The 71,333-nt window shown below is 39.3% G+C and overlaps 5 protein-coding genes across 11 annotated transcripts; 3 read left to right on the forward strand and 2 right to left on the reverse strand.

Moving 5' to 3' along the window:
* Positions 1–13,163: 13,163 nt before the first annotated feature.
* LOC121998281 (deSI-like protein At4g17486) lies at positions 13,164–19,570 on the reverse strand. 3 transcript variants are annotated; one of them, XM_042553127.1, is made up of 5 exons: positions 19,217–19,565; positions 18,658–19,112; positions 17,756–18,043; positions 17,594–17,674; positions 13,164–13,630 (listed from the first exon to the last, which is right to left on the reverse strand). In XM_042553127.1, the coding sequence occupies exons 2-5, from the start codon at positions 18,824–18,826 to the stop codon at positions 13,491–13,493; spliced, it is 678 nt and encodes a 225-aa protein (XP_042409061.1). In that variant the 5' UTR covers positions 18,827–19,112; positions 19,217–19,565; the 3' UTR covers positions 13,164–13,490. The 3 variants fall into 3 exon arrangements, with proteins under 3 accessions (XP_042409061.1, XP_042409062.1, XP_042409060.1); XM_042553128.1 differs by having other exon boundaries at positions 13,164–13,627; positions 18,658–19,570; XM_042553126.1 differs by having other exon boundaries at positions 18,658–19,565.
* A 3,604-nt stretch (positions 19,571–23,174) lies between these two features.
* LOC121998283 (oleosin 16 kDa-like) lies at positions 23,175–23,809 on the forward strand. The gene has a single exon (XM_042553130.1). It carries the CDS (start codon positions 23,224–23,226, stop codon positions 23,638–23,640), a length of 417 nt encoding a protein of 138 aa, XP_042409064.1. The 5' UTR covers positions 23,175–23,223; the 3' UTR covers positions 23,641–23,809.
* A 1,244-nt stretch (positions 23,810–25,053) lies between these two features.
* On the reverse strand, positions 25,054–25,892 carry LOC121998282 (classical arabinogalactan protein 9-like). Its single transcript, XM_042553129.1, has one exon. It carries the CDS (start codon positions 25,689–25,691, stop codon positions 25,185–25,187), a length of 507 nt encoding a protein of 168 aa, XP_042409063.1. The 5' UTR covers positions 25,692–25,892; the 3' UTR covers positions 25,054–25,184.
* Positions 25,893–28,236: 2,344 nt separating this feature from the next.
* On the forward strand, positions 28,237–48,043 carry LOC121998284 (calcineurin B-like protein 1). Of its 5 annotated transcripts, XM_042553132.1 has the most exons (9): positions 28,326–28,436; positions 28,811–28,916; positions 31,146–31,228; positions 32,711–32,770; positions 46,062–46,170; positions 46,239–46,291; positions 46,407–46,487; positions 46,554–46,666; positions 47,650–48,043. In XM_042553132.1, exons 2-9 carry the CDS (start codon positions 28,838–28,840, stop codon positions 47,711–47,713), a joined length of 642 nt encoding a protein of 213 aa, XP_042409066.1. In that variant the 5' UTR covers positions 28,326–28,436; positions 28,811–28,837; the 3' UTR covers positions 47,714–48,043. The 5 variants fall into 5 exon arrangements, with proteins under 5 accessions (XP_042409069.1, XP_042409067.1, XP_042409068.1 ...); XM_042553135.1 differs by lacking the exons at positions 28,326–28,436; positions 31,146–31,228 and adding an exon at positions 28,237–28,312; XM_042553133.1 differs by lacking the exon at positions 31,146–31,228 and having other exon boundaries at positions 28,302–28,436.
* Positions 48,044–60,370: 12,327 nt separating this feature from the next.
* LOC121998286 lies at positions 60,371–67,642 on the forward strand. Its single transcript, XM_042553137.1, has 3 exons — positions 60,371–61,534; positions 66,730–66,988; positions 67,085–67,642. Exons 1-3 carry the CDS (start codon positions 60,534–60,536, stop codon positions 67,256–67,258), a joined length of 1,434 nt encoding a protein of 477 aa, XP_042409071.1. The 5' UTR covers positions 60,371–60,533; the 3' UTR covers positions 67,259–67,642.
* The last annotated feature ends 3,691 nt before the right edge of the window (positions 67,643–71,333 follow it).

Here is a 71,333-nt window from a genome sequence, read left to right on the forward strand (position 1 = left end):
GTGAACAAGTCTAAATTGAAGGAAGGATTCATCCTAATATATTCATAGACTTGCTTATTTGCATTGAGCTGACTCTTTGATTACAGGGATGTTTTACAAAGTTTGGAAAACATACTAAACATGCTTTTATTTGGTGAAAACGTCTTAAGAATCAAAGAGCTCATGAAGGCAAGCCAAAGATTAGAACATAAGAGAGTGAAGAAAGAACATCAAGAAGTTCTTGTCATATAACTAATTACATGGCATTTGCCTCAAACTCTATTTATCTCAAAAGAACTATTTCATTAGAGTATATATAGAGGAGTTTTGTCACCATGTGATGTAATATGTAACTTTTGTATTGATAGAACAAACAATAGCATGCTATCTTGATTGGCCACATCAAGAGACAACTGATGTTGTTAGTATCATTCAACCTTATTATTCTTATGATGATATTTCAAGTTAGATATAAAGGTTAAAAAGAACAATTCAAAGAAAAAGAGGCTTGACGAACCCAATCTTTTATCATGGGAATGGTTTTAGCTGGGAGAGTGCTTCACCAAGCTCAGAGTTCCGCAACAATAAGGCTTTTCATTTTTCAAGCTTAACAAGCCTATCACAATCAAGAGGCCTTTTTTGAATTATGCAAAAGGTATGTCATGTTGCTTTGGATTGTCCTAATAGAAAGGTTGTCACTATTGTAGAAGAATTTATACTTAATGTACCTCTAAAGTATAGGTTAGATCTTTTGATCCAAGATCTTCGAGTCCAAGAGAGGTCCTATAAACTCACTGATAGGGTGAGCTGGACCCTACCTGTTTAACAGGTAGGCTACAGTCTATCTCACCAATAAATGGGTAGGGGTCTAGAACTGGTCCAATAATCCTAGATCAAAGGATCCCTGTCTTCTAAAGTATGATGAAGAGATTGAGGTGGGGAATAGCATATATGATGATGATGGTAAAACTTTTTTCGTTCAATGAATTTGGAGAAGCGTGTGAGGAGCTTTAGACTCTTAGATGGTCATTGAACTTGGAGAAGGAACCTAATGGCATGCAACCCCTTGTAGTGCTTATGATATTATATCTTTGGTTTTGTTCTAGGGTAAGAATTGTAATGGTGTTGTTATTGCTTAGGTAGAGAGGTTTGACTACCTAGCTAGAGATTGAACCTATCTTGTAACTGTAGGGTATTTCCAACTCGTGTTTACCAACTAACTTGAGTCAATCTTCAGTTGACTGAGAGTTGATTAGATATAAAGTTTAACTAATGATCAACAGATCAACCAACTGAGCAGGTTAGTTGATAAGTAATAATCAATTGGATTTTAATTTTCTATAAGATTAGTCAACTTTAGAGTATTAGTAATAATCAATTGGATTTTAATTTTCTATAAGATTAGTCAACTTTAGAGTATTTTCAAATTATTTATTTGTATGGTTCTTTAAATATATTTTTATATTTTTTAAAATTTATTATTATTTTTTAAATTTTAATAGGTGCTACCATATTTAGGTATAATAATATTAAATTGCTATTAACAAAAATTGAAAATCATCCCCAAAATTTAAAATCAACAAAGGAATGCCCATTTTAATTTATTTTATTTTATTTTTATTAAAAGCGAATGTAAATTATGATTTACTTGATATGAAACTCAGTTTATTAGCAAACTAGGTTAGTTTCCCATGATTAAGTTTTTTTTTTTTTTAATTTTAACAGCATCAATCTTTTTATTATGGTAAATACTTTATAAATTTGAATTATTTGTATATGTTTGTATATGACTTTAGATTTATATATATATATATATATATATATATATGATCCGGCGGTAAGAACGGGGGACCCCCTTTGAGGGAAGTCAACGTCACGTGGAGGTCAAAGGTCAAATGGCCGATCGGAAAAGGGGGACAGACCGGCTGAACGGATCCAAGCGGAAGCAAAGGTAACCCGACGGGGAGTCGGGTCTCCGACGCTCACGGTGAACAGAGTCGCTTGCCCGAGCGGGTAGTCCGCTCGGCCGAGGCTTAAAGCATCGATGCGGTAAATAAACAGTTTGAGCCAAGCACCCGGTCGGACCGATACCTACGTCCGGTCGGATCGATGCTTGCCGAGCGGAGGGATACTCGGCTCGGGGAAAAAGAAGACAAAGGCAGAGGGAATATTGGGGAACATCTTCTTTTGACAGTGGGCATGTTCGATGACCAGGTCATACGCAGAATCGTACAGTGGAAGGTTCTTCTGTCCCATCGGAGAGGTGATCAGACTGTAGCAGCATGGTGTCAGGCATGTTCCTCTGACAAACCCATACTACGGTATGGGAAACGACACGTGTACACCTCGGTAAGTATGCACAAGCCTCCCCACAGCTCTATATAAGAGCCCTCATACTTCGACAAAGGTACGCGATTACGCATTCTCACATCTTCGGAGCCACTTCATAGTTTCCTCTTGCCTGACTTGAGCGTCGGAGGGTCGTCGCTGGGAACCCCTTCCCGGCCCGACTTCTTTGCAGGTTCACCGGAGATCCCTACGACCGGCCGGAGATCCACGTCATCAGTTCGAAGAGCACCACGTGCCCAGCGTCCATTGATTCAGCGTTCGAACAGGATCAATTTGGCGCCATCTGTGGGAACGCACCTGCATCCGAGCGGAAGCAATGGACGAAGCTGGACGACCGCACACGGTGATTCTCTCCATAGAGGAGCTCGACGCTCTGATCGAGGCAAGAGCAGCTAAGCTTGTGGAACAACAAAAGCAGAAGTCGCTAGCCGAGCGGATTGAGCAACAAGCGACATCAGCATCAGGAGGTCGAGCGGAAGCACCGCATGCCACGGTTCCATTTCATCGGGTCCTATTCCGTACGCCTCCTGAAGCTGTAGCAGTTAATCGCGATCGAGGATCTTCATCAGACGAGGCGCTCGTACGAGACAACAGAAAAGGCAAGGCCCCCCGAACAGACGCCTCCTCCGAGCGGATCAACCGGTAATTTTCAGAGGCCATCCTGCGGGACCCTCTACCAAAGCACTATGTGCCCCCGACGATCGGTGAGTACAACGGAACTACCGACCCGGATGATCATCTGGGTAAGTTCAATAACACAGCTACCCTTCATCAATATACAGATGGAGTAAAGTGTCGGGTGTTCCTTACCACCCTCTCGGGATCGGCGCAACGGTGGTTCCGGAGGCTGCCGGACGGATCCATTAGAAGTTTCAAGGAGTTTCGCATGGCCTTCCTCCATCATTTCGCGAGCAGTCAGCGTTATCAGAAGACAAGTGTCAGCCTGTTTGTCATCAAGTAAGAGCCCAGAGAGCCGCTCAGAGCTTATATACAACCATTCAACCAGGTGGCCATGGATATTCCAACGGCCACCTCAGAAACGATGATGAATGTGTTCACGCAAGGTCTCGTGGATGGGGACTTCTTCCGCTCGCTCATTCGGAAGCCGCCCCGAGACTACGATCATATGTTACACTAGGCCAATGAATACATCAATGTGGAGGAAGCCCAAGCGGTCCGAAGAAAAGAAGTTTTAACTGAGCGGCTAGCTCCTGCCGAGCGGAAGGCTGTCACTCGCCAGGAGCCGCCCAGAGGACTGCGGGCCGAAGCAGTCCGCTCTCACCATGCGAGGTCCCATGTCGTCCAAGAAGTAGCTGCCGAACGGCCCAAACCAAAGAAGAAGGTATGGACCCCCATGTTCTGCTCATTCCATCGGACCGACACGCATAACACAAGAGATTGCCGAAGCCTTCCCCTGATCGCCCACCCAGTTCCCCGGAGTGGCCGTCGTCGATCGCCATCATCCGACAAGCGACAGCGCCCTCGTGAAGCCGATCGGATGATATCTGACAGGCGACAGAGACAGACTCCCGAGCGGCATCATACTCTCAGGCGTGAGGATAATCCCCGGATGTCTACGGAGCAGCCTAGGTTGTCCGCTCGGGAAGAAGAAAATAGAAGTAATACTTCCCGAGGCGAAATCAATATCATCGCTGGTGGGCCGACCGGAGGCGACTCCAACAGAGCAAGGAAGGCAAGCGTCAGACAACTTCAGATCCATGCGGTCGGCTGCAGCCAAGAACGGGCGAGCGGTCCCGAAATCAGTTTCGAGCCCAGGGACTTGGAGGGAGTCGAAGTGCCACATGACGACGCTCTCCTCATCAAAGCGGTAATAGCTAACTATACTATTCACCGCGTTTTCATCGATACAGGAAGCTCGGTCAATATTATATTCAAAAAAGCCTTCGATCAACTACAAATCGATCGAGCCGAGCTACTGCCCATGACAACCCCCCTCTACGGGTTTACGGGCAATGAAGTTCTGCCGGTCGGACAGGTCCGACTGGCTATTTCGCTGGGAGAGGAGCCGCTCAGAAGGACGCGGACTGCCAACTTCGTCGTGGTCGACTCTCCTTCAGCATACAATGTTATTTTGGGGTGACCGGCGCTCAGCGAGTTCCGAGCAGCCGTCTCCACCTTCCACCAGAAAATCAAGTTCCCGGTGGAAGATAAAGTGGGAGAAGTACGAGGAGACCAGCTGGCGGCTCGGCGATGCTACGTCGAGATGGTCCGAGCTTAAGCTAATTCAGCTCGGAAGACACCATGGATCGAGGTGAACGCCATAACCAAAAAACCACCATCTTTGGTTTGTGAAGAAAAAGAGGAAGTGCAGATTCACCCGACCCGATCGAAGGCCACCACATTCATTGCAGCCGATCTGGAGGCAAGCCAGAAAGAGGAAGTGATCAAATGTCTCCAAAGAAACTGTGATATCTTCGTTTGGTCGACGCATGAGCTGCCTGGAATTTCGCCAAGTATAGCGCAGCACGAGCTCCACGTCCGACCGGACGCTCGGCCGATGAAGCAAAGGAAGAGGGACTTCAGCGCCGAACAAAATGTCATCATCCGCGCGGAGGTCGAGAAGCTCCTGGAGGTCGGCCACATACGCGAGGTACAGTTCCCGAGCTGACTGGCGAACGTGGTACTAGTCTCCAAGCCGGGCAACAAGTGGAGAGTTTGCATTGATTTCCGGGTTCTCAACAAAGCATGCCCAAAGGATTTTTATCCTCTACCCCGGATCGATCAACTGGTGGACTCCACAGCCGGTTGCAAGTTGATATGCATGCTCGACGCCTATCAGGGCTACCATCAAGTGTCGCTCACCCGAGAAGATCAAGAGAAGGTCAGCTTCGTTACAGCCGACGGCACTTACTGCTACAATGTGATGCCGTTCGGATTGAAGAACGCGGGAGCAACTTACCAGCGCTTGATGAACAGAGTGTTCAAGGAGCAGATCGAGCGAAATTTGGAAGTGTACGTGGATGATATTCTCATCAAGTCCGTCCGAGCGGCCGATCTCTTTAAAGACATGGAGGAGACTTTCCGAATGCTGAGGAAGTATGGAGTTAAGCTGAACCCTCAGAAGTGTATGTTCGGGGCAAAAGGCGGACGTTTCTTGGGCTATATAGTGATCGAGCGGGGTATCGAGGCAAATCCCAGCAAGGTGAAAGCATTACAAGATATGTCGCCCCCAAGAAATCTGAGGGAAGTACAGCGCTTGATTGGTCGGATAACAGCATTGTCCAGATTCATCTCGAAGACAGCCGATCGGAGCCTCCCGTTTTTCAAAATCTTGCGCAAAGCTACTAAGTTTCATTGGGATGAAGAATGCGATCGGGCGTTTGAAGAACTGAAGACATATTTGAACTCTCTGCCCATGCTCGCTAAGCCAGCTGTAGGTGAGCCACTCTGTATTTATTTATCTTCAACCGAGCAGGCAGTAGGCTCGGCATTAGTAAGGACGAGCGGAGAAGAACAACCAGTGTACTTTTTGAGCTATATTTTAAAAGACGTTGAATCTCGCTACACTGGGCTCGAGAAGCTGGCTTTTGCTTTGGTCCTCGCCACTCGGCGATTTCGTCCTTACTTCTTGGCACATACAATCATCGTCCGGACAAATAGCCCATTGGGAAGAGTGCTGTTGAACCCAGAAGCGTCCGGCCGGCTCATCAAATGGACAATGGAGTTGAGAGAATTTGACATTCAATATCAACCCCGCTCGGCGATAAAGGCGCAGTCCTTGGCAGATTTTGTCACCGAAGTGCAAAAGCCAGAGCCCGAAGCTATGTGGAAAATATTTGTGGACGGATCCTCCACTCGGCTCGGGAGCGGGATTGGCGTGCTATTACTCTCTCCCCAAGAAGAAAGGATGCATTTATCCGTCCGGCTGGACTACAAAGCCACCAATAATGAAACAGAGTATGAGGCGCTCATAGCCGGCTTGCAAGCCGCCCAGCATGTTGGGGCCGGTCGGGTGACGCTCCATTCCGACTCTCAGCTTGCTGCCCAACAGCTCTCGGGCACTTTTGAAATTAACAACGCTCGGCTCAAACTCTACGTTGAAGCCTTCGAAAAGCTCAAGGTCAACTTCAGAGAAGTTATTATTCAGAAGATACCCCGAGCGAAAAATCAGGCGGCAGATGAGTTAGCCAAACTCGTAAGTTCAATATCACCGGTCGTCATCCAGCAACCAATCGAACAAGTATCTTTGGTGGCGCACGTCGACCGAATGCGGGGCATCGAGTTTCCGAGCGATTGGAGGGCAGCCATCATGGAGTTTCTGAGATCAGGGGCAACACCGCCCGATCGGGAAGAAGCCCAGCTATTAAGGAGGAGAGTCGGTCGGTTCACGCTCGTTGGAGACCAACTCTTCAAGAAGGCTTTCTCCCGCCCATAGTTGAAGTGTGTGAGCTCGGAGGACGCGGAGTACATCCTCCACGAAGTGCACCAAGGATGGTACGGGGGGCATCCGGGCGGCCGATCGTTGGCCAGGAAGATCCTGCTCGTCGGGTACTTCTGGCCAACACTGCAAGCAAACGCCGCTTGGACCGTCGCGACGTGCCTCTCCTGCCAGAAGTACCACAACTTCTCCCACCGACCGGCAGAGGAGATGAAAGCGTCTACGGTATCCTGTCCGTTCGATCAGTGGGGAATGGATATCGTGGGTTCATTCCCTATGGCGACCGGTCAGCGGAAGTTTCTACTGATGGCGGTCGACTATTTTTCCAAATGGGTGGAGGCCGAGCCATTAGCCAAGATCACCGAGCAGATGGTTAAGAAGTTTATCTAGCAGCATATAATCTGTCGTTTAGGCATCCCTCGCTGGCTCATATCTGATAACGGACGACAGTTCGCCGGGAAGCAGCTCGAAGACTGGTGCAAAAGTTATAGCATTGAACAACACTTCACCTCCGTGGCGTACCCCCAGAGTAACGGCCAAGCGGAAGTAACCAACAGAGAAATACTCAGAATTCTTCGAGCTCGACTTGACCACATAGGAGGAAGTTGGGTGGATGAGCTGCCGGGCGTCTTATGGGCTATCCGCACGACCCCAAAGGAAGGAACGGGTGCCACGCCATTCCATTTGGTGTACGGCGGCGAAGCGGTTATCCCGGTCGAAGTTGGCGTCGAGTCCGTCCGGATCCAGAATTATGATAATGATAACTCCGAGCGGAGGAACATGGAATTGGACTTGATTGATGAAGAGCGAGCCAAAGCGTCCATCCGGCTGATGGCGTACCGGCAGAGGATGAAGCAGAACTACAACCGGCGCGTGATCCCTAGAGCGTTCCAAGTCAGCGACCTAGTCTGGAAGAAAGTAAAGCCGGTCGGCGATGTTGGCAAGCTGGAAGCTCCTTGGGCGGGTCCCTTCAAAGTCATCGAAAAGCTCCGCTCAGGTGCTTATTATTTGGAAGATGAAGATGGACGGCGGCTGGATCGACCATGGAGCGCAAATCATCTCCAGCCGTACCGAGCTGGGTGAGAGGTGCGCTGATGTGATTCATTTTGTGTATCTCTTGGTCGCCTGTGTTCTTTTAATGCAGGAAGCAAAATGATAAGAAACGCATTTGGCAATCTTCGCCGAACGGCAGTGTAGAAATTAGCCTTAAAGGCCGTCGAGCTCTGACGTTAAAAATCGAGAGTCGAGCCGGCGACTATAAACCCTCCGAGTGGAAGACCGTCGAGCTCCGACGTTAAAAATCGAGAGTCGAGCCGGCGACTATAAACCCTCCGAGCGGAAGACCGTCGAGCTCCGACGTTAAAAATCGAGAGTCGAGCCGGCGACTATAAACCCTCCGAGCGGAAGACCGTCGAGCTCCGACGTTAAAAATCGAGAGTCGAGCCGGCGACTATAAACCCTCCGAGCGGAAGACCGTCGAGCTCCGACGTTAAAAATCGAGAGTCGAGCCGACGACTATAAACCCTCCGAGCGGAAGACCGTCGAGCTCCGACGTTAAAAATCGAGAGTCGAGCCGGCGACTATAAACCCTCCGAGCGGAAGACCGTCGAGCTCCGACGTTAAAAATCGAGAGTCGAGCCGGTGACTATAAACCCTCCGAGCGGAAGACCGTCGAGCTCCGACGTTAAATATCGAGAGTCGAGCCGACGACTCTAAACCAGCCGGCCGGAGGAATGCAATAAAGAGGTTTAACTGGTGAGTCGTTTCGTCGATCGGCCAAGTACCCAAAAGTACTTCGTCAACATCCAGCGAACAACCTCTTTTGTCGAAACATGATATATTAAGCCGAGCGGAAAAGCTACGCAAAATACTTCGTAAGAAACCCTCCCTTTCGAACACAAGAAAGGTGGGATGAGAAACGAATAACGAGGAGAAACAAAGGAACATGAACGGTGGTTGGCGAGCCGAGTTGACAACACTCACATTGATTGGCAAAAGAAAAAACAAGTAAAAAGATAGCATTAAAGAAATTAAGGTCGAACGGCTGAATTACAAAAATTGATAAGTTTTTGGGCCGAGTGGCCGAGTTACATAAAAATCTCTCTACTCAAGAAAATCATAAATCTCCGAGGGGATGTTGCCGAGAAGCGTCGCCTGGTCTTGGGCCGGGATGAGGACGGAGTCGGCCAGACGACCCTTGGACTTCAAGTAAGTTGTGGTGGCATTCATAGCAAGCTCGAAGGCAGTGTACATCCGTTCGCAGACTTTCTCCGAGAATACTTCCGAACGGATGTAATTCAGCCTTAGGGCTGCGACTCGGCCAGGCTCAGCGTCTTGATATTCCTTGAAGGCCGCTTGAGAGGCTGCGAGGGACTCCTGTAGAGTTTTCAGCTCTTCCTTATGCTTATTCGCCTCGGTCGAGCGGCCCACCTTCTCGCCGTTCAGATGATCCATCAGCTCTTTAACTTTTTGCTCCAGGCCCCGAGCCTCTACGTTCTTCTTCTCCAGATCGGAGATAACCGTTTTCTTCTGCTCGGTGGTTAGGCTTATCTTACGATCCAGTGATTTGTTCAGGCGATCAAGTTCGGCCAGAGTGTGCGCCTGGTCGGCCGTCTTCTTCCGCTCGGCCTCCAGCAAGTCTTGGGTCTTTTTAAGCTCCTTCTGCAGCTCGGCATATGATGGGCCTTGGGAAGGAGCGCCGCCCGAACTCCGTAGCCTTTTGAGCTCCTCGTCCACCATGGCGAGCCGATTAGAGACAGCAATCTCTTCCACCCATCTCTGACAAAAGAAATTATTAATAGCCGATCGGAAGGAATGCGTAAAGGACTTGAAAAAATAAACTTACCCCTGTGGCCTGTTGCATGTGGCTGTTGGCCAGATTGCTAAGGGGAATCATTGCAACACGCGCCCGAGTGTCGGCCCACATCTCGGCTAAGGGCCCCTTCATTGTGATCATGTGCTCAGACGCAGTCGCCCGAGCGGCCTCGGGCATTAATTCCTCGATGGGGAGATGCAAAGAAACTCGGATGGTGCGGTGCCGACCGGGGGTCGTCTGGGCGGAAGCCGGGGAAGGATCGGAGGTCGGCGCCGAAAACTGGGACAAAATTGTTGAACGTTGGACTTGGCGAGGAGCGGGCGGAAGGGAGCTGACGGGTATAGCCTCCAAGGGGTCCGCGGACGCATCCAATTGGAAGGGGGTCCGATCGGACGAAATAGCCTCCACAACTGGAGCCTTGCCTCGGGAATCCGCGGTGGTCCGCTCGGCAGGATGGACCGCAGATGTAGCCGAGCGGAGGGGTGTCTCCGTGCGATGCCTCTTTTGACGAAGGGGGCGCTCCTCCTCCTGAGCCGAGCCTTCCTCCCGGACGGAAGGCTCTCGACTAGCAATTGTGCCAGCCGCCTGCTCCGGGAGAGAAGCCTGAGCGGCCTACTCCCCCGCGTTCGTGTCGCTCTCCCCTTCATTAGAGCCGACCGGCTGAATGGCAAGCGACTCCATTTCTTTGGCATCCGCGGCCTCGAGCGCCGCCGCCTTCCTTTTCAAAATTCCAGCCATCACCGACTCCATGACAATGTTTGCTGCAAAGGAAAAAGGAAAAAATCAGTTAGCAATCAAGGCAAATGTACAAGCAAGATTCTTACCGAAGCCGCTCGGGAGGGGGCTCCTGATCGGACTCAAGCCGAATATATATATCACCCCCTTAGGCAGGAACTTATTGATGTCAAACTTCAGACCGGCCAGCATGTTGGCTGCATGAAGATAATCCGGTCGGGTCTTGAATCTTTTGAGCTCTAGTGAAGTTGGTGGTCCGATCTGCCACTACGTTCGGAAGGGGGTCCGCTCGGGCATACGAAGGTAGAAGTAGAATTCTTTCCAATGCTTATTGGAAGAAGGCAGTTTATTGAAGAAAACTAACCCGGGCCGAGCCTGGAACATATATGTGCCCGGCTCGGACTGTTTAGAGTAATAAAAAAAGTAGAAAACCTCCTGTCGGAGGGGGATATTGTGGATTTTAAACAGGACGACAACGCCGCATAAAAGGCGAAAAGTGTTGGGGACTAGGCTTCCGAGCGGAATGCCAAAAAAGTTGCAAACTTCTACGATGAACGGATGGATGGGAAATCGCAGATCGGCTGTGAACTGGTCGCGGAAAACACAAAAAGCTCCGACGACGGTTTGTGTGGCCGAGCGGAGGGAGAAGGTAATATAATTTCGAAGTTAGATGGAATGTCAAAAGTATCCATCAGAATATCGGCGTCGCGCCGATCGAAACGCGACTCCATAGTAGTATACCATGGGCCAAGGGCTTGGTCTTGAGGCTGAGAGGAACTAGCCATTGTCCGAGCGGACGAAAACAACAAAAGACAAAAAGGTAGATGATAGAAAGAAGAGGACGACAAATGAGATAGCGACCAGAGGACGAAAGCACGACAAAAAACACAAGGCTAACACAGAAAGAAAGAAGAAGAACCTTACAGAGAAGAATGAGGATCGGGGAAGAACACTGAATCGCCAGAAAAAGAGAATCGAGGCTGCCGGAGAACTGAAACGCCAAAGGAAGCGGTGGAGTCACGCGAGAGCAGAAATGCGGCGAAGGCGGAGGAGGCAGAGGCTTTATAGGGTTGAGCCCGAGCGGGCTCCACCGTTGGATTCAGGTCGCGAGAACCGGAGCATGCATCGCACCGTCCATTTCAAACCGCCTCGATCCCGTCAGAACACCACGCCGCCGCAGTACAATGACTGCAGCATCGCCACGTGGCATTCAGCCACTGGAACGCATTTAATTAGCGCATGCTCGACCTTAATGATGGAGATTGGCGAAAACTTCGAAAAGATACCGAGGAGTGTTGGCGTTGACTGGCGTTTTAGTTGCCCCCATAAGGGCCGGGCGGAGGATAGTGGCGTATGGACGCCGCTCGGCCCAATTGATGGTCCAGTCAGTCGGACTAATCGCCTCCTTCGACTAGACTTGAAGGGGAGGCAAGTGATCCGGCGATAAGAACGGGGGACCCCCTTTGAGGGAAGTCAACGCCATGTGGAGATCAAAGGTCAAATGGTCGATCGGAAAAGGGGGACAGACCGGCCGAACGGATCCAAGCGGAAGCAAAGGCAACCCGACGGGGAGTCGGGTCTCCGACGCTCACGGTGAACAGGGTCGCTTGCCCGAGCGGGTAGTCCGCTCGGCCGAGGCTTAAAGCATCGATGCGGTAAATAAACAGTTTGAGCCAAGCACCCGGTCAGACCGATACCTACGTCCGGTCGGATCGATGCTTGCCGAGCGGAGGGATACTCGGCTCGGGGAAAAAGAAGACAAAGGCAGAGGGAATATTGGGGAACATCTTCTTCTGACAGCGGGCATGTTCGATGACCAGGCCATACGCAGAATCGTACAGCGGAAGGTTCTTCTGTCCCATCGGAGAGGTGATCAGACTGTAGCAGCATGGTGTCAGGCATGTTCCTCTGACAAACCCATACTACGGTATGGGAAACGACACGTGTACACCTCGGTAAGTGTGCACAAGCCTCCCCACAGCTCTATATAAGAGCCCTCATACTTCGACGAAAGTACGCGATTACGCATTCTCACATCTTCGGAGCCACTTCATAGTTTCCTCTTGCCTGACTTGAGCGTCGGAGGGTCGTCGCCGGGAACCCCTTCCCGGCCCGACTTCTTTGCAGGTTCGCCGAAGATCCCTACGACCGGCCGGAGATCCACGTCATCAGTTCGGAGAGCACCACGTGCCCAGCGTCCATTGATTCAGCGTTCGGATAGGATCAATATATATTTATATTTTTATAGAGGTAATTATTATAAATTTAGATTAAAATATTTATTAATATGGACGTGATTACTACTTGTCATTAAAACTAATTTCTATAAAAGCAGCTTAATTAAACTAAAATATCCCTAATGTGATGCATTAATGGGTATTATAATATCCACTTGACATTAAAATCAATGTGAAGGGGGTGTTATAGCACCTCTTCTCTTTAACACGTTCAAGGTCATGAATACATTCAAGATGACGTGGGGTGGGACAACCAGGGCTAGTCCACCCATGTGTATATTTTTTTATTTATTAAAAATTTTAGAGATAGACGATTTTTCCTTTTGATTGATTGTATAAAGAGGTGTTATCCTGCACACCCTTTTTGTGGTCGATCATAAATGACTCTCACTGAGTCCAAGCACCCGCACGCCTCTCGGACACCTTGAGTAGTCGAAATCTGCTCGGGTCACTTAGGTGGATTCCGAACGTCCGGACTAAGTGAGAGTCGTCAAGCAATCACCCACAAATGAGATATGGAGGATATATATATCCAAATTAAATGAAACAAACTAATTTGACGTCTGAAATTATTGTCCATAGACTGCAAATAATGATAGAACTACGGAGCTTTGGTCATTCAATGATCACCGGTAAGTCCACCAATGAATTAATACAACATAAAGATTGACATTATTGGCAAACTTACTACATTTATAATTTGTCTAAATTTAAAGTGATACAGAAAGCATACCCATCGCTCGTAAGTTCTGTAGTAGAGAATATAAGGCCAGCTTGTTAATTTGCACAAGGATCATAGGACTAGTGGGCACAACGTTAGATGCATTAGAGAAGAATACAATTGTCAATATAACACCCAACACAAAAACCTCACTAGGTTAAGTAACAAAAGAAGATAAGTATCGGCATCATAAATCTCGACCTTTTGGTTGCATAAGAAACAGAACCAACACGGGACTGGGAAGCAGGCAAAAAGTCACATAAGATCTCTAGGAAGCCTCAAATGCTGGTCATTCGCATCAACAAAATCATTGTTGGATCTCTTTAGAAGCTGATGGTTTGATTCTTCTTCATCAGTTTCCTCTCCCTTTGACGAATATGAATCTGATCCATCTTCTGAAATATTTAAGAATTATGATAACTCGACCAGATGGGAGAAAACACATTAGATAGAAAGTCTTCTCTAGTATGCTATATTAACAATAAACATTGAAGCTACTGAAGTAATTCCAAACTTTATGTACGATAAGAAAATTAAAAGTAACACGTTACATAATCCCATGTTTCATAAGATGGGAACACCTGACAAGTCCTCAAAACAATCATGGTTCACAGTACTGCTACGAAATAAAATACTTTTGAAGTGTGCTAGAGTTCTTGATAAATTTGTTCATGAAAAAATTAATGGGTTATCAAAATTACGATACTTAAGAAAAAAAGCATAATCAAACATCAAAGTGGAATATCAGTTGTGTTTGAAATAAAATTACATCCAATTTAAAATCATGTAAAAGTCATAAAATCTTAAGTCTAAAATTCACTAGAATCCATTTTTGAGTTCACCTACAGTAGGTCCAAGGAAGATGTCTAGAAATAACCCGTGCTAGAAGTGATGCTATGATTTGGCATGGTTGACTTGAAAATAGACAAATGAGAGTGACAAGTCTATAATTGAGGCAGCAACGAGGAATATAGGATGTACCACATAAATGAGTAGCAGAATGAAAAGTTTGAAGTCAACAACAACAACCAACCCTTATCCTACTATGTGGGATCGACTATATAAATCCTTTTACACTATTGAGCTTTATCTCCTACTATATCAACATTTATGCTTAAATAAATTTTATCTTTTTTTTTGTTGCTGCTAACCAAGTCTTTTTGGTTTTTCTCCTCCTCGTTTGATATGTGTGTTTGTCATAGTTTCACATCACCTAACTGGAACATTTATTGGTCGTCATACATGCCCGTGTCATCTTAAACGTGTCTCTACGTTTCGTTCTCTTCTAGGAATCGGAATGGGAATGTGTATCATAGTATTATGGAATGAGAATGGATATGAGCTTGGGTATCATTTTTAAAAATAATGTGTTCAGTTGGTTGAATATTTTCAATCGGAATGAACCTAAATTTTTTTTTTACCCTTAGAGGAAAATAAGAGAAAAAATTAGAAGAGAGGGAAAGCTGAATGTGAGAGAAACATATGATGAGAGAGAAAGCGTGATAGAAAAAAATGAAAAGAGGGAAAGTATGATGAGACAAAATGAGGAGAGAGTGCATGATAGGAGAGATTGAGAAGAGAAAAAGTATGATGAGAGAGAAAGTGTGCTGAGAGAGAAAAAGTGATGGGAAAAAAATAAAGAAAGAGAAAGTATAATGAGAAAAAATGAAAGATTGAGGAAAGAGAAAGTATGATGAGAGAGAAAGTGGGTTGAGAAAGAAAGAGTGATGGGAAAAATTAAGAGAGAAAAAGTGTGATGAGAGAAAATAAAATATTGAGGAGAGAGAAAGTGTGCTGAGAGAGAAAATATTTTTAGAAAAAATGAGGAGAGAGTGTGTAATAAGAGAGAATAAAGAGAGAGAAAGGGTGATGAGAGAAAATGAGGAGAGAATGGTAAGAGAGATTGAGGAGAGAGAAAGTATGATGAAAAAATAATAAGAGAATGTGTAATAGGAGAGAAAGTGTAATGGAAGAAAATAAAGAGAGAGAAAATAAGGAGAAAGAGTGTGTGATGGGAGAGAATATAGAGAGAAAATAGTAGAGAATGTATGATGAGAGAAAATGAGGAAAGAGAAAGTATGTTGAGAGAGAAAATGTAATGATAGAATAAGGAGAGAGAAAATATGATGAGAGAGAAAATATGATGAGAGAGAACAAGGAGAGAGTGTGTGAAATGAAAGAAAAATTGAACAAGTATACTAAGGGTATTTTTGTCCAAAACTTAATTCACATTCCTATTCCATCAAAACCCAAGGGAGAGGGTGAGTTTCATTCATACCCAAGTTTTTGGATTTCAGTCCAAAATCTTGATTCTATTCCCATCAACCAAACACAATGTTTGGGAGTCGTATATATTTTATTTCTATTGATATTATGTTTAAGGCATATATCCAATACTACTAACATATGTTAAGTAGTTAAGCTTTCTCTAGGGATAACCCTGCAATCTTTACAAATATTTCTATTCTTCTTCCTAACCATAAGAAAGTCAATTTACGATTTATTATTCTCACTTTTGAACGTGACCAAGTGTTCTTCTCTTTACTTAAAAAATGTATTAGCTAATATAACGTTATATGTTATCGTAAAATCTAATATAGTTTTCTCTTTTTCATTTCTCGTTCCAAACCCATAACCCCCGTGTACCTTCTCATATTCCTCATTTTTCACTCTAACATGCTCATTTAGATCACATCCTATTAAAATCATTTTATTTGATGGAATGTTTTGTAATATTTCATCTAAGTCATCCCAAAATCTTAATTTGGTAGCTTCATCTAATCCTACTTGTGATGTATATACGCTAATTATGTTCGTAGTTTCTTTCATCACTATTATCTTAAGGGCTATAATTTGACTCCCTTTTCTAAATACTACTACAACTTCTTCCTTTATAATGAACTATCTATAACAATAGCCACTTCATTTCTTGCTTTACTCTTTCCTGTATACCATGACTTAAAACATAAGTTCCCTATCATCTGTCTTCTCGCCTACCCATTTTCTCTCTTGTACATACAAAATATTAATTCTTTTTCTAATCATCGTTTCTACTACCTCCATTGATTTACAATGAGGGTTTCTATGTTCTATGTTCCAAATCTTAGACTATTAATTTTCCTATCATATTTGTTCTTATCCAACCTATGGTGTGAGAACTCTTACCTATTTAACACTACACCCAAGTTCTTATGGAAATGTAGCGGTCATTGCCGATACATTACAGTCGAACCCTGCAATGCGAACTCTTGCATATTTAGCACTACACCCGAGTTCTGGAGATGCAGCGGTCCTTGTGGAGACGTTACAGTCGAACCCTACAACGTGTTCCTTTCGAGGACAACCAAGTATTAGCACAATAGTTTAATAGATTCATTCGTTGAACATTTGTCATAGTTTTAATGCTAGCTGGCAAGCTAATGCAACCCTCTTCCTTTATTCAGACTTGGGACCGACCATGACTGAGTAATAAAAAATAAGTGAATGAGAAGGGACAGAATGACAAATGACCTTAAGATTTACTCAGGGCTGTGAATTTTCAGTTACTCGAACAAACACAATTATAAATTCAAACCCAATTTGTTTGAAGGGATACACTTACTCTGGATATATTACTAGGAATTAAATATCTATCTAGTCATAATGCAAAACAAACTACACAACAAATTCTAGAATGACTTAAAAACAACTCCAATAAAACATATTAGTATTCAGCTGTTTATTCTTTTGATATGGATCCATCTAAATAATTATTCTTTCCTCTTTAGTTGTAACAATAAAGTCTAGGATGTAAACATCAAGAGCTAAAATGTTCTTCCATCCTATCCAAAGGAAACTTCAGTTTCCTTATTTTAAGGATCTGTTTACTCAGAGAAAGGCAAAGAAATTGGATGTAAGGAGTAGAGAAGAGGAAGAAAGGTATGCATAATCTCCTTCTCCATGTACTTCGAAAGATAGCTAATTATGATGAACGAGGACTAATCAGTCTTGCTTTTTGTTCGATCCATCTCCTCCACGTTCTACCTCAATGAAGCTGGTCAAGCTACATGGCTGTTCTACTTGGTCACTACCTTCCTGGGGCTGATAGTGCTCGGAATGAGCAACAGCTGCATCAGGATGCTTGAGCAGTGACTACAACAACGTTCATGGGGTTATCAAGCGAGGTGGTGCTCATGGGGTTATCAACGAGGTGGTGCTCTATCTGAGCCTTATATGCCCTCTGAATAACTAGTGGGTGACACAGACAAGCTAGTTATATATATGTATATATATAGACTGGTCATATGATCTTGATTCCATTTAATGAGTACATCAGTGACAGGAAGACTAAAAAAAAGAAAGAAGATTTTCAAGCTCACCAGAATAACCTGGATGAACTGGTAATTGTCCAACTGCTGTGACCCGAATGTTCTCAGGGAGAATGCAGTCAAAAAACGATCCTGAAAATTCCTAATCAATGTGCAAATTAATATACACATAGTTTCCAAAACCCGAAGGGATTTTTCAAGGAAAATACTAACCTAGTCTGGCAAGTCTATTCACCCATCCTGGAATAGGTTTTCCTGTCAAACTTCTACAAAGTTCATCTGTGAAATGATTGCAGTTTTTGGTGATCAAATGGTAGGTGTCACCATGATACTTCCCAGTAAGATCTTCAAGAAATGAGTGGAATTCTGAAAGGGACATGTCAGTAGTGCCCAAACACACAGACCGCCTGAAGACAAAACCAGGACAGTTTTTTGGTTCCACCTCAAATACTCCACTAGTTGGATAATCATGTGCTCCAAATCCATACTCCATACCATGAACTACAAGCAAAAGTAAACTTAATGGTTGGTAATAGCATAGAAGATGCAACAATGGGCACGAAAAGCAAAATAAAACCATCATGCTATATAGTGTGTAGCGTAAAGTTTTGAATTAGAAAATTGACAAACTAACCCAAAGAGATTTGCATAAGAGCAGGAAGCAAGACATTCGGAAAACAGCAGTGGATTTCCACAGTAAAGTATTTGCTAATATTATCATACTGGATAGACCATCTTTGTCGTTCAGTGCGCTTAACAAGTTTGCTGGTATTGATAATATCCACTGTGATGGTGAAAATACTAACTTAACAAGCTTATGCTGTAGATCTACTTCAAACCAGAATACCTGTGATGTTCGTCGACATGTAGATGTTAAGACAAATCTGGCTAATCCAACGCTAATTCTGAGGCTCGTCCATTTAGTTATCATGATAAAGATCAAGAACAAAAGTAGATAAAATCCTTCTAGAAACTGTTATTTGTAACAACGAAAAGTAGGCATGCAATGAACAAATAAGCAAGATAGCTTGAATTTAACCTCGATTCCCACCAAAGTTGCAAAAAAGAACCAGCACAAAACAAAAGAAGAAAGAAAACGCGTAAACAAATAGCACCTTCGATCCCAGAATGAAAAACACCAAGCCCGAACCAATAGAGGTACTTGTTCACCGATGTCAAATCGTAGACATTCAGGTAAAGAAACGTCCGGCTGGCTCCATCGCCGCTCTCATTACCCATCCCCCTCGAAGAAGTGGATTTGGACAAGCTTGGGGGCATGTCCATCAAATCGAGCCGGTGGAAATCGAAAGGAGCCCTACAATCCCCTAATTCGGCATCTAATCCAGCGAGGATCAGGGAGGTGGAAGCTCTTGCGATTCCCACTTCTTCGAGCACGAGAAAGAGAGAGAGATTTGTTTTCTATCCCTTTCCCCCTTCTGTTGGAGAGTTATCGGATTTTCCTTCGGGAAGAGTCGCAAGATCCCCCGTCTCGCCCGCGCCATGGACGGACATTCAAGATGATTTCTGTGTCAGTAACGTGTGTGGGTTCCACCGAAGCGATCGAGTTGGGCTGCAGTGGTCCGATGGAGTGGGTGTTCGGTGTTGGGCAGATCACAGGAGACGGGCGTTAGGGGAAGAAGGATAATCAATCAAACCGTGTGGAAGGTTACTTACTCGAAGTCGGAGGGGAAAGCCGTTATGGAAGGAAAATACCCAGAAATCTGGCTAACCGTGTGATCACGGGAAACGGAGGAAAGCGTGCGAGCTAAAGAAAAGAAAAAGAAGAGGAAAGGTCTGTTTACCCCGGAGAAGATCGTGAAGAAAGATGACTCGTTTGGGAAAGGAGGAAAAAAAAACGGTCTCCATCCTCAAACCTGTCATCGTTAAGAAAGATGACTCGTCACAAGCTTACAAGGGCTCGCCACAGGCAAGAATTAGGCCCTGTTTACTCCGAAAGATAGAACCGGGGAGGGAAAGAAATTCAAGGGAAAAACAACCGAGAGAATGAAAAATGAAAGACGGATCCATCGCCCGCAGCCGCACAAGGTCCTCGCACGGGGACGCTGCTCGTGGCCGGTGAGGCAACCACGCGTGGGGCCGTCGCTTGTGCCCGCTCGAGGTCGGTCGCTCGCAGCATCGCGAGGTGACCTCGCGCGTGGGCCAGCCTCACGCGGCCGCGCGGGGCCGTTGGCAGCGGTCGCGCTAGTAAACAGACAAAAAAATATATATAATTCAAACAAATAGAGAAATAAAATTCATAATAAAATCTTTTCTGGAATTCTTTTATCTAATTTTGAATGATGACAAACGGGTAAAATTGACGGATTCAAAGAAAATTATCTCAACCCACGTATATTTCTTTTCTTTTTTTTTACAGTAAATAAAGCATAGTAGAATCTGTTGGAGGGTCGAGTGATCATCATATGTTTTTGGATCAGACGTGTAATCCTGCTTTATTTCAAAATTCCTTAAGGAAAAGGAAAAGAATCTTCTATTTGATGTGCTTATTTATTTTAATTGGGGAAGATGAATGAAATCAATCTATCATATTGTCTACTACAATGAAAAAAGAAAACTAAATAATATATTATCCAAAACATCCTTTTTATTTTTTTTCTTTTTTAATAAAAATTTAAAATTCTTTATTGAATTAAAAATATATATTTATAATTATGTTCTCAATGTCCAATGTTTTTATTTTATTTTTAATTTTTTATATATTGTCATATAATTGTGGATTCCAATAATGGATTGTTAACATGATAGAGTTTCCATGAAAGAAATAGAAAAATATTATATACAAGTGGAATAAAGTGTGGGAAAAATATTACATATAGATAAGTTGAATTTTGAATCAATAATGTTAAGTTTCATTTTGTGATTCCAACTTTAATTACTAAATAACACAATAGGTTATTAGGAAAGGTTTAGGACTTGTATAAATTTTTTGTACAAGGGAACCGGTACGATATTCCTAATAGCAACCAACACTTTGCACATAGGATGGAAATAAAAAGAGGGCAGTTACAAAACAACTTGCAATCTTCTTGACAATACTTCAATGCATAAACTGAAAAACAAGGGAGATAAGGGGTCACCTTGTCTTAAGCCACGTCATCCACTAAAAAATCTATAAAGGCCACCATTTAGAGAGATAAAGTAAGAGACAATGGACACATTCTCTAATCCATCCACAATATTATTTGGGAAAACTAAAATCGACAAGAGTCGTCATAAGGAAATCTCAATCTACAATATCAAATATTTTCTTTAAATCCACCTTAATCATAGGCCTTAGTGAAATCTTTTGCATACATACTTCCGTAATAGTTCTTGGGTTAAGTTGATATTGTTACCTATATACCGCCCTTGCACGAAAGTCGCTTGTGTCGGATCCAATAAATACCCCAATACCATAACTAACCTGCCAGCCAACACTTTGGCAATTACCTTGTAGAAGATGTTACAACAAGAGATAGACCGATAATCTGAAATCCTCGGGGCATGGTCTCCTTTGGTACCAAAGAGATCAATGAATTATTCCATTATTTTAGCAATCTCCCACCCTGAAAGAACTCTTGGATTGCTGCAATAAACTTTGGATTAACAATATCCCATGATGAGGTGAAGAACTTTGCTCCATAACCATCTAAACCTGATGCTTTACTGCTTCTAATGTCGTATAGGGTTGCCTTAATTTCTTCCACTCCCACCAACTTGATTAAGCCCTCAAATTGGGTATTAGTTAATTGCCTTCTAGGAAATCCATCACTGTCCATAAGGTTGCACGACACCGTTTATCCAAGTAGAGCATGAAAGAAGTCCACAAATTCATCCACTACTTCACCTAAGCTTGTTGTTTAATTCTCATTTCTTTTAGTGAGTGGAATAATGACATTCCTCTTATTATTCCTTTTCATCACGTCATGAAAGAATTTGATACATTTATTTGAGCTCCTTAGATAAATATTTGTTGTCCATTGTTGATAAAATTATTTTTTTTGCCTTCATAAGGAGAGTGACTTGCTTCCGTATACAACCATAGTCCATGGGGATAGCCCCTCCCACTAGAATACATTTTTGTCTCTTCCAAATCTACATTTGCCCTTCTTTCCTTTTTTAAAATGTGCCCAAACTATTTTTTGTTCAACTCTTTGTTCAACTCCCTCAACCGGTCCTTCAACCGATACAATTTCATCTTAAGAACAAACTAAGCATTCCCAATGGTCAGGGATGTCCATGAGTTCGCCACCACCCTTTCAAAGTCCTCATGCAGTGACCACATATTGAGAAACTTAAACGACCGATTTAGAGTTTGATCTTTTGCTAGGGTATGCACTATGCCACAAGAATAGTCTAATAGATATCCAGGAGCCATGAACTCCGTATAAATATCAAAATATGTCATTAACCAATATGAATTCACCAAAGTTCTATTCAATATGCAAGAAATCATATTGTTGGACCAAGTGAGTTGGCATCCGATGAAACGAAGATCAACTAAACTGCATGCGTGAGTAACTATTTGAAAATCACTCATTTCATGATTTGTGACCGGAGAGTCTACTTATTTATCATAAATTGGTAATATCGAATTGAAATCTCCCATGATCATCTATGCCTCAGAGATAGTCCCCCTCAGATCCGTTAGTACCTCCCATAGTGGTCTTCGAGTATCAATGGAGTGAAGTTCATAAAAAAAACATCACTAAGAAACTCCTCCCGGATACACAACACTGAATATGATAATAAATGAAGTGGTCGATTATTATAATGACTTGAAAATTGTTATGGTCTAAAATTTAATTTGATTAAAAGTTGTTTAAGTCATTAATTTTTATAGTTAATTTGAACTTTGAAAAAAAATTAGTTGGTTTTTTTTTAAAGAAAGTGTGTTAAGTTTTTATTAGAAAAGTTTTTTGAACTATAAAATATATTAGGATATCAGGTAGGGGACGGATCCTCTGGTCCGTAAAGATTGGACTAACTCATGATCTAGTCTTTACATTGGTGGAATATAATGTCCCCGGCCTGTTAATAGGTGTCATGATCTCCTACCAATTTCTTTATCCCGATCCAGAAACGAACCAGAATAAGAGAACCAGAGCATCCCGTCCATCTCAGGAATTCATCACATTTTGTGTCACTATAATTTTCTATTTTAAGAATTGATAGTTTTCCTCTCGTGAGAATCGTACTCTGCTGCGTCAATTGGTACCAGCATTTATGATTTGTTAAAATCCTCCTCTTTTTCAAACTCTCTTGATCTAGTTCTTTGTAAGATAGTAAACCATGCAAGCCATCCAATTTACCAAAATGTTAATTTACCACCATTAATATGCGATGAGAGTATTAAATTGACTAAGTTTGATATTGACGTATAAACTTTGTTTGATGCTGATGTTCGAACCGAAATCTAATCCGATTCGATACCAACCGAACCAGACCATAATCAGCCCAGTTAAACCGGCCGACTCCAAGCTCTCCTTCCCGCATACCAAAGATCCAAACCTCGCTCGTATCGCTTCGCGTCATGACTCGGAAGTCGCCCGCACCAACACGCGTCGTCTCGTCTTCGTCCTTTCCTCCATGCGTGCCACACGCGTCCCGCGCTCCCTCACCTATATAATCGAACACTCGCGGATTCTCTTTCGGACGTCGAAGAATTGAGCATCCACCTGATGGCGGACTACGGGAGAGATCCTCGGCGGCAGCTGCAGCATCAGGAGCCGGCGGGGTCACACGTGGTCCTGAAGGCGGTGACGGCGGCGGCAGCAGGAGGCTCGATGCTGGTCCTGGCGGGCCTGACTCTGGCGGGCACGATAATCGCCCTCACGGTCGCCACGCCGCTGCTGGTCATCTTCAGCCCGGTTCTGGTGCCCGCGGTCGTCGCCGTGTCCCTCCTGTCGGCGGGGTTCCTGACCTCCGGCGGCCTGGGGGTGGCGGCGCTGTCAGTGCTGTCGTGGATGTACAAGTACGTGACGGGGAAGCACCCGCCGGGGGCGGACCAGCTGGAGCAGGCCCGGCAGAGGCTGGCGGCGAAGGCCCGCGACATCAAGGACTCGGCCCAGCACCGCATCGAGCAGGCCACCAGTTAAAACCCGCAGCGACGCAGGCCGCGGGGTCCACGTCTGTCTGTGCGTTCAAAATGTGGTCGAGCGTGCCCGGTCCAAGGGTGTGCTACGTAATGGACCGGTTTAATTTTATGTGGAGTTATGTGGCTAGCTAGTTTGCAATAAATAAAAATAAAGAACTTTTAAAAGACCATTTAAGACCAAAAGAACCAATAAATGGGACCCCAATGACATTTTTCTCGAATTTTTTTAATGAATGGCTTTTGGATAAAAATAGTCAGGACTTTCTGACGCTACTCTCTTTGTGTATTGATTTCAGATTTTAAAAAGGATATATAAATGATAACAATCTCTTGAAAGTTGCATAAAGATTCCTCTCTTTTTTCTTTTTAACAGGCCTCCTAGTTTTTGGAGCAAAAGTCGGCCCCATATTATCTGGAAAGAAGTAAATTACGGGAGTATTTATCTAAGGTAGCATTCCTTTATACAGGAGAGATCATACAGTCAGAATTAACTCAAAATTTAGGAGTTCGAAGACCTCTTGCGAACAAGGAAGAAGACATTGGATGCTAAGCTGTGAGGAATTTGGCATTTCTAGAATATGACATTAAAGCTCGCTTGCCAGCGGCTGCAGTACAGCTGCGCGACCATAACTCGCAGCCATCCAAACGCAGAATATATTGCCTTGTTCTGCTATTCATGTGCGAAACGCAGGGATAGTTAACGTCATGTCATGCGTGGTCCAGGGAGAGGAATCACATCGACGCTAAGTTACAGAAATTAACAAGGTAATTCTTGAGGCTATATGGAGAAAAATTTGTTGCTTTGATGTCTCGGAGCAGAAAAACCAAATTAATTGGAAGACAGCTAGCTAGTGAATTAACTAGAGAGCAATGTTGGGAGAATTGGTTCAGTGGAGGAAGGGGTCAGATAAGAATGGCCACCACCACCGTCCTCACTCAGTGGACAAAGCGACAAAGACATGCACAAGACTGCTGCAGCTGTGAGGCGGCCAGCCCAGGCTGTCATGCATCCCCCATCACATCGAATGCGGTAATAATATTCAAAAATGCAGCCATGTGACCTCCGCCGAATGCACTAATAATGTCGCCCTTTTCCTTCACGTCGTTTCCGTGGAGCAGCAGCAATTCGGTTCATTGAACGTTTCTTATCGGCACTGGCTGTTAGCCACGGAGGCGCATCGGCAGCCACATTTTGTTGCTTCTTCTTGTTCCGCGTCGTCTCCTACAAATGATATTCGAGATCTTCAGACAATGTTTGTGCTTGGAGATTCAGATTCATGTCGTGTCCTTTGTTTGTCGACAATGTTGTTGGATCGATCTTTCGTTTTTATTAACATATAGGTTAATTCAAGAGAACAGAGATCAAAGCAGGGGGAGTGGGAGTCACAGCGTACTGTATCACTAAAGAATAGAATGAACTGGAAAGGACATAAATGTAGATACGAGTTATTACAGCAGATAATACAAGGAGTGCTTCAGCTGGAAGAAACTTCCAAAATCAAATTAAACCAATATCAAACGCCTCACTCTCTCCGGCTACCCTCGTTACAGAAGCAATGCGACGGCCCCGAACAGAGCCGTGAGCGCCATGCTCGCCTCCTGCACGACTCCAGCGTTGCCGTCGGACGGAGGGCTGCCGCTGGGTGACGGCGATGGTGGTCCGCCGGGGGCAGGCGAAGAGCTAGGGGAGGGGGAGGTCGCCGGTGACTCTGGCGGCGTAGCAGCAGCGGGTGACGGTGTGGCTGGAGCAGGGGAGACAGTGGGCGGGAGGGGCGACGGCGACGGCGCTGCGGCGGGTGGTGGCGTGGCGGGCGGAGGGGAGGCAGGAGGCGGGGTGGCGACGGGAGGAGGGGTGGCCGGAGGCGGGGTAGCGACGGGAGGAGGAGTGGCCGGCGGCGGGGTAGCGACGGGAGGAGGGGAGGAAGCGGGGGGAGGGGTGGCGGAGGGGGTGGGTGGCGTTGCCGTGGGGGAAGCGGCCGGTGCCTGGGCGATGCAGGTGGCCAGGAGAGCGAAGGAGATGACCGCGAGCAAAGCTAGTTTAGGGGAAGCCATGGCTTACCTCTCTCTCTCTCCCCTCTCGCACTAGCCACTGGCTGGTGCGCACTGCCAATGGTATGAGGATGAGCCGCAACAACAGGGCGCGAATGGTAATAATAAAGAGAGAGGGACAGCACTGCAGGGACAGTGAGGACACGCCAATAGCTGTAAGGAATCGCTCTGCGATCCTCACTGTTCACCGAACCACCAGCACATTTTATTTAGCTGCTGCTATTTTATTGATCGTTTCTAAAATATTTATTTATTTTTTTATAAAAAATATTGACGTTGATCTGTCACGGGGAAAATTATTGGCAGATTGATTAACCTGATGTGAACCTCCACCTGGCAGGCTTTATCAAAAAGCGAAGGAAAAAAACACCCACCATTTTCCAAACCAGCGTGGCTGTGGCCTTTTAGCTTGGTATGAGCTGTAATGGCTGGCCGTGCATTTCGGAGTGATGATGATAATTGCGAAGAGGAGGAAGGTGGGGGCTTTATTGCAAGCAAAGCAAAGGGCACGCATCCCCCACCAGATGACACAGGATGTGATCAGGATGGGAATGCCTCTCTACCAACTTGGCTAACTTCGAGCCTGTAGCAGAGCTAGGAGCACTGTTCATCTCCAATGGGATGATCTGTATTCTAAGGCTTTTGGTCTGCAGACTCAAATGGCTGATTGAGGTGGGACTAAAAGAAGGCTGGATTTAATCTGTGTTCCCGTAGGTTTCAGTCAAAATGGCTGATTCAGAGATTTGACAGGCTTGATTTGGCCTGGGTCAGGTCAGTCAAGACATAATCATGTGAAATTAACATTAAAAAAAAAATAATACAGGCCACTTAAAGTTATCAATATTTTTAAAAGCATCTGCTCCACTTTCAATTTTATGAAAGGTACTTATATTTATAATAGGCTTTTTTTAAAAAATAAAAAAAAAGGTAAAATAAAAAACATACCCTTTTTTCATCTTTCACATGAAGAGCTTCTTTTTTTTCTTTGATATAAAAATATTTTTTTAAAAAAAAGATAATATTCCATATTGTATTTTTATCTAAAAATATTTATTTTTAAAAAAATTATAAATTATGAATGATTTGTCATTTGATACAAGTCATACGCTCATAGATATATATATATGAATGAGTTTATTAATAATCATCTTAAATATTAAAACATAAAAAAATATCATTTAATTTATTAAATTCTTCAGTTAAATATTTTTTCCTGGTCTTATCAATCTTTTAATCGAGTAGATATTGTTCGATGAACACATTAGTAGAAAAATTAAGTGATTATTGACAAAAATCTTCAAAGGTATATATTTAGACCCAAAATTTTAAAAAATATTCTACCTAAATAAATATAGTTAATAATTTTCTTAATTTATTATCAGAATATTTAAATAAACTTAATTTATATGGTCTAAAAAATTAGACAATTGTTCTAAGAATGTTCCTTTTCAAATTATATTTCATTTCACGATTGGAATTTATATAAGGTTTTGTAATATTTATATTTTGTATGCATATTTTTTTGGACAGAAGAATTATATTCTCAAAATATTTAATAAAAATAAATAATTTTAAAATAGTATTCTAAACCTTAAGTATCGTATTTTCCTATGTTTTGGTCTTTTGGATGTCAAAACTTGCCCATCATTGGTAAATTATAATATTGTCGAGAGCAACTTTCATATTACCCTTTCGAAATCAAACTCCTTCTATTAGAATTAGAGAATTGAAGTGAAAAATAATTAATATTTTAAAATTTAGAGATGAGAACTGAAAAAATGATAAAGATATAATAAAATGAGCTGTTTCTTTATAGAATTTAGAGAATAATGGACGTTAACATGTAAAAAAAAAGGTTTAATAATTTCAACCATTTAAAAAAAAATCACTCTATTACTGTCATCTTCCAACATTCAAAAGAAAAAAAAAATAGTGTGAATCATTGTTCAATTGTTAATATTAGGACATTTACAATGAAAAATTTATATTATAAATTTCTCAATATAAACCCCTCCCTTATTACATAGGTGAGGTTTATAATTTTTTTTTATAAATCTGTATTAAAATTTTGGGACCAGATTTATAAAAAAAATAATGAAGAGAGGATAGAGAAGAATTTTAAAATAAGTGAAATTTTTAAAAAAGAGAGGTTTTAGGATAATAGAAAATGATTTTTAAAAGAAGTAAGGTTTTTAATTTTTGATGTGATAATGACGTGATAGATCATAAATCTATTTAAGAGATTTACGATTACGGATGCCTTAGGTATTGAACCGAAACTAATAGGACCCATCCGCACCAGTTCAGCACCGTGCAATTGGGTCAACGGATAACTAACACACGTTGCCCTCTGGGCTAGGTCCGGTTTGGACAGCCCAGATCGGGTCGACCACAACCGCCCCTTGACTCAATGCCCCGCATCGCATCCACCTCGTCCATTCCAGAGCCACTCGATCTGGACCGTGTGATTGTTTCAATAAAAAGAAAATTCTTACTATTTTTTAATCTTCACAAAAAATTGTTCGGTTGAAATTGAGAAGAACGTAAGATGAGCGGTCTTGATGAACCACGGCGTCTCCCGTAAGCATTTGCCCGCCGATATAGCTCCCTCGTTCTCGTTTGCGGTTGCTCTCTTATTTCGATCTCCTCCCCAATCTTTTTCTCTCAGTTTTTTCTTCAGTTTTCTCTTCCTTCGGCCGTTCGGCACCTTTCCCGTGGCTCGATTTGGATTGGCACCCACTTCCGTGGGTATTATTCTTCCAATTCATTCCCATTCTCCTTGATTTTTTGGCCAAATTTCTTTACCGTTGTTCTTTTCGAGAATTGAGCCTTATCAACCTGTCATTTGGTGTTCTCTAAACAGTGTTCTTGCACATTCTTGCAAAGTTTTTTTTTATTTAAAAAATATATATTTTTCCTATCCTAATCGTAGAGACGAATTGTGAAGATTCACCCATGTTTCTGTTGTTGTCCGCTAGAGTGCGTTTTGTGCTTAAATTATGTTCTTTTTTTAGGATTTGAAATTCATTCCTTTATGTTGTTGATTAATTTGATAAATTTAGGCATTCTTCTGTGCATTTCATTGTTGATGAATTTCTGTGTCGATTTTAACATCTGATTAGGTGCGGGCTACTACGTAACTTCTGTAAATGGGCTGTTTACCATCAACGAGACGGAGGAATTACCCAGGATATGAAAACCCGGTGGAGCTCGCCGCTCAGACATCTTGTGAGTCAAAAGTTTGGTTCTTGTCCTAATTTCGGAATTGAACGGTTTGGTTTCCAATTAAAGTGGTGTAGTAAGTTCCTATTTTTTTTTTAATATTCATACTAAAAATTTCTAATGTTCTCGAGGATTGTGTAATTCTTGATTTTGTAGGTTATCTTGTATCATTGATTTATCCATTTTCTGAAAATAATCCTTGAAAGCATGTTTCATGTAGTTTTGACTTCAATCTTAGTTTCCAAGGTGAATTTTGACTATATTAGATTTTTAGTTAAGTCATTCTCTATCTTAGTTTCTACTTTAAATCTTCTATCATTCGTTTATCCTTCAGCAGAATAATTCTCAAAGCATGTTTCCTGTAGTTTTGACTTTACTTTTAATTTCTAAGGTGAATTTAGGTTGTATTAGATTTAGGGTTAACTCATTCTCTTTTAATTTCCTGTACTTAAACGACCAATAAATGCTCCAATTAGGCGATATGAAACTATGACAAACACACATATCAAACGAGAAAGAGGAAGACTAAAAAAAATACTTGGTTAACAACAATAAAACAAGATAAAATTTATTTAAGTATAGATGATGATATAATAGGAAATAGAGCTTAATGGCATAAAAGGATCCATATAACCGACCTCACCTAGTGAGATAAGGCTTGGTTGTTGGTTGTTGGTTGTTGGTATATATTGTATACACTTTACTAGCTCACCACCTTGAGGTGGTCATGGTTCGACGTTATGTTAATTTTGATTCCTAGTGTAAAAATATGATGCATATGTTTATATTGAGTTAAATCTAATTTTTTTTTTTTCCGTTTAGTTTATGTGGTGTTAAATTTAGCATGAATTCATTTGGTTAGTTTAGCTCTTAGGAGTTTTCCCAAGACTGAAATCGATACGATTAATCATGGTTTCTTATTTCTAACAATTTCAGAGTTGAATTTTGCAATATTTTTGATATGCTCAGATAGAGTTAGATACACTGTTTCAAGAAAATTAGAGGAAGTCTTTAAGCAAGCAAATAATTCAACAAAAATAGGGATTAATTTTTGTTCTTGTAATTTCTTATTGTTTCAAGAGAAATTTATACCGTTTCTATATAAGTATGTTGAGTTATTATGGTGTTATTGATGATTTGGACATTAGAATATTCATCCATCATGTGCCAACTGACTTTATATTCTTCTTTGTCATTATGTCATGCATGTCTAGTATATGTAGTAGAAAGACATCTTATGAGCACTAGTAAATCATATTTACTAGAAGGGAAAAAATATATTCTCATGTTAAACATAATGGAGTAAATGCAAAACTAGAATCTTGGCGGGAAATACTAGAAGGGAAAGGTTTTAGGCTTAGCAGAATAAAAACAGAATATATGGAATTTAAGTTTTGCAATATTAGACATAATGAGACAATTGTTAAGATAGGAGATGACGAGTTGCACGGAACCAAGAGCTTTAGATATTTATGATCATTTTGGGAGGGATTGAGAGAGATGTCTTACATAGAATATAAGCAGGATGGTTGAAATGGAGGAGAGTGTCGGGTGCTTTATGCGAGCGTAAAGTGTCTCTAAAACTTAAAGAAAAATTCTAGAAAATCGTAGTCAGACCTGCTATATTATATGGAGTTGAATGTTGGGCTATAACTCGAGCACATTAGCAGAAGATGAGAGTTGCAGAGATGAGGATGTTAAGGTGGATGTGTGGGCATACGAGAATAGACAGAATAAGAAATGAAAGCATTAGAGAGAAACTCGGAGTTGTATCTATTGAGGGAGAACTCTGAGAGACTCATTTAAGATGATACAGACATGTACTAGATGACCAATAAATGCTTCAGTTAGCGATGTGAAACTATGACAAACACGTATATCAAACAAGGAAGAGGAAGACCAAAAAAGAATTGGTTGGCAACAATAAAACAAGATGAAATTTATTTAAGTATAGATGATGATATAGTAGGAAATAGAGCTCAATGACGTAAAAGGATCCATAAAGCCGACCCTGCCTAGTGGGATAAAGTTTGGTTGTTGTTGTTGTTGTTGTAGTATGTTAAACATAATAATAGCTGAGAAGAACCTTATGTAGTTCTGTCCATCCTACAAATTAATAGGTGCTAAGTGGGAAATCCTTTCTTTGATTTTCATCATTCATGATTGAAATATAATTTTAGTGCAACAAATTTCTATAAAATAATTCTATTACTTATTTTCATAAAGTTTTGACAGTTACTGTCAATGATGTTGAAGCACTGTTTGAACTATTCAAGATGATTAGTGGTTCTTTGGTTCATGATGGATTGATCAACAAGGTAAACTACTGTGCTTTATCCCATTTTTAGAGGTGTACTGTTTCTTTAATATATCTTATTCTTAATTTATGTAGCTGTTAAATATATTGCTTTGAATTACTACTCAATATGTTGTACCACTCCTACAACTGCCCCACCCCTCAATCAGATATAGGGTTTTTTTCCTTTCCCTCCCTTCCTCTTCTCTCCACCCCTCTCCTCTATTCTCCACGAGGGTAAACACAACTTGAGGAAACCGCAAACCAACTATTGAATTTTCCTTTTTCTTATAACTTACAATACTAAAACAAGTTGTCATGCAATCAAATCTTAATGCTGCTATAAAGGACTTTATTTCACCCAAGCTATTATTTAAATTATTAAATTGAATACTTCTTTATACCGATAAAATTACCCATTAAACTTGGCCATAGAAAATAATAAGTTGCAATATCGTACTAGGTTACATTCTAGATAAAAAACACTAGCCATAGCCAATTAGAGACCTCCATAATGTGCATCAGGCTTTGATGTTAACTATCTTCTTTGTTAAGTGTTAGTCACATCCTATGGAGGAGGCGTGCCCAAAGGCCTATAAATAGGCTCCATGGGTTCTATGGCACCACTTGGTGTTGGGGGATGTGGTATGCTTAATGAAACTAAGCCCAACAGCAATTCCAACACCATATCAGATTCCAAAGTTCTCCACCTTGGACCAAATCCAAACATCTCTCCTAAATCATACCCTATATTTACACTTACATCAACAATGTGTCGACGGGTCCATCATATCTATTGTAATCCAACCACAATGCTTCTAGATTTTTGTTTCTTCTTAAACTGACATTCATAGAACTTCATGCCTATGTATGTTAGGATGGGGATTTATCCAAAAATTTCTTCAAGGAAGGTGTGAAGCCTTGACTAATTCCTTTTGGGTAAATGAAATAAGTTGGATGATTTTTGTAATCCTATAAGTGATACAAAAACCTTTTCACATTGGAGATTGATGATTGTGCATCTCATGATCCATCGATTTTATCAAAGTTGATGACTCTAGAGTCTAGAATTAAAACATTACATCTTCCTATCAACTTCTTTGTGGAACTTTGAGTGAATTACAAGAATACTTGGATTAGTTTTAACATATTTAAGAATGCAACCCAAACAGAAGACATATTGATGTCAACTTTTGTCCCTTGCAGCTTTTGTAGTCCTTGAACATGTAGCTGTTCTCTAACAACCTATTTTCTATTAGTTCTAATATAAAGTTTGTTTTATTTTGTAAACTCTTTGGCACTATCGGATTTTTGATGTTTCATTCTTTTTCAATATTTTGGATAAAAGTATTTATTGCACTCTTCAATTCAGCAGAATCTTGTGAGATAATTCAAAGAATTTTGATAGATGATGTTTTCACTTTATGTAGTCCTGCTACAATTTTCTTGAGCTAATGAATTTTACTTTAAAGTGCTTAATCTTCGTATCACAATACTTTTGCAGGAAGAGTTTCAGCTAGCATTTTTTAAGAATAACAAAAGGGAAAATCTTTTGGCAAATCGGGTAATTTATATATATGCTTAATCTTCCAAATAGTATCCATTAGTATATGGGCAACAATTATTGGATTAATTGATTTGCCATTTTTTAATTGTCAAGTTAGGCTAGTTTGATGATGACTTGTCTGAGTTCAATATCGTGAAGTGTAGTGCATAATTTTTATTTAACTTGCATTCCCTTTAAATTTCTACTATAAGTCGAATTATGAATCGGAAATTCAATCTAGGCCCTTTGCTAATATCATAATGTCTATTTGAGGACAATGGGTGGATCCATAGCTCATACTTGAGAAGATCAGAAAAAGGAACTTGCTCATAAATAAACTGAATAAGACTTCTAGATCTGATATCACTTAATGCAGCAGAATGAAGGTGCTGCCCATAAGGGAAAATATTATTAAACTGAAAGATAATTATTTATAAGATCCTAACCCCTTTTATAAAGCAACTATATATATATATATATATATATATATATATATATATATATATATTGTAAAATAAAGACCTAGCTAATCTCAAATCTCTAATAGATTTTTTCTAAATTTGATGCAGCACAGTGAGGTCCTTCCGCTGTACTGTGTCAAATGGTATAAGAGCTTTCCTCTAGGTGAGGCTCGTATCTTGTTCTCTCCGCTATGCTGCATCAAAATTCTAAACAACTTTAAACATTTAAAACAACTTTTGAACTAAAAAACTGTATAAATTTAAAACTGAAAATTTAAAGGAAAGCTTAAATTTATTCTCAATCCAAGAAGAACTCAACCCTACCAAGAATGAGGGAAGCAGCAAGATCAAATTTGGTGATGCCTAATATAAATGGGAAGTGGGTGCTTTTGAGTGTTGCTATAAGGGCTAGCATTATCTTTGTATCAACTATGCTCTTACTCTAGGGAGTATTGTGTCAAAGGAAGTAGGGATGTGAACTATAGTAGCACAATCTATAGACAAATTAATAGACAGAGAAGACTGACTTGAACATCCCTCAATATGACATCATGTCCTCTATATTGAAAACTAAACTAATGTTCAATTTAGATAACAAGTAAATAACATAATCATGAATACTAATTTTTTCATAATTTGAAGGGATCGACAAAGTGGGTACAAAGTTTTTGAAATTAGCTTTTTGGAAAATACTCATGGCAAATGCAAAGAACAAAATAGTTTTCTACACTGTATTCCTTATATTTGTAACGTGCATTAACATATATTTTATTATCTAATGCAAATTTCCTTTTGGCATGAATCTCCTGAACACACTCAAAAGAACTCTCAATAAACTCAAAAGGATGAAAGTGACAAATAGTGGAATCAAATCATCTACTATTTGGAAGCTTTTAGCCCATAAATGTCTTTGAAAGGGCATCTACTTATAGATTGATAATAAAAATATTTTAGACAAATTCAATAAGTCACTTAGAACGCTTAGTCTTTGTTTTTTTCTCCACCAGACAGCTAAATAAATTTCCTTGAGTTCGGTATGAAATATTTTTTAAAGGATTTTCTAGAACTGACAAACTTAATATCCCTATTAGACACTATCAATTTAAGTAACCTATGCTATCTAATATCCTCATTGGAGGACAACTTGACCTTATGAGATGCACTGTTTATTTTGTTAAATGGAATGAAATTATCCATCTTAGACCTACATACAACTACCAAAATGAAAAAAATAACATATTAGTTTAAGGAAATCCTAATAAAAAGTTCATGTTAAGATCTCTTCATGCTCATGAGGAACAAATATTGTTGTTTAAAGACCTATATTTTGCTCAATAACTTCTGTTATTTAACACATGTGACATTGAGATACAATTATAATCCTTTTTTATTTAAGGGATGACCAAAAGAATCTATTTGAGATGAAAGCCGTAGTCAACCCTCTAAATTATCTTACAATACTACTTTTTATGTAATTCCCAAACAAAAAAGTTTCTGCTTGATAATCCAAAATACACGTGTATACCATTGGTAGGTAGTTGTCCTCTTGATAGCTAATTGTCCCTAGTTATGAAGTTAACCTAATCATGACATTATCCATCCTAAATGTCTTGGATATTTACATGAGGTAATGAAATAAATGATACTCATCCTTGAGGCAATCAAAATCCAATTACAATTGTATCCATCATGTGTAAGGTGGCCATAATTTGACTCAATGTGTTAGTGTCTTTGTTATACTTGGTCCTTTAAGACAAAAATGTATTTTTAGAGGAACTTAATCCACTTGATGACATTAAGTGCATATTATGCTCAGAGTGTAGTATAAATTTATGTGACAACAAATAGTACCACTAATATCGTAGAACCTACATAACTGTGTAAAACTCTTTGGCATACTTAGAATAACACTATCAGGTCTCATTTAATTTTTCACTAGTAAAAGCAATGAGATGATGCTCTTCTTGTCTTAAGGTATCTTTGATTCTTACTTTAGACACATCACAAGATTTCTTCAATGCTTTAGAAAGGTCAGGATGTGTAGAAACATGAGCCTTACTCACCCTTAATCTTTTTGAAAGGTAGTAGAAGAAGATTTAGTTAGATATAACACCTCTTTATTGAGGCAATCAAAGTTCCTCATAAAGCATCTCTAAAAGGTCACAGAATGGGTGAAAGTTTCAAGCTGCTTGGATTCTATTACTTTTGTCGATCCTTAACTGCCCTTTGATTATAGAGATGCCTTGTGCAGAAATACAATTCTGAGGAAGAGAACCATTCATACAACTCACTATGTCTTAAAGTTGTCTTTCATACATCATCAATCTTAATCCTCATTTGGCGATAACCATTGTGTAAATCAATCTTAAAGAATTATTGTTCTATTGCTATCAAATTGAGCATGTCCTCTAGTTAGGTATTGGGAACTATACGTAATGGTGATTTTGTTGATGACATGATAGCAAGAAGATTTTCTTTAGGAGTTATCCCTTTTAGGAGTTATTAATGCACAAATGATGCAAGGACTAATGCTCTCCTTGATAAAGATTTTTTAAAGTCTTTCAATTTGCCATTTAGTTAGTGTTGTCTTAGGATTTCATTCAGTTGAAAAATTGGTAATTTATGAATTTTGGACAAGGTTTATTACATATTAAATAGTTCGTAAAGCTAGTAGGTCATTGGTTAACCCCTTTGGGGTTATGTCTTGAAAGTCCCATAAAGTTTCTTTAACCTTGGATGTGGTACCTAAATGTGCTACTAGCACCAATCTTAATGTCAGCCCATACACTAACATCAGATCTGATTCCTTACATTTTAAAATTATGATTGGGCGAGAAAGTGAGGGGACTGGCTTAAAGATTGAGTTGATTTCTTTTGTGGGATATACTTCGGTTTAATCAAAATAGTTTTATTAAGGTTCATTTTGATCCTCTTCCCTTTGTGTTAAGGACATAAGTTTTGTTTCTCCCCTTACGAGTTGCAAAGTGGCCATAAAGCCAGGGCAAGATTCCATTTTGTAATTCCAAGACCATTTTGATAGTGACCTCACATCCCTCGGTGATAAGGAGGGAGGACTCAGGATTTTTGAACTTTGGTTGACAGTTTGACGTTAGGTATTTCCTAACAAGGGCCTTGGGAGATTCAACATTCTTATAGTGTCATAATTTTGCATGTTTTGTCAACACTATAAAATAGTGTACATCATATATCATGGATATGGACGTGGATAGGATACAATGCATTACATTTCATGACTTTTCCTTGAGGCAAGTTATAGTAGCTAACCTCGAGGCAAAATATAAGGCAATTACCCTTTCCATATTTAATTATGTGTGAACTCATTTGGCTCAAAGAGTTAAAAAAAATGTTCTATGATAATCAAGTTACCATGCACATTGTGTAAATTGTAGTATTGTACAAGAATGACACTTTGTCAAGGAAAAGGTACAATTCAAGGAGATTACTAAGCTCCATTAATCAATTGGTATATCTATTAAGCCCTTAAGTATGGTTGTCCTAGAAGATTGTCAAAGAAATAAAAAAAAATCTAGATTTGAAGAAATTACCTAGAAATGAGTTAGATTCCACTAGAAAATAGATGGAAACAATTGAAATTTGGTGAAATCAAGAGAGAACAAGAATGAGATAAGTTTGAAATTTGATTGAATTAAGTTGACTTTGGTAATTAAAGGATTTAGAAATTTCTTATCTAATTCCTACTTGAATTCTAGCAAATATGCATGAGAAGGGTGTAGAGTCTTCTTCATTCACTTGACTTGACTTTGAACATAAATTTTTGAACCTTGTTAATTTAAAATTGTCATGAGATTGATCATTTAACCTTGTTGTTACTTGTATATAATCTCTAGCTAGACCAAGGACATTTATCTATGAGAGAGGAATGAGAGCAATTTCTGTTGATTGAGTGAAATCCTATAAATCTTTGATTCAGATGTGTTTTAAGTTGTAATTAAGGCCCATAATATGAAATGTTAATTAATAATCTAAATTTATCAAATACTATTGATAATTTTATATTTATTAATAAATGTATAGTAATAAATATGATCTTAATATTTTCTACAATATGTTTTGACATTTTGATTTTTTTTCCATTTATTATAATATATTTTTTGTTGTTGTATTGTTTTGATATTAATAGGGATGATATATTATACATTAGTGATGATGGTGTTGTTGGAAGTATTATTATTCCACAATTGAGTTGCCGAAGATACTGGCAGGGTAGCCTGAATTAAAATTATAATTAACACAACTCAGACTTATCTGTCGAGATGGCTTGAGCGAATAATCTCAAGTTGTGGGCCTGGGTTGATTAGGCCGAGTGCTGAGGTTGTTTGAGCATAGGAGGGACTTCACTTGTTGCCTGTCGAACGCTTCCTGAGCCCGAGTGGGAAGTTGATGCCAAAATCGAGTGGATGCACTGCCTGACTACCGTGTCGATCGAGTCCGGGAAGGTCACTGAAGTTAAAGCGCTGAGTCACCGAGTGGGTCGTTGAGTGCTCGGGAATGGACACTAAGTGCTCAAGAACAAATCCAGAGCCTTAGTGCTCCCGACTGCCTGAGGAACAGAGATGTCGAGTCCTACAATGATGCAATTTCTTTAAAATAGATTCATCCCCTTTGGTGGTGCTATGAGGTCATATTGCAAAATCATGATCACAATCTAGCACAGGTTGTCATGGCGAACTAGACATGTACCTAAACGCTATCATGGGTGTAGTGAAGAATTGCACGAAAAAGAGATAGAAGAAGAAATAAGGGAATCAAAGTGGAAGGATCTCTTCTTTTTGAAATCTCTCATTGCTCAAGAATGCTTCTTTTGTTCATTTGCTCAAGAACCACACCTCCTCTTATAGGAGTGTCAACCTTGAGCAACAAGCATAAGACTATCTTGCACAACAAGTAAGAGCCTATGGATTGAACAATAAGCCAAAGCACGAGACAAAACACTAGTTGAGCTGCGTGTGCTCGAGCATGCAAAAGAGAATGGTGGCAAACATTGGCTAATCCATGTGGTTTGAGCAACAAGCCAAGTATGTGACAAAACACTAGTTGAGTCATGTGTGCTCGAGCATGCAAAAGAGAATGGTGGCAAGTGAACTCACTGTGCCTTGATCGGTCCGTATCGAGCGGTAATGTTCACATCAGAATCATTTGGGTTGGTACAATATGGGCCTTGGATTCACACCCTCTCTTGCTTTAAATATCAACCTTAATGCCACTTAACTCCCAATGTGGGACTAATATCTCATTCACATTGGAGTCTATTTTCATCCACCACTTTGTTCCATTCACATTTTTTCCAACAATCCCCCACGTGAATGGAAACAAGGTATGTGATAGCACTCGATAGTTGGGTCATGTATAGGATAGGTAGGTGTTAACCTTTTAACCTTCCCTTGTAAAGATATGTTTGCTCATTGGTTGAACATGTCTGTGAACTATTTTGCCATATGTATAAGCATTGACATATTTCACCCCGGATTCTCCCTGATGTAGCTCAGTTCTCATGAGTGTGTTCATTATTGTCCATGAACATACTTGGTTCCATGAGAAGGTCTAAGAATTGTGCCTTTAATTCTCTTCGAAGTGACCCTACTTCTTTCACACATAGGTGATCTTTTTAGAGTATTTTACATTGGACATGACTACTAATCATTAAAAGATGTAGGCTTAACCTTCATCCATTCATTGATTCATCGAGTCGTTTCCGCCACAATGATTGTCTTTTGGTGTAGTTAGGTTGTCCCTTTGAGTCTATTTCTTGGTTAGCATAGGTTGGATTTCCTTTACACCTACAATTAGCATTGGCATCAAACTCATTCCTAGTGATGAGTTTGCAACTAATTCTTTATTTAGTTCTTTGGTTAACAGATCCGCTAGGTTATCTTTTGATTGTACATCGTCGATAGTGATAACTACTGTTGAAAGTAGTTGTCTAATGGTATTATATCTATGATGTATATATCGAGATTTACCATTATACATTTGGTTTTGTGTCCTACCGCTGATTGGCTATCGCAACGTATGCAAATTGTCAACACAAGTTTCAGCCATCGAGGAATATCTTCTAAGAATTGTCATAATCATTCAGTCTTTTTACTATATTTGTCAAGAACTACAAACTCAGATTTCATTGTGGATCTGGTTATTACAGTTTACCTAGAAGATTTATAAGAAATGGTTGTACTTCCCAAAGTGAATATATAACCACTTGTGGACTTAGAGTCATTCATGTCCGATATTAAATTTGCATCATTGTATTCTTCAATTTCAATAGGATATCTCGTGTAGTGCGGTCCATAATCAAGAGTATATCTTAAGTACCTCAAGACTGTTGTTATCCCTTTCCGATGCTCAACACCAGAATTACTTATGTATCTACTTAGTTTACTCACTGCATAGGTTAAGTCTGATCGTGTACAACTTATTAAATACATTAAACTTTCAATAACTCGAGAGTACTCTATTTGAGAGATACTCTCTCCTCGATTCTTCAATAGATGTGGACTCGTATCTATTGGAGTTTGTGCTAATGCAGTATCACTCTTGATAAATTTCTTAAACATCTTGTCCACATAATAAGACTGACTTAGAATAAGTCCTTCGGATATTCTAAAAATCTTAATTCCTAAAATCACATAAGTAAGGTCCATGTCTTTCATGCTAAATCTTGAGCTCATCATAACTTTTGGATGTGATTATCTTATCATTACTCCCAATGATAAGTATGACATCTACATAATGACATAATCGATATCAGTGTTTTTTATATAAACACATTTATCACATTCATTGATCTTAAATCCACTTTTTTTCATGACAATCATCTATATAATGACATAAGATGTCAAATTTCTCATGACATCGGTGTTTTAAGCCGTGTAATGACTTCACCAATTTATAAACCTTGTTTTTCTGCCCTAGCATAGAGAACCCTTTCAAGTTGCTCTATGTAAATTTCCTCTTCTAAATCCCCATTTAGAAAATCGGTCTTTACATTTATTTGATGTATTTCTAAATTCTATAGAGCGGCGATAGCCAACAACATTCTAATGGAAGTTATTCTCGATAGCAGAGAATACATATCAAAGTAATCAAGACTTTCACATTATCGGTAACCTTTATTTACTAATTTAGCCTTGTACTTATCTATCGTACTATCCGATTTCATTTTCTTCTTGAAATTCCACTTGTAACCTAGTGGTATACTTCTTGGAGGAAGATCCTCAAATTCTCAAGTATGATTTTAGAAGAGTTTAATACTTCTGAGTAACTTTGAGGTTCACTTTCCAATATAAAATTGATAAAATTCGTCATAGAGGATTTTTCCACCCGAATTTTTTTACTAGCTCAACCTTCTTGTTCTTCTTGTGTTTTATATGCCCATTTTGAGAAATTTGCTTCCTCTCGGATCTTATAATGAAACACATATTCGAAAAACGAGAAATTTCTCGATTCAATAATCGTGTTCTTATATATCTCAGATATTTGAGATTCAAACACAAGGAATTTGTATATATTGTTGTTATGTGCATATCTAAGAAATATGCAATCAACAGTCTTTGATCCTATCTTAATCCTTTTTGGATCAGACACGAAAACCTTTGCAAGATATACCCACACTTGCAAATATTTGTATGAGAGTTGTCTTCTATTCCACAACTTATAAGGGCTCTTTTCTATTTTTTTTGGCACTTTATTTAAAAGGTAATTAGTTGTTAACACAACTTCTCCACCTAAACTTTGGTAGTCTAGAGCTTAATAGTAGAAAATTCATTATTTCTTCTAGAGTATGATTCTTTTGCTCAACAACACCATTTTGATGAGGAGAATAGGGAGTTGTAATTTCGTGCTTGATCCCATGTTCAATACACAATTAAGCAAACGCTTCAAACCATAGAAAAAAATTTAGTTCCGTGCCGGGCGGAACGGGCGAAACTTACCGTTCCGCCCGCGCACCGAAACCGGCACCGGATAAGCGACGATTTCGTCGCGTCGTGTGTCACGCGCTAGGAGGAGTCGCGCGCGCACCAGAAATCATCGCACCAAGAGGAACAGCGTCGCCAGAAGCTTCCGGCTTCGTTGGAAGGTTCGCAGCGCCTGAAGCGTGTCGCAGGCGCCGGAGGCGTCGTGACGCGACGTCTCTGGCGACGCCGAAAACGTCACTGACGCTTCTGGCGCCGCCGAAATCGTCCCCGGACTCCTCCGGTGCCGCCGGATGCCTCCGGCGCCGTCGGAGGCGTCAGAGGCGTCGCGGGCGCTGGGTCGCGGGCGCAGGTCGCGAGCAGGGGACACTGTGCAAAATTACAATTTAAATAAATTAAACAATTCCTATTTAATCGTGATATTTTAAAGAGGCTTTCATAAACCCTAATTAAATTATTCCAATAAAATATAAAAAATATATTTAAATTTTAAAAAAATAATAATCAATTTTCTTAAATAATATTCTGAAATTATTTTTACTATTTTAAAATTTTTAAAAATTCTAAAAATTCTTTAAAATTCTAAAAAAAAATAAAAAATTTTATAGAAATTCTATTAAATCAAATTTATATTCTTATATATATATTTTAATTATTTTATATTTTTTAGTGATTTAATGTTTAAATAAAATTACCGAAACCGTATCGGCACAGCACGATACGATACCGAAACCGTATCATTCCGGTCTTGGACCGAAACCTCGGCACGGGTCGAAATTTTAAACCTTGCTTCAAACCACCTTAATCATTTTATTAAGTTGGTTTTCAACTTCATTCTTATAGGAAACAAACTTCTCTATAGTTTCATCCTTATTTTTGAGAAGATACACATAACAATATTTTGTTTTATCATCTAAAAAGTGATGAAGTACTTATTTCCACCACGTGTCGGTGTACCTTTTAGGTTGCATACGTTAGTGTGGATTAGGCCGTGTTTCATTTCTTCTTTTAACGTGTCGAATGGATGATCTTGTCATTTTTTCTTCATCACAAATCTCACACTTGTGTTTCGGACCAAGGTGGAATGTAGGTATGCTTACATGTTAATTAATCTACTCAATACATCATAGTTAACACGTCCTAGTCTACCATAACACAAACACGAAGACTCAAGCATATAAATTGAATAACTTTCATTCTTATTAACTGTGGGCCTAATGACCATTACATTGACGCTTATATTGTCCATCAGTTACATAGCTCTTTCCTATAAATATTTCATTCTTGGACATTACAACTCTGCCCGACTTGAAAATAATGCAGAAGTAGGGATGTAAACGAGCCAAGTCGCTCGCGAGCTATTTCTATCTTGGTTCAAAAAAAAGTTCATTCAAGTTCATTCGATTAAGTTAATGAGTTGAGCTTGAGCTTGATTTCGAGCTCGAAAACATTATCGAGCCAAGCTCGAGCTTAATAGTATTTGGTTCATGAGCACACGAACGTGAATGTGTTTGTTAAGAGGCTTACGAACATCTTCGTTAAGAGACTCGTTAATTTTATTATATAGATATATATATATATATATATATATATATATATATATATATATATATATATATATATATATATATATATATATATATATATGTATATATATTATTAATTATTATAGTTAATTATCTTAAACGGGTTTGAACTAGGCTCGTTTAATTTTTAAACGAGCTTTTTTTCAAGCCGAGCTCGAGCTATTTAATTTTATTACGAGCCGAGCTCGAGCTTAAAAACTAAAGTTCGAATCGAACTCGAGCCGAGCATGAGCTTAGGGATAACGAACTGAGTTCGAGCTCGAGCCTCTTACTATTCAGCTCGGCTCGGTTCAGTTCGATTACACCCCTATGCGGAAGTTATGCTTGTTCAAAAGTGATTCAAATAAGGGTATAAACGAATCAAGCCGCTCGTGAGCTATTCATATCTCGGCTCGAAAAAAAGTTTGTTCAAGTTCTTTCGATTAAGTTAACGAGCCAAGCTCGAGTCTGATTTTGAGCTTGAAAATATTATCGAGCTGAGCTCGAGCTTAATAGTATTTGGTTCGTGAGCTCGTAAGCATGTTCGTTTAGAGGCTCACGAATGTGTCCGTTAAGAAGCTTGCGAACATGTTTATTAAGAGGCTCGTTTATCTTATTTTATATATATATATATATATATATATATATATATATCACATAAATAATAACTATAATAATATATTATTAATTATTATAGCTAATTATCTTAAACGAGCTCACACTAAGCTTGTTTACTTTTTAAATGAGCTTTTTTCGAGTTGAACTCGAACTATTAATTTTATTATGAACCGAGCTCGAGCTTAAGAACTAAAGCTCGAATCAAACTTGAGCTGAACTCGAGCTTAAGGATAACAAACCGAGCCTGAGCTCTAGCCTCTTACTGTTCGGCTCAGTTCGGCTCGTTTATAGTCCTAGATTTAGACAATAGATTCTTTTGAATCTCTAGACCATACTCCTTGGCCGAGGTCATCTTCAGCGCCACTTTTCCTTGGCATATATGTCCAAGGTTGCAGAGTTCCACATAAATAACATGTCCCCATTTTTTACTTCTTCAAAGTTGTGGAGCAGCTCTTTGTTACAGCACACATGTTTGGTGGCATCGATATCGATCTACCATTATCGGAGGTTTGAACTCATGAGGTCCAGTTCGAAGCCCACGGCATAAAGGTCATTCATTTTTGACCTCCTGCTTCTTCTTCAGCTTCCTGTATTCCAAAAATTTAAGACCGACTCGGTTACATTTGAAGCACTTCCAGGAAATTTCTCTTTGCTTACGCCTTGGAAGACTTGAGATTCTTCCATTTCTAGTTTTGATCGTGCTCGATCACATACAGTACCCTAAGAGAATAAGATCCTCTTTGAACTCTTGTTGTCTTCTTCAATTCGAAGTCTAACAATAAGTTCTTCCACCTTCATCTCCTTCCTCTTATACTTAGCTCTTGAAGTCCTTCCTGCTAGGAGGTAACTTCTGAATAATAGCCGCCACCTGGAAGGTTTCACTCGGCATCATGCCTTCCAAGTGAATTTCATGCAAGATCACTTGAAGCTCCGCATCACCGTCTTGGAGTCCACCATCTTATAGTCTAGGAATCAGTTAATGATGAACTTCTTGGCCTTTGCATCCTCCATCTTGTACTTCTTGTCCAGAGACTGTCACAGTTCCTTAGTCGTTCTCATCATGCTATACACAGCGTACAACAAGTTGGCAAGGCAGTTGATGATGTAGTTTCGGCATAAGAACTCGTAAGGGTTCGATGCTTCCACTACACTGATGGTGCTGACATGAGTAGCACCCTCAACATGCTTGGGAGGTTCCTCCATCAAGAATCGTGCCAGGTTCAGCATGGTCAGGTAGAAAAATATCTTCTGCTGCCACCACTTGAAGTTCAACCTAGTAAACTTCTCTTACTTTTCCCCATGGTTGATTAGAATATTTCCAATCGAGATAGAAGGGGTCTACACATGTTGAGCCTGTTGTATCTCAACATCTTCTGCAATCATCTTAATAGAACGAGTTTGTTTTAAGATTGTTGGAAGTATTATTATTTCACAATTGAGTTGTCGAAGATACAAGAGGGCAGTCTGAATTGAAATTACAATTAACACAACTCAGACTTATCTGTCGAGATGACTTGATCGGATAATCTCAAGCTGTCGGCTTGGGATTATTAAGCTGAGTGCCAAGGTTGTCCGAACACAAGAGGGACTTTGTTGGTTGTCTGTCGAACGCTTCCCGAGCCCAAGTGGGAAACTAATGCTGAAACCGAGTGGACACATTGCTCGACTACCGTGTCAGTCGAGTCTGAGAAGGTCACTGAAGTTGAAGAACCAAGTCGCCAAGTGAGTCGTCAAGTGCTCGGGAATGGACACCAAGTGATCGGGAACATATCTAGAGCCTAAGTGTTCCCGATTGCTTGAGTCAGAGCGGGATTTGTGAGTTGTGTCACCCAAGAAACAAAGATGCTAAGTCCTACGGTGATGAAGTTTCCTTAAAATAAATTTGTTCCCTTTGGCAGCGTTACGAGGTTGCTAGACGTCCTTTTTTTTTTGGATAAAACGACAAAACCACGATAACAACCCAACACAGGTTGTCGTGGCGAATTGAATATGTACCTGAACACTATCACAGGTGTTTGTCGAGGGAAGAATTGCATGATAGAGAGAAAGAAGAAGAAACTAGGGAATCAAGGTGGAAGGATCTCTTCTCTTTGAAATTTCTCATTGCTCAAGAACGCTTCTGTTTTTTCATTTGCTCAAGAACCACACCTCTTATAGGAGTGCCAACCTTGAGTAACAAGCATAGGACTGTCTTGCGCAACAAGCAAGAGCCTATGGCTTGAGCGATAAGTAAGAGCTTGTGGCATAAGCAACAAGCCAAAGCATGTGGCTTGAGCAACAAGCAAAGCATGTGGCAAAATATTAGGTGAGCCACGTGTGCTTGAGCATGCAAAAGGGAATGGTGACAAATACTGGCTGATCCACGTGGACACATTGTGCCTCGATCGGTCCGCTATGAGCAGTAGTGTTCACACCATAATCATTTAGGTTGGTACAATCCAGATCCTAGATTTGCATCTCCTCTTGCTCTAAATATCAGCCTTAATGTCACTCAACTCCCAATGTGGGACTAATGTCTCATTCACATTGGAGTCTATTTCCATCCACCACTTTATTCCATTCACATTTTTTCCCACGGGTGCTACTTATTTGTTATTAGTTTTGCATTTAGTTGACTTTGATGTGTTACTGACCCAAGAGTCTTTAATGTCATTAGTTTTTCTTAGTATTCTTGCTATTAGAACTAGAATAAATAATTATCCATTTTATGCAGTTATTTGACCTATTTGATGCCAAACAAAAGGGAGTTATTGATTTTGGGGATTTCGTTCGAGCCTTAAATGTCTTCCATCCAAATGCCGCCCATGAAGACAAAGTAGACTGTAAGTTTGTAGTGTTTTAGCAGATTTTACTTAATGACAATCTTCTAAATCTTCATGTGTTACTACAGTTTCCTTCAAGTTATATGATCTGGATGGCACAGGCTTTATTGAGAGGAAAGAGGTTGCTTGATACCTTGCAAATGGTCTTTAAACTTATGATTTTGCTAACAGCTTATAATTTGACCATGGTATGGCCTTACATATCGGTGCCTTACAAATGATCTCTTCTGTTATAGGTGAAGAAACTGTTGATTGCATTGTTATCTGAATCAGAAATGAAGTTGTCAGATGAAACTCTGGAAATAATCCTAGATAAGGTTTACATTCCAGTCATTATATGTTTACTTCTCTCACTCTTGTTTTTAATTTTTTTTTTTCAACAGACATTTCAAGATGCAGATGGTAATCAGGATGGTAAAATAGATAAAAAGGATTGGGAAAACTTGGTATCTGGGAATCCCTCCTTGATGAAGGTCATGACAATTCCATATCTCAGGTAAGTATCTTAGACTAGAGAAGGCCAAAAAACTCTGTAAATAGTGTATCCTACTGACTGTTTCTCCTAGTTCTCTGGATCCCATGCTCCATGATTACTATCTTTTCGTTCATTCTCAAGTATAATAAATAGACAGCTATTCTATGTGAGATTGTGAATGTAAAATTATTCACGTTCCATCAATTCCATGCATAAATGCTGCATAACAAAATGGACTGGTCAAATTTCCATTGCAGAATTTGACCTTAGGGTAGCATCCTGCTGAGTCATATAAGACAATGAGCTTCCTTTGGAATAGCTACTTTGATGTTCGAACATAATAGCCAGTGAATTCTTTACAATTTTATATGAAAGATAAACAAGATATACTGTCATTATTGAATCTATTATCACGGTAGGTTATTTAGCTATGTTAGAGTCGAATTTTGTGTCAATTGACTTGTAATTAAGGTGAAAAATTGTTGAGTCATTCAAGTTATCTGATGTCAACTGGATGATCAGAGCCCTAGATAGGTATCATGCCAGAATATTGAATATTAGTCAAATCTAGTCCATGATCATTTTTTACAGAAATAGAAGTTATTAGCATCATGAGACCTGTTGAGATAGGCCATCTTGTAAGATAATTATGCTATTGATATATAAAATAGGCCTTACGATACAAAATAATGATCTTCTGTTTTAATTACATCACTGCTTTTGGGCACTAATACAAACATGTTCATTTAACAAATTACATCAGGAGGACTAACTAGTTTCATCTATAACTTGACATGGCAAACATGCTCTTGATGTTGGAAAACTGGGTTGATCTGATGAGAATCTACCGATATTTATACTGAACTAGTTAATACCAACGCTTCTATTTGTGATTTATGGATTTCAATAAAGCAAGATTCATATTACTAGATTATGTAGGCTTGCGAGTTTGAAGGAAGCACCTATCTAGAGTGATGTTTTTTGAATCTCTTCATGTTATGCAGGGACATAACCACAACATTTCCAAATTTTGCTTTCAATTCTGAAGTTGATGATCCCGCCGCATGAGGTAGCCGTATATTGTAGAAGAGGATTATGACAAAGCAACAACTATTATCTTACCTCAACGCGCAAATTATCATTGTTAGCGCGTAATGTTGCAGATATGTGACTATACCAGCGTAGCTTTAAAACACTAATGTGTAATTTGAGGCGCTGTTTGCCGGTAGAACTCCATTTTCTTATCTTCCCAGTCGCTGTGAATCTGTTTCTGTGCTTGGCCGAATGTCAGGGCATACTGCTCAATGACTTTGCCTTTTTGTTGGCCTCTATCATATTAAGTGTAATCACATTTGAATAAAAAAATTTCTAATGTGAGTATATATATATATTTTTTAAGCTCCCAAAGTGTAGAATTATGTTTTAATCAAAGAAGAACTAATTATTTGAGCAGCTAGTCGGACCAAATGGGCCAAGTTAGTCAATTGCTTTAGCCATGTTGGATGAGCCAGATGGATTGATCGGGCTGAATGAGTTACTCAATTTGATTGGGCCAAGTGAGTTGAACAAAGTTGACAAATGGGGAACACCCCAAGCTAATATCACATGTCTTTATGACTCTCCACGTGTGTGTAGTTTCACTTTTGTTCGTAAGTCCTAATACTCCCATTCCACAAATGCTTTATGTTTGATAAGCTCCGAGCGACAACTTATAGATTCACTTGGTAAGCAATATTCTTGCAGTTGAAAATCACCTTGGTGGAAATATCTGACTCACCATAGGTTGTCTCTACACCATCTAGATGGTCACTTCGAGATTCCCTAATAATTGTGACAAAAGATGAATACGTTCGTCCCCAGTGTCCCCGCCAACTCGTCCCAAGGTCAACACGGAGGAGGTAAATCACGGACGACTACTAGCTTTTGAAATAGTGACTAGCACATAAGAGAGATATTTACCTCGGCTTTGCCGAGATTCGAATCCCAGACCTCATTATGGCAACACCTCATACGCTAGCCACTAGACCGATCCAAGGGGAGAGATTCCCTAATAATGAACATTATTTTAGAGATATCTCCCTCCAATCTATCAATACCAATCTCTCATATGGTGGATTGTATCTTAGAGATAATAGTATTCCTCCGTGTTAGTCCTCAGATGGATTAGTGGAGGTGTTAAAGGCACTGGGGCGAGTGCAGTCATCTTTTGTCAACTTTTATTAACTTGAATAGATCCCCGAGGTAAGGTTGAGTTAGTTAGTATGAGACAGAGTTGTTATCATAGGACAAAATTTCGAATCTCGATAAAATTAAAGAAAAAATTCTTCTCCGTACTGATCAACTATAATTTTCTGATCTACTTTCTCATATATAATTGTGGGATTAACTGTATAGGACTGTTGGGATGACATATTATATCGTTTTTACTCATTGTCTATTAACTTAATAGGAGGACTTATTAGTATTATTATTATTTTTAGTATGATTAAAAATGTATATTCTCTTTATGAATAAACAATTAGGATTTGTTTGATCCAATGATATATATTATAAATCCAAAAATTTATATAATTGATCTAAATATTTTCATGATAGGAAGAATATTGTAAAGAAATATCTGAAATAATTCTAAGGAAGAAACTAGATGAAACAGTCGATTAAGAATCTCTTATACACTCAAAGATGGTAAGTGGTGCCCCAGAAGAATAATGGTATGATGGATAATCCCTTCAATAGATAATTAAGAGATTTAAGGTTCAAATTTTAGCTACAATATACTATAAGGGATTTTCTCTCTAGTGGGAAGTGAGTTTAATTAGTATTTCTCGATTTATCCTAGTGGCCAGTAGAAAATTTTCGTGGAGCCGGACCGATCATCCAAGATTACTCGGTTTAAAAAGCTCGGGCCTAAGAATGTTGGTTGTCTAGATAGGCATCCATTAGTACTTCTTGATTTATCCTGATGATCAGTATAGGAAATTACTTTTATACAATTAGATCGGTTACTTTCAAGAATTAATCTATTCGAAGAGTTAGATGTTTGGATTATAAAAAAAATGAATAAGTAAAAATGAATAAGTTGTGACATTGAGAGAAGTTTACGTCAGGACCATCTATCTGGTCCTTTTAATCACAGGCGAATCCAGAAATTTTATTGGGAAGCTAGATATCACAAAGATATTAAAAATTTAACTCTGAATCCAGAAATTTTAACAAAGTTACCGTTGCTTAGTTCAAAATAGTGAAGAGCTAAACAATCCCATTAATTAAGCCACGTCAATCTGGTTTTTCTTTAAAATTTTATATCTCATTCTTTCTTTAAAATTTTATATCTCAAGCTTAAAATTTTATATCTCAAGTTTGTAGTCTCTAACATACCAATTCATATATTTTTTTCTCAAATATAATTTACAAAACACCCTCGACCTTGAATTTTTCCATGCATTCTATTTCTGTCGTTGTCACACGGCGGTCTGCTCCTTTCACCACCGCATCTCCTCCACCACCTCATTCATCGCAACGTCAATGCTCTCTCCCTGGGAGTCACATCTCGTGAACACCTTGGCGATGTCAGCATACGTCATCTCCACCTCCATCAGTAGTGCGTCATCTCCACCTCCATCAGTAGTGTCTCCACCTCTGGCATCTACGAATGTACCTCTCCTGCTTTCATGTAGTTCCTTGTCTGGATTTGAAATGTTGCTAACTTATAGTACAAGATGTGGATCTTTCGATCTATCTGCCCCTCCAAGAGCAACGGCTCATCAAGCCGCTTCTGCTACTTTATGGTGAAGATCATGAGTCGCTCTCCAACGCACGACGATAAGAGTCCATCGACAAAATTGAGCATGCCAAATTGGCCAACCTAAATGATCTACTCAAACTAATTTTCTAGTCTAAGTTGCCTAATTCGCTTTGTCTAACTAGTTTACATAGTCCAATGGGCCGTTTTAATCTAACTAGCAATGAGTCTTCAGAGGAGTTATTCTGCCGAAGCAGGAGAAGGTAGAGAAAGGTACTTTCTTTTGTTTTAATACCGATATCTAAATTTTCAAACAGATTTATTTTGAAAGTAAATAAAAAGGTATCCATTCAAATAATTAATATTTTTATATTTATCGTTCCATTTTAAAAAATCTTTACAAAAAACTACAATTAAGATTTAAGGGGGCGTTTAGTTAGGATTTGTGAATCGAAATAGTAATTAGTTTGATTATTGGGTCAATAAAAATAGAAATCAAGATTATATTATCAGAGTTAGGTTTAAATCATAAGTAACAAGAATCAAATAAATTTCTAATTTTATCCTTATTAGTTAATTCATTCAAAAATAATTTGAGTTTTTTTTCATTTTAAATAACTATCATATAAGATTTTACGTATTTTGGATTGAAAAATAACTATAAGATTATTTTATCAATAATTTTAGCGGATTTACTTTTTTTTCCCTTTTTCTTCTTTCTTCATCACGTCTCTCTTTTCTCTTGCCATTTCGCCCTCTGCCTTATGACCCTCGCGAAGGGAAAGAACCTAAACTTATAATTTACATCGGTCGCACCGGCGAGCGTCATAATAAAGCTGGATTGCTTCTGCTTGCTCCTCTAGATCTCTGTGGGTTGGTGGGACGACGACTTCGTCGATTAGGTTGCGAGTTTGTTATTCGCCGATCAAGGACGGATAGACGAGCTGGGGTGGTTGTTGAGCAGCGGTTTATGTCTAAGAGGCGAAAGCTACGGTCTGACTGGAGGACCTTTAATTGGATGACCCTAAGAGATCTGATGGCGTCCAAGTTCTCGAGGTCGTCATCGTCTGTTTGGCATCATTTGGATGAGTTCTTTGAACAAGAGGATGGGGAAGTGGCAATGGGAGAGAGGGAGCAGGAGACGACACAACCATCTAGGAACATGGTGTACTTGACTCATACACCATATTTCCTTCACTGGAGCTACTCCAACCAGCTTCCACTTGGCCGGCTGATGGAGGAGATGGGGCTGTGGCATGGAGGGATGCAGATGAAGGGGGACACGAGAATATTTGGTATTAAGTGAGAAAAAAATAGTATTAGGTCAAGGGTATTTTTGAAATAAGAAAATATTTTAATTATTGAAAATATAATAATGGTTGATTGAGGGGGAAACACAGGAATGCATCATTGTCCAATTATAAGGATTCATTCCATTATTTGTATTTCTATTCTTGTAATCTAAATATTAATCATGACAATCAATAATTACTATTCTCATTCCCCATCCTAATTCATCTAAATCAAACTCCCCCTTAATCTTAGATACCTAATTCATCATTCGAAGAACCTAATCTATTACACCGTAGCTCTGGACAATTGAAAAACAAAACAAAACCTGTTGGTACCACAAGGTAGTTTTGATGTGATCAACCAAATTAGGTTAAGTCCTGTTGTGTTTAATCCTGTGTCTAAATGCGCAGAAACTTAGAAGCACAGGACGTCGAGCAAAATACGTAACTAGCGAGAAGGACTGCATGGGAGAGAGCCAACGGGCTCGGTGCGTCTAAGGGACGAGGTACTGCGAAAGAGTACGCGGGCAGACGAGAAGGAAGCGCGCGGCATTTCCGAGGGATGAGAAGCCGGAGCGGAAGCTTACTCGAGAAGGCCGGAAGTTGGGTTCGGGTGAGTTCTATTCCGGATGGCAGAAATCACCCGAATGAGCAAAACCGGAGTGGAAGACCTTGACCGATGTGAGTGGAACCGAAGCAGGAGACCAAAACAAAAAATCAGGAAAGGGCTAATTTTTGGCCCCGGGGCGCCCGGAGCAAGTCAGGGCACCCGGACTAGTCCAAGGCACCCAGAACCCGATTTTTATCGAGTTCAACGTGGCATTTGAACATTGTGTTGGGGATAGATTTCTATCGCATTCCAGGCGCTTCGAGCAGGGCAATATAAGCAACCCTGCTCTCAGAAACTAAGTAAACAACTAAATAATCTGAAACAACACTTGTACACTTCCTAGTTCTTATTAGCTTTGTTTTGTAAGCTTTGAATGTTGTAAGAGACTTCTCCGCATGAAGGAGAAATTAGTGCGCTTTAACTTCCTTAGATTAACAACCTCCCCGGTTGTAATCAAGTAAAATCTTGGTGTCTCTTTCTTTTTAGTTTCTTCTTTATTCTTACTTATGTAAGTGTTCTTTTAATCAAACTGTAAATCCGAGAAAGGTATTTTTGTTTGTCTAATTTGTTCATAGGGGCTACTCACCCTCCTCTAGCCGGCCGCCAACGGTCCTAGCAAATGATATTAGAGCGAGTTTGCTTCAGGAGGACTAACCGTCGAACGAAGCACACTAGATGGCTGGATCGAGCATCCACCCACCGAAGTTCGAGGGGGAATTCATGAGCTGGAAAAAGAAAATGGAGGTATTCTTTAAAACTGATTTTGGATTGCTTTTAATAATGAAATTCAGTTTTGTAGCACCTGAAGGCAAGAAAGAATACCAGTGGACGAAGAAGGAGCAGGCCGACTTCGTGGCAAATGGAAAAGCAGAGTTCCATCTGTTGAACATCCTACCACCACAAGAAGTCAACCGGATCGGCGCTTACACCTAGGGGTGTAAATGAGTCAAGTCGCTCGTGAGTTATTCGAAGCTCGATTCGATAAAAGCTCGTTTAATAAGGCTCGTTAAAATAAACAAACCAAGCTCAAGCTTCACAATATTCGGCTTGTTAGCTCGTGAACATGTTCGTTAAGCTCATGAATCAATTTTTAAATAAAAAAAATAATAGTTTTGATATTGAATTTATAGATTTTACACTCTACTTATGAAAAACATAGACAAATATATTAAATTTATTTATTAGAATAAAATTATAAATTTTAACAAGAATATTATAATTTTTTTAAAATATATAATTTAGTTTTTAATGAATATTTAAATTTATAATTTATATTTATTAAGCTTATTTAAACTCGATAAAAGCTCGAATAAGCTCGTGAGCCATGAATATATTTGTTAAATAAAGCTCGAGCTCGACTCAATTATAAACGAGTCAAACTCAAACATCCAAGAGTTCGGTTCGGCTCGGCTCGTCTCGAGTACACCCCTACCTACACCTCAACAAAGGAGCTTTGGGAGAAGTTCCTTGAGCTACACGAAGGGACGTCTGAAGCCAAGTTCGCGAGATGGGGTCTGCTAAGGAACTAACTGAGTAACATAAAATTGGAAGCAGAAGAAACCGTTGCACATCTTCACTCGAGAATGAAAGAACTAATCACTGGACTCACAAATCTCGAAGAAAAGGTAAGCAACCGAGATTCGCTAAGATACGCGCTTAATGCATTTCCTAGAATTACCGAGTGGGCATTATTAATAGATGCTTACTATATATCAAAGATTTAGAATTTGTCACCTTAGAAGAAATGTTTTCAACATTTGAAGTCCATGAAATGAGATGTGCAAGTTCGAAGAAGGAGCTGAAGCACAATATTACCCTCAAGGCGAAGATGGATGAACTAGATTCAGAATCCTCTCTCAACGACGAATAAACGACGATGATGGTAAATCAATTTAAAAGTTATTCAAATTTAGAAAATCTAACCATCTGCAGGGTAGAAAGAGAGGAAAAATTAGATGCTACCACTGCAATGAAGAAGGGTACGTTAAAGACAACTACCCTAAATTGAAGAGCAAGGACAAGGTAAAGAACAAGAAGCCCATCCAAACGAACAAGCACAAAAACTTGAAGGCGACGTGGGACGAAACGTCGTTTGAATCAGAGATGGCTTTCTTCAGACTTGCGTTAATGGCAAGCCATTAAGCAGATGAACACGAAGCAAGTTCGTCCGAAATGAGCATCGAGAGCATCGATGAAGGGGGAGCTACATCGGAAGAAACCAGCAGTTCAGGGGGAGCTAGGGATAACGGGATCAACTGTAGGATCGAAAAGAATTTAGATATCTCCATAAGGGCATGATATTGTCCACTTTGGGTCTAAGCCCTCATGGTTTTACTTTTGAGTTCTCCCCAAAAGGCCTCATACCAATGGAGATGTCTTTTTCTCTTATAAATCCATGATCTTTTCCATATGTTTTCAATGTGGGACTATGTTCGCAATCTTGCAACTCCATCAATCCCCCCTCAAACAAAGGACCATAGGCTTCCCACGTCCGATCCTCGACCCACCAGGTCTTCCTGCCCCTCAGCCCACCCGACCTACTAGGACTTCCTTGTCTAGCCACAACTAGAACTTCTTGCCTGGTGTCTGGTCCTCTTGATCTGAACATAGGAGCCCCTATTTTCTTTGTTCGAGGTCAATAATTGAACTCACATGGCTCAATCAGACCATAGCTCTTGTGCATAGTCGGTGGTTAAACCTTCTGGAAGTCCGGGCTCTGATACCAATTGTAGGATCGTAAAGAATTTAGATATCTCCACAATGACATGATATTGTCCACTTTGGGCCTAAGCCCTCATGGTTTTGCTCTTGGGCTCTCCCCAAAAGGTTTCATACCAATGGAGATATCTTTTTCTCTTATAAATCTATGATCTTTCCCATGTGTTTTCAATGTGGGACTATGTTTGCAACCTTACAACTCCAACATCAACAAGATAAGTCAGGTACGATCTCTTCCTCCTGAAAAATTATTCAAATTTGTTAAATTACTATCAAAAAACTGTTGCATATTGGAAAAAGAAAACAATGAATTGAAATTGATTTTAGAAAAATCTGGTTCAGTAGAAGATTTTGATAAATTAAAAATATAAGTAGAAGACTTGACAAAACGAGCATGCTTAAATGTTAAAACCTAAAATTATATAGACTAAGCTGGCATTTTAGATTTTATAGGGGCTAAATCAGAAAACTATCTAAAAAATATGTTCCAAAGAAATTTCTAATTAACCTGGTTGGTAGAAACCTATATTGAGTTCTAAAAACTTGTATAAATTAAGTTTAAATTGAACTTAGGGCTTTCAGAGAGTAGATTAAATGTTTGATTTCATTAAAAGAATTTGTTTAGAAAGTGATTGTTGCTTCAATAACCAAGAAGACCTAATACCTCGCCATAACCTAGAAGCCAATTAATGAAATAAAATATTTAAGTGACTAACTGATAAAATATTTTATTATGATTAAATAATACTTTAAAAAGTTACTTAAACATTTTTTTAATAACTTAGAAATTTTAACAAAACTTAAATTTTTTAAAATTTATCTGTCTTACAATTTTTTTTTTAATATATAAAACAATGTGCTTTACCAAAATCTTTTTTAAAAGTTTTTTTTTTTTTTTTTTTTTTTTTAAGTATTCAGAGTTTTTGTTAAAAAAACTTAACCCTTAGACTTTTGAGGTATCCTATTTTTTTTATGTGATCAAAGGGAGAGAAGGAAAGATTAAGTCTAGGGAATGAAAAGTCGGAGCAGAAGCTTACTCGAAAAGGCCAGAAGTTGGGTTTGGATGAGTCCTATTCCGGATGACAGAAATCACCCAAACGAGCGGAAATCGGAGCGGAAGACCCGGACCGATATGAGCAGCACCGAAGCAAGAGACCGAGACCAAAAATCAGCAAAGGACTGATTTTTGGTCCCGGGGCGGCCGAAACCATTCCGAGGTGCCTGGACCAGTCCGGGGCGTCCGGAACTCCCAGAACCATTCCGGGTACCCGAAATCCGATTTTTATCCAATTCAACATAGCATTTGAACATTGCGTTGGGGATAGATTTCTATTCCATTCCAGGCACTTGGAACCCTTCAAGGCGCAGTGTTGCTCCCAGAAACTAAGCAGAACAACTGAATAATCTGAAACAACACTTGTACACTTTCTAGTTCTTGTTTAACTTTGTTTTGTGAGCTTTGAATGCTGTAAGAGACTTCTCCGTCTAAAAAAGAAATTAGTGCGCTTTAACTTTCTTGAATTAATAATTTTCCCAGTTATAACCAAGTAAAATTTCGATGCTTCTTTAATTTTAATTTCTTCTTTATTCTTATTTATGTAAATATTCTTTTAATCAAGTTGTAAATCTGAAAAAGATATTTTTATTTATTTAATTTGTGCAACTATTCAACCCCTCCCTATAATCGACCGTCAACTGTCCTAATAAAACCTACACAATAAAGTACCACACTTCATGATTTAGATAGAGCTAACAAATTTGCTTATAGTTATCCTCATCATTAAATTATGCTAAAGAAAGAAGAAGCAATATCTGCTTGATTGAAAAACAAGCTACCAAATAGGCTTTTGATAAGAGTACCTGAGTCAGAATAAGCAAACATTGATTTGATAATAGTGTGCCTTTCTGCTTTCCACCAACTATGCGTCAATTAAAGTTTTAAAGTACAGATCCTCTCCACCCTTCAAGGCTCCTGTTTGGCATCAGCGTAGCAAAAATACCTGCACTGAGTTAAATATTAAAATTTTAATTTGATTAATTTATAATTTCATTTATTTATTTTGATTTTAGTTATTTCAAGTTTTTTTATGGATTTTAAAATTTAAAATTCAATTAAATCGATTAAATTGAATTGGTATTATTGATAAATTCTAATATCAATCGAACTATTATAAAAGGTTTGGTTAATTAATCGATTTAATTTATTTAATTTAATAATAAAATTTAATCCATTCAATTTTAATTTATTCAGGTGGCGTTTGGTTTTGATGTTTGGGAACGAAGGAATGAATTTATTCATAAACTTTGTGTTTGGTTGATGGGAATGAAATCAATATTTTGAAATGAAACTCAAAAATTTGGGTATGGAGGAAACTCATCCCCTTTCTTAGGTTTTGATGGAATGTGAATAAGAATTAAGTTTTGGACGAAAATACCTTAGTACATTTGTTCAATTTTTCTTTCATTTCACTCTCTCTCATGTTCTCTTTTATCATACTTTCTCTCTCCTCATTCTATCATCATATTTTCTCTCTCAACATACTTTCTCTCTCCTCATTCTATCTTATCACACATTCTCTACCATTTTCTCTCTGTATTCTCTCATATCACACACACTCTCTCTCATTATTTTTTCTCTCTTCATTCTCTACTCATTTTTTTATCATACTTTCTCTCTCATCATACTTTCTCTCTCCTCAATCTCTCTTATCATACTCTCTCTTCGAAGGGCCCCCACGGGCTAGATCAGTTGGTTAGGTGCCTGCAGCTTGCCAATGAAGTCGTGGGGTCGAAGGTCGTCAGTTGCACTTGGGGATAAAACCCTGGTCTGCTGTGCCAAAAATTCCTTCGACCCCTAGTCACCTATCCTGCCCAGCATTAACCGTGATTTACTCCCTTTGGAATATTGTGGGGCCGGGGGCCAGGGGGCCGCTAGGGTGGCGGTTCCACCTTTTTTGCCAATACTCTCTCTTCGAAGGTCGCCAGTTGCACTCGGGGATAAAACCCTGGTCTGCTGCCCCAAAAATTCCTTCGACCCCCAGTCACCTATCCTGCCCAGCATTAACCGTGATTTACTCCCTCTGGAATCTTGTGGGGCCGGGGCCAAGGGGCCGCTAGGGTGGCGGTTCTACCTTTTGCCAATACACTCTCTTCATATTTTATCTCATCATACTTTTTCTCTCTTCAATCTCTTTCATCACACTTTCTCTCCTCATCCTCTCTCATCACACATTCTCTATCATTTTCTCTCTGTATTATCTCTCATCACACACTCTCTCATTATTTTCTCTCTCTTCATTTTCTCCTATTTTTTCATCATACTTTCTCTCTCCTCAATCTCTCTTACCATACTTTCTCTCTATATTTTCTCTCATCACACTTTCTCTCTCTTCATTCTCTTCCATCACACACTCTCTCCTCATTTTCTATCATCACACTTTTTCTCTCTTCATTTTTTCCATCATACTTTTTCTCTGATCACATTTTCTCATCATACTTTCTTTCCTCAATCTCTCATTTTCTCTCATCACACTTTCTCTCTTCATTTTTTCTCATCACTTTTTCTCTCTCAACACACTTTCTCTCTTATCATATTTTTTCTCTTCTCAATCTCTCCTATCACGCTCTCTCTCCTCATTTTCTCTCATCACACTTTCCTTCTCTTCATTTTTTTTCATCACACTTTTTCTCTCATGACACATTCTCTCGCATCATATGTTTCTTTCACATTCAACTTTCTCTTCCATCTAATTTTTTCTCTTATTTTCCTCTAAGGGTAAAAAAAGGAAATTTAGGTTCATTCCAATTGAAAATATTCAACTAACCAAATATTATTTTTAAGAATGATACCCAAGCTAATACCTATTCTCATTCCACAATACTATTGATCCGGTGGTAAGGATAGGAGGACCCACTCAGGTAGGGGTCAACGACACGTAGAGGTCAAAGTCAAGAGGGTCAACCTTAGTACCTTGCCGATTGGGGAGGTCACCTGGCCGACCGACGGGGGTAGTTTCCAGGTTGGCGCGAAGGCCAAAGTCAAGAGGGCCAACCTTAGGACCTTGCCGATCGGGGAGGTCGCCTGGTCGACTGGCCGGGGTAGCGCCTCGATCGGCGTGGAAATAGCTCGCCCACGGGTCGGGTTTCCGACGTTCCTAAGTTGACATACGATGGCTGATATGCCGAGCGTCCGGCTCGACCGTTGAGCAACAAAGGTCACATTCGTCTGTGTATATGGTCGAGCGGCTCACCCGCCCGACACGGTAACAGACAAAAGGTACAGAAGGAGACAAAGGGGGCAATTGAAGATATCCTTCTCGAGACATGTGTCGTCGACAGACAGCATGGCCGCCGGTCGGACCAGACAGAGAATAGTACGGTGGAAGTTTTCACTGTCACGTCAGAGATATGCTCGGACGGTTGCGGCATGGCGTCAGACACGCTTTTCTGATACATCCATTTTGAGATACGCTTTGGGAATCGTGCATGCCTTGAGAAGCATGCACGCGCCTCCCAGGGGTTCTATATAAGGACCCCCAAACTTCAACGGAGGTATGCATCACTCATCTACTGTAACCACAGTTTCGTTACTCTGTTTCTGGTTCTCCTCGTTGCCTGACTTGAGCGTCGGAGGGTCGTCGCCGGGAATCCCTTCCCGGCTCGGCTTTGTTGCAGGTTCACCGGAGGTTCACGTCATCACGAAGATCACACGAAGGCAACAGAGAGCGCCACCTCCCCGACATCTGTCTACTTAGCTCTCGGGCATGATCAACTATGATACACATTCCCATTCCAATTCCTAAGAGAGAACCAAACGTCACCTCAATTTTTCCTGAATGCACAAAGTAATTGACACCGTGTCCTTGGAGGACGATGCAATGTAAGAGTTCGAAACTTACATTAGATATCTCATATACATATTAACATTAACAGTGATTATTTATAAGTCACATTATCTATTTATTCATTTTTATTTTTATATTTAAAATCTATTTTCTTAATTTTTATTTTTTTATATGAAATCTACTGTGTTAACAAAAGTAAAAGTTGTTAATATATGAATGTTATAATATTCATAATACTATTTAAATATTATAAGACCCTAGATTAAGTGATTAACATGGATGCTAAGAAGAAGTAATATATTCAAATTGATAATTTGCCCAAAAAGAAAGACAAAGGCAAGGATAGTCTAATTTAATGAGATGCTACAGGCCAAAGCAATCCCCCACTTGTTGAGCTTCAAAAGGGAAAACTTAAATAAGTAATTTCTATTTAAAAAAAAAGGAGGAGAGAGAGAGAGAACGCCCACGTCCCTGTTTGCGATGTTTGTATCGAGCCTTTCCATTAGGATTCAATCAAGAAATAGAAAAGGACACGGAGGATTTGAAAAATAAACCGAACGGAGAGGAAGAAAGAGTGGAATTGTGTGTGTCTGTGAGAGAGAGAGAGAGAGAAAAAAAAAAGCCTTTCCAATCGTTTTCCTTCCTGTTCTTCGTCTCCATGTGCACAGTCGTGGCGGAATAGATGAGATCGCCGTCGCGGTCGGGCATCGGAGAGGAAAGCTCCGCCCTCTCATCCGCTCCTCCTCCGCCCCTCCTCCCTCTCTTCCGCCCTCCCCCGCTTCGGATCCCCGACCCCAACCCTAACCCTAATCTCGACTCGCCCCATGGCTTCTCCGTCCCACATAAGCGCCCCATCATGACCCCTTCCTCCGCCGCCGCCGGTGCTTCCCCCGCCGTCTCGCCCCCTGCTCGGCCCCGGCGCGTGTTTGTGCCCTCCGTCGCCGCGCCGAGGCGCCTTGCGTCCTCCGCCGCCCGCCACATCTTCCGCCGGCTCCAACTCCGACTCCGCCTGTTCCTTCTCCTCTCTTTCCCCTTCCTTTATCTCCTGCTTTCCTCCGGCTCTGGGAACGGAGACGCCGTCCCGGGAAGATCCTTCCTCCTTGATTTCTTCTCCGCCCTTGCTTTCTCGTCTGTTCTTCTCCTCGTCCTATGCGTCTCCTTGAACGCCCTCCCCTTTCCCTCCTTCCGCCTCCTCCTCTCCCGCTCCTCCGCTCTCCTCCTTCCCCGTCATCAGGCCCAAGCGACTCCCGTGCTGTGGTCCATTGGGAACTCCTCGTCCCCCGACAAGCTCAAGGGTGACCGCCGCCTAGCGTCGGGGTCCGTTGTGCAGGTCTACAACAACGGGGATGTCTACGAGGGAGAATTCCAGCGAGGGAAGTGCTCGGGGAGCGGGGTGTACTATTACTCTATGAGTGGCAGGTATGAGGGAGATTGGATCGATGGGAAATATGATGGGTATGGTATTGAGACCTGGGCTCGGGGAAGCCGATACAGGGGTCAATACAGACAAGGGCTCCGGCATGGGTTTGGGGTATATCGCTTCTACACAGGGGACGTGTATGCTGGGGAGTGGTCAAACGGGCAGAGCCATGGGTGTGGTGTACACACATGTGAGGATGGAAGCCGATACGTCGGGGAATTCAAGTGGGGAGTAAAGCATGGCCTTGGCCACTATCATTTCAGGTACACTTGGAAACGTTCTGTTCTGTTCTTAAGATTTTTGGTCATGCTTTTTTAGTATTGCAGTGCTTTTATCATTGTTTTGTTTCGTAACGTGGATAACCTTCTGTTGTGCTCTTCTTCATAAATTGAAACTTTCGTGATTGGATAGAACTGCTGGAATCCAACTGGTTTGTGCATCTCTTGTTTAGAATTTATGTGGGTTCTGGCACTTATTCATCTCTTTTTTGTTTTTCAAAATCATCTATGAAACATATGTTTATATTGTGAAGATTAAATTTACTATTTGCAGTTTAAATGCACTTTCATGTTTTCTCTGCATTGGTCATTGATGTCATTGTTACTTCTACAAGTGAATTGCTTTTACTCCCCTTAGTCTTTTCTATGTTTGTGGAACATGACGAAATTGTAATTCTAGGTTTTCTCCAAAACATTTGTAGTTTAGACCAGTTTGAGATCCTTTTAAACAGAATTTCTGACGTCGTGATAAGTTTTTTTCTAAATTTTCCTACCATATTAGATATAAATGCTATTTCTGTTAAGAATGGTAGGAAAATTAATATCATCAGGCATATAATCATATAAACTAATCGTGAATTATTTTTATTGACATTGGAATCATTTTACTGAGACCTCATGGTAATTTTAGTTTCTTTCCCTCTCTATAGACCCTTTTTTTCCTCAGGAAGGTCCAAATTACTGAAAATCTCAGTATCACTAGTCTGCTTGAACAAATACTCATGTGTTCATATATGAATTTATACCCATTTCTCATTTCCTTCTTTGCCATAAATAATCTTAAACCTACATGCTCAAGTTGATATAAGAAAAGTCCTATATTACTGGTTCAGTTGTGATTCCAATGGAGTATTCTCTAGTATGTCCATTATTTTGACTTTTCTATAAGTTACTTAGGGGGCGTTTGGTTCTTTCCTAAGAATAGGAATCGGAATGGGAATCATTGTATTGTGGAATGGGAATGAGTATGGGTATGGATATCACTCTTAAAAACAATGTTTGGTTAGTTGCATATTTTCTATCGGAATAAATCAAAATTTCCTTTTTTACCCTTAAAGAAAATAAGAGAAAAAATTAAATGTGAGAGAAAGATGAATGTGAGAGAAAAATATGATAAAGAGAATGATGAGAGAGAAAGTCTCATGAGAGAGAAAGTGTGATGAGAAAGAATGAAGAGAGAGAAAGTGTGCTGAGAGAAAATGAGAAAAGAGAGTGTGATAGATGAGAGAAGATGAGAGAGAAAATATGATGTGAGAGAAAGTATGATGGGAGAGGATGAAGAGAGAGAAAATGTAATGAGAAAAATGAGGAGAGAGTGTGTGATGAGAGAGATTGAGGAGAGAGAAAGTATGATGAGAGAGAAAGTGTGATGGGAAAAAAAGAAAATAGTGAGTGTGATGGGAGAGATTGAAGAGAGAGAAAGTATGATGAGAGAGAAAGTGTGTTGAGGAAAAAAGGAGGGGATGTGACAAGAGAGATTGAGGAGAGAGAAAGTATGATGAGAGAGAAAGTGTGTTGAGGAAAAAAAGGAGGGGGTGTGACAAGAGAGATTGAGGAGAGAGAAAGTATGATGAGAGAGAAAGTGTGTTGAGGAAAAAAAGGAGGGGGTGTGACAAGAGAGATTGAGGAGAGAGAAAATATGATGAGAGAGAAAGTATGATGAGAGAAAAAGAAGGAAGAGAGTGCGATGGAAGAGATTGAGGAGAGAGAAAGTATGATGAGAGAGAAAGTGTGATGATAAAAAAAGAGGAAAAAGAGTGTGATAGGAGAGATTAAGGAGAGAGAAAGTGTGTGATAAAATGATGAGAGAGAAAATATGATGAGAGAGAACAAGGAGAGAGAAGTGATATGAAAGAAAAAATAAATAAATATATTTTGATATTTGATATTAAGGGAGAAAATTTTAGTTTTAGGTCAAGGGTATTTTTGGAATAAGGGAATATTTTGATTGATGAAAATAGGGTAATGGCTCATTGAAGGGGAGGTACATGGGAATGAGTTGTTACCCAATTTCAAGGATTCATTCCCTTATTTGCATTCCTATTCCTATAATCCAAACATTAACAATGACAATCAATGATTCCCATTCCCATTCTCCACTCCTATTCCCCTAAACCAAACGCCCCCTTAATATATTTACCAACATTGCTGTTCATAGTAGTTATAGTTCTTCTAATCAATTCCAGTGTGTTTTGTTCTCCATCTCTGTGTGCATATACGGCAATGATCTCCGTGCCATGCTGAAGTATTAAAGACTATAACTTTTCATTATATCCTACTAGCATTGAATAATTGCTATAGACAAGATATACTATTATGAGCCAGAATATGGGTCCCTGCTCACAAAGATAGAGCCCTAGTGTCGTGCCAGTGTGCTGAAACAGATGTTGGTGGTTCTTAGTAGCACGAATGAATCTCAAGAAGAGGAACACTTTGAATAGGAGGAAGAAATCAAGAATAAGAGGTAGTAGAGGAGGATGGAGCAGCATTGACTTATCTAGAAGAGTTAGCAGAAATGTTCCAAGATGGAGAAGCAGCTCAAGAGGAAGAAGTATGGGTGTCTTCACATGTCAGTTCTTTGGTGTAATGGTCCATTCCACCCATATCATGCAGCAGGGAATGGTATTTTAATCCATGGTTTTGGCTATCTGAAAATGTGCAAGATTCAGTTCTGGAAGTCCAAGAAATGGGCAAGTATAACCATATAAATTTTCCACAAGCTATGGACAGACCATTGTGTGCAACACCCAATTAACTAAGAGTGGAAAAAAATGGTTTCATTGCCTTCATAGTGAGGAAAGGTATTCCTACCGTATAACAGTTCACACAGATCCATTCTGGATCTCATCTGGGACCATTAGGATTCATTGTTGATAGGATTGGCGCCAGGGATGGCAGGGCCAGTTTGTGCCATGGCACACCCTCACCTCCCTGAGAAAATCACTATTGACTGCTGCCCTACCTTGAACCTATTGAAAATAGAATTATCTATATCATTCATAAATTATGCTATTTGATGTTATCGGAGACAGATTTTCTTTTTGTTCCAATGACACATAGCTTGTACATTTTTTTTTGTTGCAATGAGATACATAACTTACATTCATATTGCTATTGTGTTCTTTCACTAAAGAAATTTTACAATTGATGAAAAACTCTCTGAGGCACCTAGTAAAGATTTTGATTTGAATTTTTATATGATCTTTCAAAAGTTGTTCCTGTTTATTTCCCTTTTATATCTGTTCACATTTTTTATGTCTTCCTCTGCATCCCTTCTTCCTTCATCTCTTCTTCCTCCCTCTTCCCTTTCTTCTTTCCATGTAAACACCTGAGGAGGTGGCACTATCATTAGTCAAATGAGGGAGAAAGACAAAATAGGATAGTGAGAAATAATAAAGAGAGATAGGAAGAAAGAGGGAGAGGGCTATGAAAGAAGAAAAAGGGAAAGATAAGGAAGTAGAACGAGAGTTGGGGAGAGAGGAGGAGATGGGAGGAGGCAGTCCTTCTATACTAGGGGAAAAAAGAAAAAAAAAAAACAAAAAAGGGGGGGGGGGGGGTGTTGAAGAATTGCTCCATGAATGAAGTGACCAACTGCTTCCAAAAGCTTACGCCTTTTTTAAAACATAAAAAAAAATTTATCTTATGATCTGCCCCCAGGAACAAATCCAATTGCCATAAGGAGTGGCTTGCATTAATGGCTAATCTTATGTCTAAATCATGTCCATATCATGCTATTTAACTAAAAAGGGCAGCCCGGTGCACGAAGCTCCCGCTATGCGGGGTCCCGGGGAAGGATCCATTGTACGCAGCCTTACCCTGCTTTTTGCAAGAGGTTGTTTCCAGTTTTAGCTCAGAGACAATGACAGTTATTTCCCACTTTGCACATCACAACTTGCCTTCGATGACATAGTCCTTCTATTTTTCTCAATAAACTAATGAATTGTTATTGCCTAGCATTAGCTAGCCATGGTTTTAAGATTGCATGTGCTGAGGATTAGAGGACTAGGAGTCCCCTTTTATTATTATATATTTATTTATTTGTTGGTTTCCTTTCAGAGGACCTGAGTTAATTGTGTCAGTCATTTTTCGAAGCACCCTGCAATTGCTATATAGAATTCAGAATTTCATTTTTTTTTAAAAGGTTGTGCATGGATCATAGTAGCAAAGTTGGGATGCTCTAGGTGGAAAGAGGGAGGGAGGGAGAGAAGAGAGGATGGGCATATGAAGCAAGGAGGAGAGAGAGAGGAGGAGGAGAAGGAAGTGAAAATGCAGAAAAGAAGTGAATTTGAAAAGGATAAAAATAAATCTTTTACCTTTTTGTCCTTCCATGTATTTGATGGTTATATGTGACTGCAACACTTTAATAATTTTGTATACTTAAAAACATTTGGCATATGCAAAGTTTATGTTTGAAATAGGTAATTTACCCAATGCAATATCATTCCAGCTGGATTTAACCACCCATCCTTCTAGTTGACTGTCTTTGAGCCAATCCCCAAAGCCTCCAAGGTAGATTTGAAAAAAGCATCACAAAAAAGGCACCTATTTTTTCAATGAATAGCAATCAACATCAGACCTTTCTTTGGGAGAAAGGAATTCATCTAGCTCATTGAAGGAAAGATATATATCCATCATGGATTTGCTAAAGAAGTTTTAGTTACTGGCCTCTTTCATCCAACTCGATTAATTTTGTACATTTCAGACTTAGTTTATAACAAGTAGGAATTTCTATTGATTTTTTTTTTTAAAAAAATAAATGTACTGCATGTAGCTTCATGGCACAGTATTATTGAAACACAAAAATTAAGCGCTGTGCATAGAACAGGTAAGGAATATCCTGTATGAGTGCTTCCACTCTTTGCAATATAAGTAAAATTGAGATCCATCGTCCAATTTATTTATAGGAATTGATCTTTAAGGATATAATATCATATTTTCGATCATAATTTCCCACTTGAGCTGCTTTGTCAATAATTTTTTGGCATTCTAAATTATTCTTGAAACGTATATGCTTATTTATTTGATGTATATTGCATAAATTTATTGGTACCTCCTTCTGCACCCCTAGCATTAGAAAAACTTAACATATTACAATATTATCTATCATGGCCACCCTATCCTTGTTATAGACCTTTGCCTAATTGATTTCTGAAATGGGATTTTTTGTTACAAATGTGAAGGAATGGAGACACATATGCTGGGGAATATTTTGCAGACAAGATGCATGGCTTTGGAGTGTATCGCTTTGCAAATGGACACCAATATGAAGGTGCATGGCATGAAGGCAGGCGACAGGGCTTGGGAATGTACACCTTCCGGAATGGGGAGACACAATCAGGTCATTGGCAAAATGGTGTCCTGGATACCTTGAGCACTCAGAGCATTAATCTTGGCTCACCGATTGCTGTTAACCATTCAAAAGTTTTAAATGCTGTTCAGGTAATTGACCGTGTTTCTTCAAGGATTGTGAATTCTTATGTTAAATGTTGAATGTAAAATACATTTTAATTTTTTTTTATCAATTGGAACGTTCAGGAAGCCAGACGAGCGTCCGAAAAAGCTTATGATGTGCCCAGGGTAGATGAAAAGGTGAGCAAGGCTGTGACAGCAGCCAATAAAGCAGCTAACGCAGCTAGAGTTGCTGCGGTGAAAGCTGTTCAAAAGCGCATCCCAGGTAATGGAGATGACATAGGAAACCACATGGTATGAAGCCCTTTGCTTTCTTCGCCCAGTATAACTAAATCTTGATAGAGTTAAAAAGAGTATTTGCTTTAAGGCGAATCGTGAAAGTTCAGAAGTAGGCTGGCAGAAATTTGTATGCCCGACATCCTCGCAGCTCATCCTCTAGAAACAGCGCTGCTCTGAACTAGCAGTTATCGAAGGTGGCTGGCTGGCATCAGACTTCGCTTTTTTTGCTTACTTTTAAGTAACAGGAAAAACGTTATGACTGTCCATATCTTCGAAGGTTTCACTCGACGTAACTAGTGGAACATGTCAATAACCGTTGTTAGGGATGTTGAGATCGATCATGACTACATGATTATTGTATATGAAACTACGTTGAAGAATCTTTAACGAGTTACGTTTAAATGAGGGTTTCTGGCAGTGCTGTGTTGTGTTTGCTATTTGTTCATTAATATTGCATTCTTGTCAATGGCAGAGTATATTTTACTCTGGAGGGTCTCTCTTTTTTCTTTTTTTTCCATAAAGTTTGATAAGTTTAGTCGTTGCTGTTTTGAAATTTTATTTTTGTCAAAACTTCTCTATGTATTTAATTTCTATTCGGTAAACTACTGCATTCTGTTAATTTTTTTTTCCTATTCTCAGCACAAGGTATTTTGTCTTTAGCCATCTGCACTCGGCTGCTTGTGGCTCATGATATTTTATAAATTTTTTAATGTCTTTTTCAGTTTTCAAAAAATAGTTTTTAGAAAAATAAAAAATTAATCTAATAAAATTATACATAATACATGGAGTGCAAAATTGGATGATGGCATTGCGAATCTAACTAGAGAAAAAAGGTATTAAGAAACTCTCTATTGTTATCTATAACAACTTCTATTTGGCTTTGAATCAACTAAAATATTATCACGTGAACTATTTCAAATCATATACTTGTTCAAAATAGTGAAGTTCCTTTGGATGTTAATTTAAATTATAAGAAAATTGAAGGTAAATGAAGAAATTATGTGTGATAATATAATTTCTTTTGATTAGCGAAAGAAGCAAGCTATAATATTATATTTAGATGAAAATATTATACACTAAATAATTTAAAATAAGAAGATAATATGTCTATCAAACGCTGAAGGTGATATAATACAGTTTAGGATACAATTTAATTGTTAGTGCTGTTTGGACATTTGGCATCGGCATCTTAAGAAGATGACAACAACGTTGTTGTCTCAGTCTGACAATTGAGTCCATTCCATTCTTTAATTAGATAAGTAAGAAAAAGAAGAATATTCCTATCTATCTCTTATCCACGTCGTTAAGATCTTGCTGTCGAGACTTCAAATAGACGGCATTTTATTAAATCGCAATTAAAAAATTTTCATTTTCATAATATCTCCATTTTTTTACTGTCGTTTCTCTATTTTATCGGCATATGTGTCATAGAAACTGTCGTCTACAAATACTTTGTGGTTAGAGATGAATATTCAATTAAAATTTAACTATTAAACCGAACAAATCAAAAACCAAATAAATCAAAAAAAAAAAAAATTGAAGTAACCGAATCGATCAAAAATCGAACAGCCGTGTCCGATTGATTGCGCAATCGTTGATTCGGTTCATCCATTAGATTAATCGTTGATTCAGTTCATCCATTTGATTGTGCAATTTATCTTTCACAAATATCATGATAGAAAATACTACTCCTCCTACAGTTAAAACCGATGAGGCAGCGACCACTGCACGAGCTGTTTGATGGGGCAGCGATCGCTCGGGAGGCTGCCAGATCGCTGTTTTGCCGGGTAGTGAGAGCGGCAGCATCACTGTCTTAGCTTTTTCATTGAATAGAAAAAAAAATATTTAGGATTATGTTTGATCATAATTCCTTACTGACTACAGTGAAGGAAGGAGGTGAAAGGAGGAGATGAGCAGGAAGTTCCGATTTAGAGTAAAAAATCTGTTTAATAAGTTTGATGAGATTAATATGTTTAATTAATTAACATAGATAAATATAATGACAGAATAAAAAAAACATTTGTAAAACAAAAATAAATGATACATAAAAGGAAAAGGATGGACGCATTGATAGATTTTGGCTCGAGGGCGGCGTCCTCAACTACTCTCCGACGGCGTGATCCGATTTAGGTCCTTGCGGGTTGAGGCATCTGCCTCATCAGTAGCACTGCCGCCATCGCTTCTATTGGGAGTAAGAAGGCCCAAAGCTCAGTTCACATTTTCTATCTTATGGTAAACAAAAGATGTTTCATCGATGACATTGGATATTTTGATCGGATACTTAGTGATCAGATGTCTAATGAAAAATTGTTAAAGAAAAATGTAAGTAAATTAAGAAAGATCAAATATTTGACGAAGAAGTCTTGATAAATTAAAATTAACTAAATACTAGGTAATAAAGTGTCTTAACAAATTAAATCGTCGATGACTTTAGGGTTGGATAAAAAAACCCTAAACTCCAGTTCAAAGTTTAGCATTGAACAATCGATAAGCCCAAGTCCAATTAATTAGACTAATCGATTGAGAGCTCAATTTGCGAAGCACAATAGGCTACTGAATTGATTAATCTAATCAAATCAGAGATGTCAATCGATTGGTTGATTTTTTGCATGAGCACAAAAGATGGTGGAATCGATTGGGACAATTGACTGGAGTGCTTCTCGTGAGAACCACAAACTTCCGAATTGATTTAGTCAATCGAACTATCAATTGATTGGTGTGGCTTATCAATCGAATGGACGGACAAAAAAGAGTCATTCTGTAGATTTTAAACGGTCAATCTAATGTGGCAATCAATTGGTGCAAATCGATTGGGAGACATTTTCTAACCTTAAGAAATCCTAGATAAGGGGGTTTCATAAAATTTTGAAGGAGTAAGTTCTTGAGAAGATTTGACGACAAGTGATGTTGCACTTTCTAAGCATCAAGAGGCTAACAAAGGAAGAAGAGCAAGTAAAATAATGTTTATTGTTGTAAAATTGTTTTCGATTTCGTTTCTAATTTTGTTTGCATTTCTTGTTATATTCTCGTGCTCTAGTTTGTATGAAACTTCTCCGTCTTTAAAAAGGAGATTTTCATAATGGAGTTGTAAGTAATAAGTGTATTTTTGAATTAGTCATCTCAAAGATTTGGATATCAAATAAAATCTAAGCGTTAATATTATAAAGATTCTTCGCTTTGAGTTTCCAATGCAAATTAAATTTAAAGAAGCGAAGCGAATTATTCACCCCTCTCCTTAATTAGCTCATATAGGTAACAACATAACCCCGGGAGAGAAATGAAATGTTTTATTGTCTCAATGTTATTATATTAATAATTTACATTAATTAATTGGGTAGAAACAACTAGTATATTTAAATTTTAAATTAATTATTTTTATTTTTAAAATTAATTATTAATTAAAAATAAAATAATCAATTAATAATTTTATCAAGTCAAAAAATATATAATTAAATTTATTTATCTAAATAATTAATTTATACTATTAGTAATATATTAAATAATATCCAGTTGATTATTTAATTAAATTATATATGTAACACTTTTAATGCTAGATTTAATTAAGTCGGATTGATTTTGATCAAATTATAACAATTTTAATCAAGTTAAAAAAATATTTTGATACAAAATATTATATATAGATATATATCAAAGATGAAAAGAAGATATTCTGTAAATATTTTTTTTAAAAAAAATTTGATATTTTGGCCTCGTATCTTTTTTTAAAATTCTACTGTTTTAAAAAATTGGCAAATTTTTTATCATCAATATTCCTAATATAGGAGTTCGGATTTTCTGTCTTAAAATTATACATTCCCTCTACCACGCTCGTTAATCAAATGGATTAAATCATATCTCAAAAATATTACACACATCTCAAAAATATTATCATGACAAAGGGACATAGGGACACATAATTTCAGAACAGGGGATCTAAAATACCCAACGTAGGTGGTGCATTGATTTTAACATTCCATTCTGTTTTTGTTTTTTTTTCTAAGGACAAAAGAAGAGGAAACGGCAAAGAGGCAGAGTTTTGAGTTGGACAGCACTTCAAGGTTAAGAAAGACAATAACAACAAACCGCGAATAAAAAA

The sequence above is a fragment of the Zingiber officinale genome, chromosome 6A (genome assembly GCF_018446385.1).
Source record: "Zingiber officinale cultivar Zhangliang chromosome 6A, Zo_v1.1, whole genome shotgun sequence".
Lineage (NCBI taxonomy): Eukaryota > Viridiplantae > Streptophyta > Magnoliopsida > Zingiberales > Zingiberaceae > Zingiber > Zingiber officinale.

Bases quoted from the DNA above. Each gene is read 5' to 3' on its own strand.
- LOC121998281 (XM_042553127.1), bottom strand. From the start codon at position 18,826: ATGGACATGCCCCCAAGCTTGTCCAAATCCACTTCTTCGAGGGGGATG. The intron at 18,044-18,657 runs GTGCTATTTGTT...TTTTGCTTGTAG, and splicing joins TTTTCATTCTGGGATCGAAG to TTCATGGTATGGAGTATGGA. The intron at 17,675-17,755 runs GTTAGTATTTTC...AGGAATTTTCAG, and splicing joins GAATAGACTTGCCAGACTAG to GATCGTTTTTTGACTGCATT.
- LOC121998283 (XM_042553130.1), top strand. From the start codon at position 23,224: ATGGCGGACTACGGGAGAGATCCTCGGCGGCAGCTGCAGCATCAGGAG.
- LOC121998282 (XM_042553129.1), bottom strand. From the start codon at position 25,691: ATGGCTTCCCCTAAACTAGCTTTGCTCGCGGTCATCTCCTTCGCTCTC.
- LOC121998284 (XM_042553131.1), top strand. From the start codon at position 28,838: ATGGGCTGTTTACCATCAACGAGACGGAGGAATTACCCAGGATATGAA. The intron at 46,292-46,406 runs GTTGCTTGATAC...CTTCTGTTATAG, and splicing joins GCTTTATTGAGAGGAAAGAG to GTGAAGAAACTGTTGATTGC. The intron at 46,488-46,553 runs GTTTACATTCCA...TTTTTTCAACAG, and splicing joins TGGAAATAATCCTAGATAAG to ACATTTCAAGATGCAGATGG.
- LOC121998286 (XM_042553137.1), top strand. From the start codon at position 60,534: ATGAGATCGCCGTCGCGGTCGGGCATCGGAGAGGAAAGCTCCGCCCTC. The intron at 61,535-66,729 runs GTACACTTGGAA...ACAAATGTGAAG, and splicing joins CTTGGCCACTATCATTTCAG to GAATGGAGACACATATGCTG. The intron at 66,989-67,084 runs GTAATTGACCGT...TGGAACGTTCAG, and splicing joins AAGTTTTAAATGCTGTTCAG to GAAGCCAGACGAGCGTCCGA.